The 72,089-nt window shown below is 48.9% G+C and overlaps 1 protein-coding gene across 2 annotated transcripts; it reads left to right on the top strand.

Moving 5' to 3' along the window:
• The first annotated feature begins 15,891 nt into the window (after positions 1-15,891).
• Positions 15,892-59,546, top strand: LOC140395243 (procathepsin L-like). 2 transcript variants are annotated; one of them, XM_072482794.1, is made up of 8 exons: positions 15,892-15,932; positions 24,139-24,272; positions 25,953-26,075; positions 36,258-36,410; positions 38,457-38,678; positions 44,861-45,026; positions 47,647-47,752; positions 59,089-59,546. In XM_072482794.1, exons 2-8 carry the CDS (start codon positions 24,141-24,143, stop codon positions 59,186-59,188), a joined length of 1,002 nt encoding a protein of 333 aa, XP_072338895.1. In that variant the 5' UTR covers positions 15,892-15,932; positions 24,139-24,140; the 3' UTR covers positions 59,189-59,546. The 2 variants fall into 2 exon arrangements, with proteins under 2 accessions (XP_072338895.1, XP_072338896.1); XM_072482795.1 differs by lacking the exon at positions 24,139-24,272 and having other exon boundaries at positions 15,903-15,932.
• Positions 59,547-72,089: the final 12,543 nt, after the last annotated feature.

The raw sequence follows: 72,089 nt of genomic DNA, 5'->3' as shown, positions 1-72,089 counted from the left end.
GCAGCAAGTTCTGTTCCCCGATCACCTCTGTGCTCGCTGATCAACACTAGCTCTGGTGCTTTGGGCAGCATGGGAGGGGACATCCCTGAGCTACACGTGCAGACCCCCATGGAGCAGGGGACAATGGAGGTAATGGGCAAGGTTGAGGAAAGGGTGGTGGCTGAAACAGAGGTCAGCATGTGGCAACAAAGTGAGCGGCAATGCAAAGCTGATGTCCCTACAGCAAGCAAGTCGCCCCTCTCCTGCAGGCCACTCCTTCCCAGGACCCCACCACGTCTCTTGTCTTTTGTCTTGCAGGATCACCAACAGATGAGGCTGGACTGTCCGGGATCGCTGTCCCCCAGCCCCACCGCCAACACACCCTGGAGCACCAGTTCGGGGAAGACACCAACTTCACATCACTGTTGCCACCTGTACCCTCCATCATTGCAGAGACCATCACCTCAGTGGTACATTTTAGTGAAGAGGTTCCTGGGTCACCCTCTGGTGCGCATTACACACACGCTACAGCAGGTGGAGGACGGGTCTCCTGAGGAAGCGGGCGGTCGGACCGCTGCCCGATCCCAAGAAACAGCTGTAGTCTGGACAGGTGTTGTGCTTCTGGAAAGTTTGATCCCATCATTGGCTCTGTGTGTGCACTGATGCACACACGGAGCCAGGATTTACAGGCGGGAGTGTCAGCAACTTTCCAGCGCCTGCAGGTGCAGCTGGAGGAACCCAACGGTCTTCATGCATAGGAGATGGGGCCGACAATGAGCAGAGGGATCTAGGTGTCCATGTACATAGATCCCTGAAAGTTGCCACCCAGGTTGATAGGGTTGTGAAGAAGGCCTATGGAGTGTTGGCCTTTATTGGTAGAGGGATTGAGTTCCGGAGTCGGGAGGTCATGTTGCAGCTGTACAGAACTCTGGTCCGGCCGCATTTGGAGTATTGCGTACAGTTCTGGTCACCGCATTATAGGAAGGACGTGGAGGCTTTGGAGCGGGTGCAGAGGAGATTTACCAGGATGTTGCCTGGTATGGAGGGAAAATCTTATGAGGAAAGGCTGACGGACTTGAGGTTGTTTTCGTTGGAGAGAAGAAGGTTAAGAGGAGACTTAATAGAGGCATACAAAATGATCAGGGGGTTGGATAGGGTGGACAGTGAGAGCCTTCTCCCACGGATGGATATGGCTGGCACGAGGGGACATAACTTTAAACTGAGGGGTAATAGATATAGGACAGAGGTCAGAGGTCGGTTCTTTACGCAAAGAGTAGTGAGGCCGTGGAATGCCCTACCTGCTACAGTAGTGAACTCGCCAACATTGAGGGCATTTAAAAGTTTATTGGATAAACATATGGATGATAATGGCATAGTGTAGGTCAGATGGCTTTCGTTTCGGTGCAACATCGTGGGCCGAAGGGCCTGTACTGCGCTGTATTGTTCTATGTTCTATGTTCTAATGTGTGCTACCCAGGCCAACACTGAACGGGTGATGTTCGCAGTGGAAGGCCTGGGAAAGAGGTCAGAGCCATGGGTCAAGACATTCAAGGTTTGGGGTACATTGTGGGGTCAATGGCAGAGTTTCAGGACAGGTGAGCCCAGTCACAGGCGGACATGTACCGGGCCCACATGGACATTGCTGCGGCGCTCCAGAGCTTGGCCCAGTCACAAAGGGCCATAGCTGAGGGTATCAAGAGCATTGGCTGGGCACTGACTGACCTGGGCCAGTCACAGAGAGAGCAACATAGCATCGTGTCAGATGGACATGACCGAGGCAGTGAAGGATGTGACAGAGGCAGTGAGGGGCATGTCTCACTTGCTGAGGGACGGGTCCCTGTCTCAGTGTTCCATGGTTGAGGACATAGAGACTGTCATAATAGGCACCCATGCACACCCTGAGGTAAAAACAGGCAGTGACAGACACCCAGGTGAGCCAATCAACACACAGGACAGAACACAACCAATCACTAGACAGAACACCAGAGGAGGGCTTCCAACCATAAAACACACGAGGCACCAGCACTCTGCCTCTTTCCACTGGTGACAACAGTAGTGACAATCAGGGTGTATATATCAGTCAGCATCTTCTACACGTGGATCAGAGCTAGCCTGGTCCAGTTAGTTAGAGTTAGTTTACTTAGAGTAGTAGAGAGTCCACCCACAGCCAGCTGTGTGCATAGTTATCGAAGTTCAATAAATTGTGTTGACCCAACGCCTACATTTAGTGTATGCTTTACAGTTTATCTGCATCGTGTTGCAGTCCGTGTTACCCCAGGGCGAATAACACGACATGATACCAGGAGTGGCTACTTCAACTAAGTAATTTACCTTCAAGAACTCAGTGACGACAGCAAGTGCCTTCCAGCGGCATGGAGAAGATCCAGGCCCCTTCACAGCTCCAGATTTCCGGAAACCTTGGCGCCAACTGGCGGGTCTTCAAGCAGAAATTCAGTCTATGCATTGAGGCCTCGGGCCTCGAGGATGCGTCCGATGCCAGAAAAATTGCGCTGCTCCTATCGACTGCGGGGGACCAGGCCATCCAAATCTTCAATTCGCTCACTTTTGCCGACGGCGAGGACAAGACCAAGTTCCAGACTGTGTTAGCCAAATTAAACAGTCAATGTGAAGTCGAAACTAACGAGAGCTTCGAGTGTTGTGTTTTCCAGCAACGCCTTAAGGTAAGGATGAGCCTTTCCAATCTTTTCTCACTCATCTCCGCATTTTAGCGCAATCCTGCAACTACGGTGACACCGCTGATTTCCTCATCAGGGATCAGATCGTGTTTGGTGTCCACTCCGATGCCTTGTGGGAGCAGCACTCTGCCTCTTTCCACTGGTGACTACTGTATTGACAGTCAGGGTGTATATATCAGTCAGCACCTTCTACACGTGGATAAGAGCTAGCCTGGTCCAGTTAGTTAGTTAGTTTACTTAGAGTAGTAGAGAGTCCACCCACAGCCAGCTGTGTGCATAGTTATCGAAGTTCAATGAATCGTGTTGACCCAACGCCTACGTTTGGTGTATGCTTAACAGTTCATCTGCATCGTGTTGCAGTCCGTGTTACCCCAGGGCGAATAACATGACAGAGACCATGGCTCAGATGAGGGCGGGCCTCCAGGACTGGCAGTGCCAGGTTACGGTGGAGCCTCCGGAGCTCACTCTGGTCTCACCTCCATCCCATGGAGTGGCCTGGGAGACATCAAGCACCCCGAGGGAGGTGGAAGTGAAGGGGACCATGCCAGTGCCTCCTGCAGGGTAAGTAACCTCAGTTTAATGTTGTCACCTGTGACACCCGAAAGTTGGCCGGCCCCGTCCAGGTCCAGGCCCTCCAGAGGACGGCCGCCAAAGGCATCAAAGGGCCCAGGGCACGCCATGCAGCAGGCTGACTCCACGCCTAATGTGCTGTCTGGGGTCACACCTATGTGGGGCTGTAGGCAAAGATAGAGAACACTTAAGCTGGCATGGGTGTAGCACAGAAGTGATAGGGGTCAGGGCACAACAATGTACATAATCACCAGTAAACACTTTTGCACCAACATTCTGTCCTGCCTCTTTCCTCTGTCTGATGGGTGTTAGCAATGGGCGAGGCCTGGGTGTTAGAGGGTGTGCTGGGCTGGGGTGTGCGGGGTGTGGGGTGTGTGTGGGGATTGGGGGGTACTGGAGGATGGGATGGGGCAGGGCCCCCATGACACATGAACATCCCATGTGGAGTCACCCTCAGAGAGAAGTGCCAGGGCACAGAAGTGAAAGGTGGGACAGGGCGGCGGAGCTGCTGGTGGTGAGGCCTCTGCGTTGGCAAATCGGGAGATGGTGGGATTGTCCCGTGGGCAGCGGCCTTGGAGCACATGTTAGATGGTCTGCCATGCCAGCCTGGTTCTTCCTGGACACCCCTTGGGGCTATATTGAAGTGCCGCATCAAAGCGGTCCAGGCATCGGGGGCGAAATTCTCCTACCCGCCCCGCCACATTTCTGCGTCGACCGGCCGGCGGGAGTCTCTGTAACACCGGCCGGTCAATGGGGTTTCCCATTGTGGGGCAGCCCCACGCCGTCGGGAAACCCCCCGGTGCCGGCAGAACGGAGACTCCCGCCGGCGGAGAATGACGCCCCCTGCCCCCACCGGCTGTCGAATTCTCCGGCACCGGGGTTTTGGCGGGGGCGGGAATTGCGCCGCGTAGGTCGGCAGCTGCTGGCAACGGCCCCCCCCCCCCCCGGCGATTCTCCGGCCCGCGATGGGCCAAACGGCCGCCCATTTTAGGCCGGTCCCGCCGGCGTAAATTAGACTCGGTACTTACCGGCGGGACCTGGCTCTGCGGGCGGCCTCCGGGATCCTCAGGGGGATGCGGGGGGGATCTTGCCCCAGAGGGTGCCCCCACGGTGGCCTGGCCCGCGATCGGGGCCCACTGTGCCCTTGGGGCACTCTTTCCCTTTGCACCGGCTGCTGTCAATCTCCACCATGGTCGGTGTGGAGATGAACCCCCCTGCGCATGCGCTGGGATGATGACAGCACACGCTGGCGCTCCCGCACATTCGCCAACTCGCGGCGGCCGGCGGAGGCCCTTCGCCGCTGGTTGCCGTGGTGTCAAGCCCTTTGATGCCGGCTGACGCAGCCCCAACCCCGCCGGCACCGGCCTAGCCCCTAAAGGTGTGGATGATTCCGCACCTTCCGGGCAGCCCGATGCCGGAGTGGTTCACGCCACTCCTCGGCGCCAGGACCGCACGCCCCGCCGGGTGGGGAGAATCCCGCCCCAGATGTGTATCTTAATGGTGCTGACGCACCACTCAATGACACTCCTGGTTGTTGCATGGGCGTCATTATGCCGTGTCTCCGCTTTGTTTGGGGCCTTCAAACAGGCATCATTAGCCATGATCTTAGTGGGTAACCCTTATTGCCCAAGAGCCAATCCCTCACCCAAGGGAGTGCCTTGAAAGTGTTAGGAACCTTCGAGTGCCCCAGGAGGTATGGGTTGAGCCCGCACCCTGAGTATCGGACGCAGACGTGGAAGGTGTGCAGCTGGTGGTCACACACCAACGGGTCATTCAGGGAGCGGTAGCCCTTCCTATTGATGAAGGGCACCCCTTGATGAACTGGTGCTCGTCGGAAGGTATGCGCGCCATCGATCATCCCCTGGACCTGGGGGGTGCCAGCGATGACGGTGAATCCTGCTGCCGGGCTGATGCACTATCAATTACGACGAGACGAGAGTAGAGTGTGATCGAGGCTTTATTAAGCAGAGATGTGTAGCCTCCTACAGCTCGGTGAGCACACACATTTATACTCCGCCTACTGGGTGGAGCCAGCATGCACGGATCTACCCCCGTACCTGTAGTACAGGAGCCTTACCGTATTACATCTTGTATGTGATATATACAACAGTGGTGTCTACCACATTCACCCCACGTTAAAAAGGAGTCCAGCGGGGGTGGTGGAAAACTTTTTACATGCATTTTAAGGTGAACATTTTGGGGAAAGTTCACAAATTCAGCCGACCGGGTGCCTTGATCCTCCGTTGTGAGCGCCGCAGTCCCGGTGACGATGCAGGTGTCGGCTCGGTGGCCAGTGACTCCGGGAGCGTGTGGACCTCATCTTCATCCCCGGGTGGGACCAAGGGGAGGACGGATCATCCTGGAGCGGGGGCTGTGGTGAGGTGCGCTGGGGGGAGGAAGGGTAGCGCCGGGGCAGAGTGGGGGGGGGGGGGGGTGGGGACCCAGCTGGTGCCAGCTCCCTGAGGGAGACTGTGTCCTGGCGGCCGTCGGGGTGCGCCACGTAGGCGTACTGCGGGTTTGCATGGAGTAGCTGTACCCTCTCGACTAACGGGTCCGCCTTGTGGAGCCGCACGTCCCATTCTCCCGCTCCACCTGCCTGTTTCCCCGGGGTTGTAGCTGGTCGTCCTGCTCGAGGCGATGCACATGCTGAGCAGGAACTGACGCAGCTCATCACTCATAAAGGAGGATTCCCGGTTGCTGTGGATGTAGGTGGGTAAACCGAACAGAGCGAAGATGGTGTTGAGGGCTTTGATGACGGTGGCAGACGTCATATCAGGGCATGGGACGGCAAAGGGGAATCTGGAGTATTCGTCGGCCACGTTAAAGAAGTACGTGTTTCGGTCGGTGGAAGGCGAGGGGCCCTTTGAAATCCACGCTGAGGCGTTCAAGGGGGCGTGAGGTCTTCACTAGATGCGTGCAGTCTGGCACCCGGTAGAAGTGCGGTTTGCACTCCGTGCAGACCTGGCAGTCTCTGGCGATAGCCCTGCCCTCCTCAATGGAGTAGGGCAGATTGCGGGCCTTTATGAAGTGAAAGAACCGGGTGGCCCCTGGGTGACAGAGAGCGTCGTGTAGGGTCCGGAGCCGGTCCACTTGTGTACTGGCACATGTACCTTGGGATAGGGCATTGGGGGGCTCGTTGAGCTTACCGGGGCGATACAAAATCTCGTAACTGTAGGTGGAGAGCTCGATCCTCCACCTCAAGTTTTAGCATTTTTGATCTTGCCCCGCTGTGTGTTATTGAACATGAAGGCAACCGACCGTTGGTCAGTGAGGAGAGTGAATCTCCTGCCGGCCAGGTAATGCCTCCAATCCCGCACAGCTTCTACGATGGCTTGGGCCTCCTTCTCGACAGAGGAGTGCCGAACTGCGGAGGAATGGAGGGTGCGTGAAAAGAATGCCATGGGCCTGCCTGCCTGGTTGAGGGTGGCGGCCAGAGTGACGTCTGAGGCATCGCTCTCGACTTGGAAGAGGAGCGTCTCGTCGACCGCGTGCATCGCGGCCTTGGCGATCTCGGCCTTGATACGGTTGAAGGCCTGGTGAGCCTCGGCCGTCAGGGGGAAAACGGTGGAGTGAATGAGTGGGCGGGCCTTGTCCGCATAGTTAGGGACCCACTGGGCATAGTATGAGAAGAACCCCAGGCTTCGTTTGAGGGCGTTGGGCAGTGGGGGAGGGGGAGTTCCATGAGGGGGCGCATGCGATCGGGGTCGGGCTCTAGAACTCCATTTTGCACCACATAGCCGAGGATGGCTAAGCGGTTGGTGCTGAACACGCACTTCTCCTTATTGTACGTTAGCTTGAGGAGTTTGGCGGCATGGAGGATTTTGGAAAGGTTAGCGTCGTGGTCCTGCTGGTCGTGGGCACAGATGGTGACGTTATCCAGGTACGGGAAGGTGGCCCACAGTCCGTACCGGTCAACCATTCGGTCCATCTCCCGTTGGAAGACCGAGACCCCATTAGTGACACCGAAGGGAACCCTAAGGAAGTGGTAAAGGCGGCCATCCGCTTCAAATGCGGTGTACGGGCGGGCCGCCTTTTCAATGGGGAGCTGGTGGTAGGCATATTTCAGGTCCACTGTCGAGAAGACCCGGTACTGTGCAATATGATTGACCATATCATAGTAGGAGGGCGTACGCGTCGAGCTGCGTGTTCCGATTGATGGTCTGACTGTAGTCAACGACCAACCTGTTTTTCTCCCCAGTTTTCACAATGACCTTTTGGGCTCTCCAGGGGCTGATGCTGGCCTCGATAATGCCTTCCCGCAGCAGTCGCTGGACCTCGGACCTGATGAAGGTCCTGTCCTGGGCACTGTACCGTCTGCTCCTGGTGGCGACGGGTTTGCAATCCGGGGTGAGGTTTGCAAACAGAGAAGGCGGGTCGACCTTAAGGGTCATGAGACCGCAGACAGGTAGGGGCCCGCCAAATTTCACGGTTAGACTTTGGAGGTTGCACTGGAAGTCCAGGCCGAGTAGCAAGGCAGCGCAGAGGTTGGGGAGGACGTAGAGCCGGAAGTCGCTGAATTCTACGCCCTGGATGGTGAGGGTGGTGATGCAGTACCCCCGGAGCGGGATCCGGAGGCCAGGGAGATTCTCTCGTTAATGGGGTGTACTGCGAGAGAGCAGCGCCTTACCGTTTCGGGGTGGATGAAGCTCTCCGTGCTCCCGGAGTCAAGAAGGCATGGTGTCCTGTGCCCATCGGCCTTTACCGTCGTCGACGCGGTTGTGAGGTTGTGCGGCCGGGACTGGTCGATCGTGATGGAGGCGAGCTGTAGCTGGTGTTGGAAGGCCCCTGGCTGGTTGGCAGGCGATGAGCGGGCCAATGAGGTGCCCGACGGGCAGGGGTCCTGAGGCGGGAAAGATGGCAGCCGCACGTGTTCTGAGGCAAGCAAGATGGCGGCGCCCACGGGCCGCACGTGGTCTGAGGCAAGGGAGATGGCAGCGCCCACGGGCTGCACGTGGGTTGTGGGGGCGAAAATGGCGGCGCCCACGGGTTGCACGTGGAGAGTGCAGGAACAATGGGCCTGGTTACAGCGGCAATCGAGCCAGCCTGGCACACAGCAGCAAAATGTCCTTTCTTCCCGCAGGCCTTGCAGAGTGCGTTCCGCACCAGGCAGCGATGCTGGGGGTGCTTTGTCTGTCCGCAGAAGTAGCACTTGGGTCCCCCGGGGTTGGCTGGCTGCCGTGCGGCGCAGGCTTGGGGTTGGCTGGGGGTGGTCGCTGGTGGGGTCCACGATGGAAGAGACAGAGAATGTTACCAAGATGAGGATTCCCTTGATCATCCAAAGCCACCAGGTTACATAATCACCCTGATTTGCACTGCTCCACCACCCTCAAACACATTCCCCTGCTGCTTACCCCAACCTCACCACCATCACTCATCCGGCCCCCTTGATATGTTGTCATCTGCACTGCACCCCTGCCCCCATCAAATGAGTGGTATCAGGGCTGTGCAGTGGGAGCCTCCATCCTCAACACCCATCCTGTCAACAGGGGTACCGGTGGCTGCTGCAACCCGTGTCAGTAATAGGCTCTGTGGCCCCTGTCCTGTTTTTCCCAGTGGATTTCCTCACTGGGTGGACCATATATTATCCTCACAACAGGCGGGCAACTGGTTGTGCGGTGGAGAGGTTCACGGTGTGCCACCAATCGCCTCGATCCTGAGAGGCTTTTGCGTGGGCATGTCCTACTGATGGGGTTGAGCGAGGGAAGTATGTGTCTGCTGTAAGCTTAGCTGCGGAGTGATGTGGGGTCTGGGTGTGACGTAAAGTTGTGGCAACTTTTCCGGGGACAGGATGATGGGAGCAAGGGCATGGTGGACAGGCAGGGCTTGGAGACAACTGGTGGTCCTGAGGGGTGTAACTGGTGACGCCTCTGTCCTGAGAGGGGCTGTGTGCCAGGGAGAGCGCCAAAGGCCGTTGTCCTGGCCAGGGAACAATTAACATCATGACAATGAGGCATCAACTAAACTTTGTTAACTCGTGGATTAAATTAAAGATTCTCTTTTGTCCTCCTGGATGAGGACACCTGGCCTGGTCTGAAACCTATATTTCTGTCTGGCCATTTTGAAACAGTCTTCAAATTCAGTCCAAGGGAAAATGTAACGTTTAAAACAGATTTTCTGGAAATCCGTATTACCACAACTGTGCACCGTAACACCGATATTACCATAACTATGCATCATAACACCGATGTTGCCATAACTGTGTACCATAACACCTGTATTTGCATAGCTGTGTACCGTAACACCTGAATTATCGTGATAGTGCACCATAACACAGGGTATTAGCATCACAGTGCACGGTAACAGCTGTATTGCCATCGCTGCACACCACAACACCGGCACTACCATAACTGTGCACATTCACACCTGTATTACCATATCGGTGTACCGTAACACCACTATTACCATATCTGTGCACTGTTACACCTGTATTACCAGAACTGCACACTGTAGCACCTGTATTACCATAACTGTGCACTGTAAAACCTGTATTACCATAACTGTGCACCGTAATACTGGTATTACAATAACTGTGCACAGTAACACCTGTATTACCATAACTGTGCACCGTAATACTGGTATTACAATAACTGCACACTGTAACACCTGTATTACCATAACTGCACACTGTAACACCCATATTAACATAACAGCGCACCGTAACACCTGTGTTACCATAACTGTGCACTATGACAGCTGTATTACCATAACTGTGCTCTGTAACACCTTTAATACCATACCTGTGCACCGTAATACTGATATTACAATAACTGTGCACAGTAATGCCTATATTACCATAACTGTGCACCGTCTCACCAATATTACACAAGACTGTGCATAATAACACCTGTATTGCCATAACTGAATTACCATAATGTTAGGAAGTTGGAATGAAATGAAAAATAAAGTCTTAGCTAAAAAGAAACCGGTAGGCATTTAGCAGCACTGAGGATTTGTGAGATGCAAAGTAGTCAAGTCGCAGGGTGAAACTGATTCTTTCTAAGCAAGGTGGAGACTAGCAATCTCGGGATTTAGATCATAGCCATGCCCAGTCGTGGAGCAGAGCTCTCTCAGAAAAATCAAACTGTTGAAAGCAGCAGAAGTCTTTTTGTGTCAGACTCCATAAATTCTACTCTAAACTAGAGGAATGTTTCCCAAAAGAAAGCTGCAGGCCATGTGTGGTAATTATTTGCTGGAATTGGCTTGTAGTGTTAAAGTCTATGAGATATTGTTTTTGGGAAGGTATATTTTTGGTGTTTAGGAAAGTAGATAGATTTGGATTGGGGGTAATTTCAGTGTAATGTCTGGGTGACCATTATTGCCGTAATTGTAAATGTGTGCACCCTAACACCTGTATTATCATAATTGTGCATCGTAACATCTGTATTACCATAATTGTGCATCATAACATCTGTATTACCATAATTGTGCATCTTTACACCTGAATTACAACAACTGCACACTGTGACATCTGCATTAACATAACTGTGAACTGTAACACCTGTATTGCCATAGCTGTGTATCTTAACACCTATATTACCATAACTGCATACCCTTACAGCTGCTTTGCGAGTTTGGCTGTCTTGAGAAATGAAGAATAGCCTCATATGAAGCTTGATGTCCAGGATCTGGTGACATTTGTAGGAAGTAATTTTCTGGTGGTTTACTTGGCACCAAGCACAGTTCAGGTCAGCACCTCCAGGGGGGTGTCCTGCAGAGCAAGGAGACAAGGATTTTTTCCACTTCTATGAATCCTTACACTGCAGAAATGGCCTGGGCCACACCTTTTGGTGGGGCAGGCAATATGATGACAGCCTGGGCTCTGGTTCAATGGATCTGTTAGGAGAAGACTGTTCTTGGTCTTTATCATCAACTGGGATAAGTTCAGGGATGGTAGGGAGGTGTGGCGTCACATTTCCATTACATTCCAATACCCTACGCCCATGCAGTATTCAGAGACTGGGGGCCTGGCCTCCACTTCCTGGTGCTGTCTGAAGTGAGGTTTGACCCCAATACCTCCGTTCAGAGGTGAGAGTGTTGCCACTGACCCAAGGCTGTTGCCGTGATAATGGCTTCGACGGTAGAAGTGGGTGGCACAGTAGCACAGTGGTTAGCACTGTTGTTTCACAGCGCCAGGGACCGGGTTTCGATTTATGGCTTGGGTCACTATCTGTGCGGAGTCTCCACATTCTCCCCGTGTCTGCGTGGGTTTTCTCCGGATGCTCCGGTTTCCTCCCACTAGTCCCGAAAGACGTGCTTGTTACGTGTATTGGACATTCTGAATTCTCCCTGTGTACCCAAACAGGTGCCGGAGTGTGGCGACCAGGGGATTTTCATAGTATCTTCATTGCAATGTTAATGTAAACCTACTTGTGACAATAATAAAGATTATTATTGTCATTAATTCCTGAATAAATCATTATAAAAATATATTAGAATCCTGTGTGTTGCAGAGTGACAATCTCCCATCTTAACTTAACAACTTTAATTATACTTTGATGAGTCATTCAGCAAAGCTAAAGATATGTGGTGCTTTGCCTTTCCACAGTATTATATCAAGATGGAACAACAGCATTCTGCATTGTGGGACAATGCCAGAGAGTTCTTACCAAGGCATCAGAACACGATATGGCCAAGTTTCACGAGGTTGTCACCCGCAGCTTTGAGAACTGGGTTTGTTCCTCACAGATAGGAGCCATGGCTGTGGTGGTCACAGTTAATGATAAACTCTAATAGGAGCTGACAGCTGACAAACATCACACTGGTTCCACAATGCTGCAGAAGTGACCTCATCCTTTAATGCTAAGCAAGAGCATTGATTGGCCTTGTGAAAGCAGCACAGATGTTGCTTATATTTGCCGAACAAACAGCACTCAGGATATCATTACATCATTGTAAATGAATACTTTGGGTTTTTGTAATAGGTTCTTGCAATGTGGGTGATGCTAGCAAGCCTTCATTCAATGCCCATACCAAAATTGAACACTTCCATAGATGAGTTATAAAATAGAAAAGCCAGTATTCCCTGGAGTTTAGAAGAATGAGAGGTGATCATATCGAATCATATAAAATCCTTAAGAGCTTTGACAGGGTTAACACTGAGAAAATGCTTTTCTTGGTTGCAGAATCTAGAACATGGGGTCACAGGGGGAAGTGGTATTGTCACTGGACTAGCAATCCAGAGGCCCAGGGTAATACTCTGGCGACTCGGGTTGAATCCAGATGATGGAATTTAAATGCAATCAAAATCTGCAACTAAAAGTCTAACGATGACCACAAAACCATTGTTGATGGCCGTAAAAACCCATCTCATTTATTAATGTCCTTCAGGGAAGGAAACCTGCTGTCCTCACCTAGTCTGGCCTACATGTGGCTCTGAAATGGCCTAGCAAGCCACTCAGGTCAAGAGCAATTAGGGATTGGCCGAGCCAGCGACACCCACATAATTAATAAAAACAAAGTAAGAGGCAGACCATTTCGGACTCAGATGAGGAGAAATTTCTTCACTCAGAGGGTGATTGATCTTTTTGAATTCTCTATCCCAGAGAGCTGCAGGTGTGTGGCCTGAGAGAGGCCTGACAGATTTTTAATTCTGATAGAGTTAAGGGGCATGGGGATCAAGCTCGAAGGGTCTGATATCCTACTCCAGCTCCGAGTTTAATTACTTCAGATGACTTGAAGAGTGAAACACATATTATAAGATTGAAGTCACTGAAACTAAATGGTTCAGGTCTGTCCCCCTTCCCTGAAGGACATTAATGAACCAGTTGGGTTTTTATACCAAACTGGAGTGTTTCTTTGACCCCCATCTCAAAAATGTTCAAATATATTAAATTTAACTTGTTATGGTGGATTTTAACCCACAACGTCTGGTCACCCTGTTCATCTAGCCGAACTTGAACAATGTTATTTAGCTTCAGAGTGTGTCCTCAAGTGAATCAGTGGGTAGATACAACTTGCCAGTAAGGTATATATTCATACAGACAGAAAGATCTTGGGTAAGATCCCTGATCAATGCTGAATTAGATAATCACTGCTGGGCACAGTGTGTGCACTGAAATTAATTTTGGTGTCTCCTTGGTTTGGAGAGGGAGAAACCTGTCAGGTTCCTGCAGTGGTCCTTGTTGGCAGATTGTAACTTTGTGCTATAAAGTTCACACGGGTGACAGTGAATCCGCAGTCTGATTTACACCTCTCCTGATTCTTATTCCAATTGATTTAAAATACGCTGCGATTCACTGACACCATTTATACACAAAGTGACTACTGCCCAATAAAGAACAAAGAACAAAGAAAAGTACAGCACAGGAACAGGCCCTTCGGCCCTCCAAGCCGAGAGCCGACCATGCTGCCCGTTTAAACGAAAATCTTCTACACTTCCGGGATCCTCTTTTCCCATCCTATTCATGTATTTGTCAAGATGCCCCTTAAACGTCACTATCATCCCTGCTTCCACCACCTCCCCCGGCAGCGGATTCCAGGCACCCACTACCCTCTGTGTAAAAACCTTGCCTCGTGTTGTAATCGATAATATGGAAAAATGTGTAATTTGAAACATGGAAGTCTGGCAATACCTGATTTAAGAAACATGAGAGAATACAGGGAAAAATCCCACGAAGGGTTAACAACAGCTGCCAGAAGGATTGTAAAATGCAGATAGCCTTAGTCAAGCAGGCTTAGCAAACACACAGGATTTTTGTAAGAAGCTAAAAACAATGGCTCACACCTTCATTGAAATTAATCACCTCAGTAAGCATCTGGAAAAGCATGGATGAGGGTTTCAGTTGAGTTAGAGATAAATGTAAACCTTTCAAGTTATAACCAAGTGGATTTTTAGCATTACGCTAAAAGCAATGATTCACCCTTTATTGAAGTAAAATCAGCAGATAGAAAAGAATGACTAGGGGGGCAAATATATAGGTGTGAAATTCTGCTAACACCAAATAAATTAAAGAAAATTGGAGACTATCAGTCTACGAGAAACATAATTTAAAGCCAAAATCAAAGTCAAAATTATGAGCTGGGGACACAATTGGAAAATAAAACTATAGAAATGACAGGAACCAAAATTCATCCCTGCATTGAAACCAAAGCATTTTTGAATATCACAAAGGAACTTTGAACATCACAAAGAAACAATGTAATCAGAGACCTGAGAGCTGAGGTCATGTCAAAATGAATACTTAGTCGTGTTAGAAACATTTAGATTAAAGGTACCTTTTTCAATCCAAGTGAAATAAAAGTTACTTTACAATAAAGTCATAAAAACTTAATAACTGTTAGAAAGAGAATATAAACCCAGAGACCAGAGCAGGAACTACCAGAACTCAGAGAGAGGAGAGAAGCAGAGAGGGAGAGAGAGCGAAGCAGAGAAGGAACAAGAGAAGCAAGCAGAGTCAGCTTACAGTCAGCTCGGTCATGGGAAAGATAAGACATAGCAGCCGAGCTAAAACAGCTAATACATCCAAGGAAGACTAGAATTTAAAGAAGAGGCAGAGTCAACTCAGAGTCAGCTCAGAGATAGCCAGCAGAGCCAGCTCTCACAGCTCGGTACATGGGAAAGATAGGACATAGCAACCAAGCTCACCGGCGAATACATCTAAAGAAGACCAGACTTTAAAGAAGATTGATTGTCAAGTTGGGTCTGAAGGTCCCTTCAACCAACCAGAAGGATCCAGATGCAAGATCTTTTTACCTTTCTGTAAAGAAAGTGATTGCAGCTTTTAAAAGAAAAAATATAATAATAAAATAACCTTAATTTAACCTGAAACAGTGGTTATTCCAAAGTCCACTTTACTTACTTAGCAATGCGGGACTCTGGATCGATGCTACTAAGTGGTAAGTAGATGAAATCTTCTGTGAAGGTATGGGTTATGCCGGGGGATAACTTGAAAATATAGTTTGACCTGAATAGCACCCACCGAAGCTTGCATCGGAGTCGGGGAGTGAGAATCCCTGTTCACCATTTAGAATGTCGGCCCTTTTTGGTATAGGGGGAATTCTAAGAATAGTGATGGGTTTTCAACAACAGTGTGTGTGGGGGTTCAATAGGGACAGATTCAAGCTTCACCGAGCTCCCGTCCTTCAGTGGGCAGGATCACACAGAAAGAGTGGCCACAAACAATTTGACCGAGGATGTTTGGTGCTGCACCCCAGAAGGAATCAGTAGCTTCAGGAATGGAGGGTCCAGCCATTGACCACGAGGGGCCATAGGCATCTCTCTTTGTTCACTGACATTCCTCCCTCCACCCTGTTTCCGATGTTCCCATCCATCCAATCCACTACAAAGGAAGGTAGAAAATTGGAAAAGAAGAAGTTACTCGATTAGAGTAAGCAACTGAGGTGTTAATGGTCTTTAGCAATGAAGATTGATAAAGCGAGCCTTGCACTGACATCTCAGAGAGCTCTTTGAGTGCTTCACATGAATTACTTTGTGGAGTGCGTTTGTTTGTCCATTGTGCTGGAAGATCCAGCTTATTCAGCAACACCTGCAGAATATTCTCTTTCACAACATGTGGCATTTGATATGTCAGTTTAGTGACTCCTTCACTTGCCAATCAATTGTGTCTTGCAACATCTTGGCATTGGAAGGCAATAAGGAACGATATATATACATACGTATATAATGACAGTGTATCCTTTCCCAGTAGGCTCATTGCCTGGAGAGACCGAGCCTTTGAGAACTGGAAGGTAAGCAGGTTGATCATTTTGATTCTTTTTGATGATGTAGTGTGTGTATTTATCCTACAGGAATCCATGTGGAGAACACAAAATGGCAACATTTCCAGTGTACAAGTGCTGAGGTCTTGACATACTTGCTGAGAAACATGTCTTTTTATTTGTTTTGGAGGTTAACATTGGTAGACTGAGCATCATAAACAAGATAGACCAAGGGCCAGATCTGACCCTTATCAGCAATATGCACTGTGAGAGTGTGGAGTGGTGGGTGGTTAGCGAAGTCCAAGAGGAATAGCATTTTTCTGGGTAGCTCCTTCCAAGAAGCTTGGCTTTTCAGTTTCTTTTCCTGTCAATGACTCTTAGCTGCGGAGGTCGGATCTGCCATGGTGTTAGCACTGCTGCCTCACAGCGTGTTGAATTCCGGCCTTGGATGACTGTCTGTATGACACTTGCACTTTCTCCCCGTGTCTATATGGGTTTCCTCCGGGTGTTCCGGTTTCCCTTCACAGTCCAAAGATGTGCAGGTTAGATAGATTGGCCATGCTAAATTGCCCCTTAGTGTCTAAAGGTGAGCAGATTAGGTGGGTTACAGCAATAGAGCGGGGGACTGGGCCTAGATAGGGTGCTCTTTCAGAGGGTTGGTGCAGACCCGATGGGCCAAATGGCCTCCTTCTGCACTGTAGAGATTCTATGATTCTATGAATATTGGCCCTCTTTTGGGGGGATTCTCCCAGCACCCAGCCAAACTCTTGGGCAGCTCATAAAATAGCCTGTCTTCTGAAAGAAAACATTTCTCTCACACGGAATTTTCACTATCTTTGCATCACAATATTTGTGCTCCATTCTCTGCCAGCCGTGTCTCCAGTTCGGAAAACTGTCCCCTCTGAGCCAGAAGGTTATGGGTTCTACTACCACTCCAGGAGTTGAGGACCAAAAATTAAGGCTGACCCTCCAGTGTTGTACTGGGGGATTGCAGTGCATGTTGGAGGTGCAGCCTTTCAGGGAAGACGTTGAACTGAGGACTTGTCTCCCTCTCAGGTGAATATAAAAACATCCCATTTCAAAGAGGACCTGGGGAATTATCCTAGGAGTCCTGGCCTTTATTAATCCCTCCACCAACCCCAGAAAAACAGATTATCTGATCATTATCATATTGTGAGAGCTTGCTGTGCATAAATTGGGTGCCGTGTTTCCTACATTACAACAGTGACTACACTTCAAAAGCATTTAATTAGCTGTAAAGTGCTTTGAGAAGTCTTGTGCTTGTGAAAGGTGCTATATAAATGCAAGTATTTATTTTTAAAAGTTGTTCGTTCTCTTATTATTTATCGACTGAAATTTCTTCTGCTGAGCTCCAGTCTGTTGTTCTCCACACTCTTTGTCCTCATAACTCATTCAATTCTCATAGCAGTGCCTCCTAATCTAACTTATTGGCCGATGTTTTCCGGTCGTTCCCGCCGGAGGGATCTTCCGGACCCGCCAATGGCTACCCTTCCCTGTGTTGCGTTCCCTGGTGGCAGAGGGTGCAGGGAATACATTGCCCCTAGGCATTGGTGGGACCAGAGGATCCTGGCCGCTGGCCAATGGGGGGGTGGGGGGGGGGGGGTGGGGGGGGGTGGAAAGTCCTGCCCAACCTGAACTTTGGGATTCTTTTGCTCCTTTAACCCTTCTGCAGTTCTCACCTCTTCTTCTAGTAAATGACAGATTCTGGAACAAAATCGCTTTCCTTTAAACAGGTCCCACTCTATTTTACAGCAATCGGAAGAGGGCCAGTAGAATTGATCTTTTTGTTTATGCTTTCATGTGTTGTTTGCTTCATCGGCAAGGCCCATCCCTAATTGCCCCTGGACTGACTGGAATTTAAAAGTCAAGCACTTTGCGAAGGGGTCTGGAGTCACATGTAGGCCAGACCAAGTAAGAATGGTAGATTCCATTCCTGAAAGGACATTTGTGAACCAGACAGGTTATGATTCCTAAGACTAGATTTCAATTTCAGAAATTATTTTATTTTAAAATTAATAAATTGAGGGGAAATTTAGCGTGGCCAATCCATCTACTCTGCACATCTTTGGGTTGTGGGGGTGAGACCCATGCAGACATGGGGAGAATTTGTAAACTCCACGCAGACAGCGACCCGGGGCCGGGATTGAACCCGGGTCCTAGGCGCCGTGAGCCAGCAGTGCTAACCACTGCGCCTCCGTGCTCCCCAAATTCCAAAATTTATTAACTGAATTTACAATTCACCAGCTGCTGTCAGGGGATTTGAACCCATGTCCTCAGAACCTGTTATAAGCCCCATGAGACCCACGGGGACAACCTGATTAATCTCTCCATGAGTCTCGTGGAGTACGAGTTCCCCCGCTGAGGGGCAGGGACCATCAGCGGGATTGTCAACTCAGGACACTAAAAGTAGGTAGGAGCTGAGCTGCAGAGTCGGCCCGACTGGGGCTGGGACTGGGACTTGTAAATACTTTACTTTGGTAATAAACCACTCAATTTAACTCTCCTTTCCGGACTCCTTTGTGACTACTAAAATTACATTACCACTACGTCATTGCTTTCTCCTGAGCGCAGCCGTCCATCACATAGTTTTAAAAAATACATTTAGAGTTCCCAATTCTTTTTTTACAATTAAGAGTCAACTTAACGTGGCCAATTGACACACCCTGCACATCGTTTTGGGTTGTGGGGGTGAGACTCAGGCAGATACGAGGAGAATGTGCAAACTCCACATGGACAGTGACCCAGGGCCGGGATTGAACCCTGGTCCTCGGTGCCATGAGGCAGCAGTGCTAACCACTGCGCCACCGTGCTGCCTTTGTCCATCAAATAGTTAATGGTAAAAGACCGTTGGCCAACCCTTTCCTTTCAACAACACAGTGAACAACCAAACCTTTGGTGGTGTTAGCAGAAGTACAAGAGGCAATGAAAGTAAGTGAGGATACCCTGCAGTTCACACAGAATTTGTGTGGAGTATAAGCGTTCGGCGATCGGTCGGAGAACCAAAGTTTCTGACCAAATTGGGGCGGCGCCGCTTTTGCGATGCTCCCCCCCCCCCAAAGCAGCGTACTCTGCGACATTACCTGAGGCCCAGCCCCTGATGGTCCGTCCCCGACTGGCCGAGTTCCCGACGGCATCGGTCACGGGTGGTCTCATCCATCAGGAACTCGGCGTGGCGGCTACGAACTCAGTCCAGCACCATCACAGTCAGGGGAGAATCGTTCCGTGGGTAGAGGGGACTTTATCAGGGGCTGAGGGCACTGCGGGGGGGGGGGGGGGGGGAGGGGGGGCTGGGGGGGGGGGGGCGTCTGGGGCGTGCGAGCCGGCCGAAGGGGAGCTATTTTGCGGGTCGGGTCTGCGAGCTGACATCGCCATGCTGCACAGCGTGGCCGCTGCAGGCTGTCGCCATGTGCATGCATAGCCATGGACCTGGCAATTCTCTGGGCTGTATCAGCTGGAGCCAGGAGCTCTACACTGCCGGCATGCTAGCCCCCAGTCAAATGGAGGATCAGTGGCCATTTTACACCATTATTTCTGTCGTAAAATGCCACCATTCCTAAGCTGGTGTGGACAAAGCCTCAGAATCAGAGGATCCAGTCCTAGGCCTTTGAATTATAGGAATGACATTTTTTTCCGGATTCTCCCCTTCTCAGCGCCGGAAGCTAGAATAGCGATCAGGTAGACAATCGCGTGAAATGGAAAAAATCAGTTTTGTGCCCGGTGCCGATTCCGAAGCCATGATCCAGTCCCTCGCTGCCGGCGAAACCGAAGTTAGTGCCCTGGGGCGGTGGATCCATGCAAAACCGTCATTTGCATGGATTTTAATAACATTACAGCTTGGACACTTCATGTTCTACACCTCCGCAATGCTCCTCCCCTCTTAGGCAGAAGTCTCACGGGCACGAATTAGTGCAAGTATTTACAAGCGGGGACTGGGCGGCAAAGCTGCAGAGGAGGAGCGAGGCTATAAAAACTCTGAAAAAGCCTCAAAGATCGGCAGGCTTGTTGGGGGGTGGTTGCCCAGGCTGGGTGCAGTAGTGGGTAACAACTTGGTGCCAAGTCCGTGGACTTGAGCTGTCCCCCTTGGGATGGGGGTGACCTGGTTCAGGCCCCATTGCTGCAGTAAACACACCCCTTTGGTGCTACTTACAGGCTCCTGGCCTCTTACAGTGCTGAGTGCTCCTTCTGTCCTTTGATTGCTCAGAGAGCATCTGGTCATCTGGAGCCCACCCAGACCGCCCCTCTGGACACCCTCTGATCTCAGCTGTTTCATTAAGGGGATGGGCGTGGTCAAACTCAATCTGGGGCCCACCAGGTGTTGGCACTCTCAGAAGCGCTGCCCCACTGCAGAATAAGCAAGGGATCAGCAGAGCTCACCCCAACCAAAAGATACCTGCACCGTGACCTTTGGAACCCTCCCTGGTTCTCTTCCCCTCTCAGGGCAGAGGCCTCATCAGTCACCTCCACCACTTAGGATCACAAGCTGTCTCCCCCTGGTTAGGCTGAAAGGCTGACTGCCTCTGCCCCTACCTCCCAGGCACTGTTCAGGAGGGCAGGCTTGAGTCTGCAGTCCACCACCTCTCCTCACTGGCATGGGCAGCGTGTCTTTTTCGGACCCCGGACTCAGGGGGCAGGTCTTTCAGAACTATCATCATGGCTGCAGTGAGTGTGTGGTAAGTGGGGGACTTAACAACAGCTCCAGCTGTCAGGTTCGTAGGCGTTAATTCTGTCCCCAGCGGTTACACCACCCACTGGGCCGGGAATTGCCCTCAATTTGAGCCGGCAGAGTGCTGGCTCGTTAGCATGTCTGGACTTGTCCCCGATGGAAATGCAAATCAAACGCTATTCAGTCCCAAGCACTCAGGGTGGGTTTCTCTGTTGCCTGATGGCAAAATCGGAATCGGCGATCGGGCGGAGAATCAATTCCGTCTCCGGAATCGGGGTCGGCGACGGTTTCACACCGGTTTGCGATTCTCCGCCCTCTCCAAAACGGCGTCATCGTGACGCATACCGTGTGCAGTCGCAATGCTGTTGGCGCCTCATCGGCAGGCCCACTCGTGATGCTCCGCCCCCGATGGGCCGATTACCCGATGGTGTGGGGCACGTGTGCTCACATTGGTGGATCAATAGGAACTTTTCGAAATGCGCCCCGATCTCTGGAAGGCCGATGTCCTGCCTCGCCAGCGTGATGGGTGGGATATGCCACCAACAGTTTTTTCAACAAAGTTTTGAAAAATATGGGGAAGAGCTGTAAATGGAGCCAATGGACGACTCATCACTTTGTACCGAAAATGACACCTAAGTATAAAAACGGTAAATTCCGCCATTGGGTTTAAAAACATACAATCTTCGAAGAAAACAGAGAATGCAGGAAGCACAATTTTATCCAAACTGTAACAAATGAATGGAATAAGTAAGCAAACACTATAAATGGTTTCAATGGTGCAGGGATGCGATGAGAAGGTGGGAAACTGACACTGAACTCAATTAGAAATGGATGGTCAAATTGACTTTTCTTCTTTACATATTTTCCCATTTTCTTCATCATTGACTGAAAAGAGAAAGTTACAGCTACATCTGACACAAAAGAATGGTGAAGAAATTGATCAGGAAGAATAATAAAATATCAAAAACATAGACAATAAATAATTATTACAGAATGTGTGCATGGGTTAGAAGAGACAAAAACATGGGAGACATAGCGGAGAGATTTTCTTTGTTGCATTACTCCAGCAAGACTGTAAAACATGGCAGTGACCAGATCGAATCACAGAATTGTTACGGTGCAGGAGGAAGCCATTTGACTCATGGGGCGGGATTATCCGACGCCCCGCCGGGTCGGAGAATCGCTGGGGGGGGGGGTGACGTGAATCCCGCCCGCCGAATTCTCCGGCGGCGGAGAATTGGCGGGGGCGGGAATTGCACCGCGCCGGTCCGCGGCCACTGGCCGCGGCCGCCCCCCGGCGATTCTCCGGCCCGCGATGGGCTGAACTCCAGCACGTTCTATGCCGGTCCCACCAGCATAGATTGGAGTTGGTCCCTTGCTGGTGGGACCTGGCGGTGCGGGCAGGCTCCAGGGTTCTTGGGGGGGTTGCGGGGGTATCTGGCCCCGGGAGGTGCCCCCTTGGTGGCCTGGCCCGCGGTCGGGTACCACCGATCTGCGGGCGGGCCTGTGCCGTGGGGGCACTCTATTCCTACGCGTCGGCCGTGTATGCCTCCACAATGGCCAGCACGAAGGTAAACCCTCCTGCGCATGCGCGGTGATGATGTCAGCAGACGCTGACGCTCCCGCGCATGCACGGACCCGCGCCGGCCGGTGGAGTCCCTTCAGCCCCAGCTGGCGCGGCGCCATAGGCCGGCCGGCAGGGCGCAAACCATTCCGCCGCTGTCCTAGCCCCTGAAGGTGCGGAGGATTCCGCACCTTTGGGCGGCCCGACGCCGCAGTGGTTCCCGCCACTCCACTGTGCCGTTTCTGCCTGCCCCGCCGATTCCCAGAGAATCCCGCCCATGGTCTCTGAACCGGCCCTCCGAATGAAAAACTGACTGAGTGCCATTCTCCTGCCTCCTCCCTGTAACCCTGCACATTCTTTCTTTTCAGATAATTGTCCGATTCCCATTTAAATGCTCCGATTGAACCTCCCTCCACCACACTCTCACACAGTGCACTCCAAACTCTAATCAATCACTGTGTAAAAAAGTTTCTCCCCATATCACTTTTGCTTCTTTTACCAATTAATTTAAATCTGAGCCCTCTCATTCTTGATTCTTTAATGAGTGGGAACCGTTTCTCCCTATTTACTCTGCCCAGACACCTCATTATTTTGAATACCTCTAGCAAATCTCCTCTTTACCTTCTTTTCTCTTGAGGAAAACATTCCCAACTTCTCCAATTTATCTTCAGAACCGAAGTTCCTCTTCCTCGGAAACATTCCCATGAATCTTTCCTGCACTGTTTCCAGTGTCTTCATATTTTTCCTCATGTATGGCGCCCAGAACTGGAAGCAGTTCTCCAGCTGAGGTCAAACTAGTGACTTATACAAGTTCAACATAACCTCCTCGCTCTTGTACCCTATGCCCCTCTTAATAAAGCCCAGTATATTTATTAACTGTTCTTTCAACTTGTCCTGTCACCTACAATGACTTGCATATATACCCTAGGTTCCTCTGCCCGCCATTCCCCTTTATTTGTGTTGTCTCTCCATGTTCTTCCTACCAAAATGAACCGCTTCACATTTCTGTGCATTGATCTTCATCAGGCACCCGCCTGCCCATTCCATCAACTTGTCTATACGCTTTCGAAGTGCTCCGTGGTCCTCTTCAAAGTTTACAATGCTTCCACGTTTTGTATCATCTGCAAACTTTGGAATTGTACTCTTCATGCCAAAGTCTCTGTCAGTAATTTGGATGATGATATGTGCCGGCATGCATTATAAAGGAAAGGTGCTTAGCAGAGCAAGGGTTAACATGAGACTGGAGAATGGCACTGCCCACAGTGTGATGTATGTAGTCACATGGTCAGAGAACAGTCTAGAAATTACTCTGTAAGCGGCTAGTCTGCATGGTGGTAGCAACACCATGGAAGACAATACTTGGAGTTGTAAATAGTTAAAGCCTACCAATATTACGTTTGAACACGCAAGCCTCATCAATGAGCCACCACCATTGCGGCATAAATGACCCACATTAAGTACATAATATGACAATATATATCAGGGAAATCAAGGGTCCCAGCATTGACCCCTGCGGAACTCAGTTATAAACCTCCCTCCAGCCTTGAAAGCATCCATTCACCATTACTGTCTGTTTCCTGTCGCTCAACCAATTCCATTTCCATGTTGCTACTGTCTTCGTTCGCCACTAGTGAATTAAACATATTTTAAAAATAAATTTAGAGTACCCAATTATTTTTTTCCAATTAAGGGGCAATTTAGCATGGCCAATCCACCTACCCTGCACAACTTTGGGTTGTGGAGGTGAAACCCACGCAGACACGGGGAGAATGTGCAAACTCCACACAGTGACCCAGGGCTGGGATCGATCCTGGGTCCACAGCGCCGCAGGCAGCAGTGCTAACCACTGCACCAACGTGCCATCCACGTAAATGAAATATTTTGGTGAATTATGATAATTCTACACTCCGTGTTTTAAAATGCTTTTCCAGTGTAATCTGTGAACTCCACTTGCTGTCGAAATCGGATAATTGTCTTTGTTCCAATAGGAATGTCCATCATGACGCTCTCTTTGTTTGTTGGTTGTGCACTGGTCGCAATCGTCTCAAGCTCCATGTCTGACCCAACTCTGGATGAAGCTTGGTTCAGTTGGAAATCATTTCATAGGAAGCAATATAACAAGGTAGGAAGCAGCAAATGCTGAACTTTCACTTACGAAGCAACGATCATGATTTCCTGCTGCCTGCTCATTAAGATGATTTGATTGTTTTCGCTGAGAAACCTGAGGTGAAATGTAAGAGTTCAGAAGTTCAGGGCGTGAACTTTGATTTTCTTTTCTCAGTGGAGAAATCGAGTAGTAGCGGATTACCTGCTCGTTTTGCACAACACTCGATTTTCACTGGTAGTGTCAGTTGTGAGAAAGGATGTGAGGAGCAGAAATGAAGCAGAACAGGATGTGAAGAGACCTGCAGAGGAGGATAAGAATTTAAAGTTACTGGATTGGGGGTTGGGGAATGAGCAAATCAGCAATGGTGGGGCAGAGGCAGGGGTAACTGGTGAGTGGGACTTTGAATGGGATATGGGTTATGGTTTTTGGTTAAGTTGGTGGTTATGGATTCTAAAGGATCGGAAGCCGGAATAATTGATTGCAAAGGCGGCAAAAGTCCGGGTGAGGGTTTCCGTAGCAGAGAGGCTGAGGTAGGGTGGAATTACCTGGGAGAGTCAACCACTGGAATTGCCAACCTACTCAATGGAGGCGGGCAGGCGATCAATGTAACTAAGGCCTTGATCAAGGGCCATTTTCATAAAATCGATGACTCCCCTACTGTGTCTGGAGCCTGGCAACGATTTGGAGGTGGCCTCCAAAGGCTGAATGGAATGCTGGTAACAGGGGACCACGAAGCTCAAAGAGGTCCAGTTGTGGCCATGAAGAGGTTTCCCCTCTACTCTGAGAACCCACTGAAGAGTCAGCCTGGTTTATATGATCAGATCTTTGCAGTGGCACTTGAATCCAAAGCCTGAGGGAAAAGAGTCCTAACAGTGACTGAGAGAAAACAAAAGCTTGCATTAATGCACCCAAGAAGCAGATGTCACAATTGTCTAAACTGAGATAAATTGGCTAGGAGAGAGCAAGTAATCACCTGATTTAATTCCTACACATGTGTGCACTTGGATAACATTTCAGCGAACGCTATTTTTCCACTCGTGGATCCAACTCTAGAAATCAAACTGTTGTTTCAAGGAATTTAACCAGTGAGTCTGTAGCATGAAACACGCCAATCGGCCCAAATAGTCTATGCTAGCATTCACACTCCAAACAAATATTTTTTCCGCTGCTCTACATCGAGACCCTGAGCACACCCTTCTATTCCATTCTCCTCATATGCTCACCTAGATTCCCCTTAAATGCACCTGTACTGCTCACCCCACTATTTGTTGCCATTCTAAACACATTCTTAGCATTCTTTAGGTGAGGAAATTGCTCTTGAATTTTCTATTGGATTTATTAATGACTAAGCCAAATAGCTTTTGACTTCTCCACAGGAGGGAATATCTTTCTCCCCACCCTATTGAATCCCTTATAATTTTAAAGACCTCTATCAAGTCACCCCTCAGCTTTCTCGTTTCTAAGGAAAAGAACACCAATTCATTGTCTTCCCCAGTAGTTATAACCTCACAGTTCACTACAAGAATGTTTCTTTGATTTGATATGTGTTGGTTTTGCTGCGATAACCTGGCTAAAGGAATTTTTTCTTCTTCAATGATATGGTTGATGAACCAGCTGGGATCTATCCTTAAAATCTTTCCAATATTTACAATGATAAAATGCATTTGAATTTGATTTTGTTGGATTCTTTTTCAGAATGCTGCAAGTTACAGAAGAATGGTGTGGGACGAAAATATGAAATACATTGCAAAGCATAACCTGGAACACTCAATGGGAAAGCACACATTTACAGTCGGAATGAATCAGTTTGGAGATCTGGTATGTACATTTCATGGAATTATACAGAATCAACAGCATCAGAACAGGTCATTCAGCCCAACTGGCCTGTCAGTGTTTCAGCTCCACATGAGCCTCTTCCTATCCTTTTTCATTTAACTTATCTTTTCAACTATTTCTTGCTCATGTGTTTATTCAGCATCTCTTTAAAAGGGCCTCTGTTATTTGCCTCAACAACTCCATGTGGTACCAAGTTCCACATTCTAAGCAGTCTCTGGATAAAGAAGATTCTCTTGAATTCTTTGGCGGGTTCATTAGTGAACGTTTTCTATTTATGATCCTTCATTTTGGGTTCCCGACAAGGCAAAGCATCCACACTATGTCATAATTTTACAGAACTCTGTTAGATCCCCACTCAATCGTCTCTTTTCTCGGGAAAGCATATTCAGTCTTTCTTAATGGGTATAACCCCTCAGTTCTGGTATAAAGTGGTGGCTTTTGAATGCTCTTTCAATGAATCAGATGTAATGATGTATCATGGCACCGGTCTGGCGCACTTAAAGAACATTTAACTTGTGATGGTATGAGTGCCTCTCTGTGAATGTCAATCATTTCCTCTCTTTTGAAACGCCCCTGGTTGCTCCAACCGATCGCCCTGCATCATGTGTTCGGAAAATATGTTTTGTCCAATCAGCCGGGTGAGATTGCAACATGCTCCCTGATTGATGGCAATGCCATTGTCATCCACTGAAACCTCACTGGAACAAATCCCTCAATCTCACGACACTGACAAACTTACTTTGGAAGCTCCCTCCAGGCACACGGTCCTGTGCATTCAGCAATTATGGGTGCAACGTTTTTTAAATATTGGAATCCTGATATCTTTATCTCTGTCTTCTCCAGCAGATCCAAGATTGAGTTGGCCCTCTCACTAGCTCTTCCCTTGGCCTCCCTTGCCACCTTAATCTGTTTCTGATCACTTGTGCTTGGTAATCCCCGATGTTTCCGCTTCAGGCTCACTGCCTAATGTGTCAAAACAGGAGACTCAAAAAAGGAACTACCACCAGAAGACCCGAAAGGACCTTCAGAACAAGAGATGCCATCTATGTGCGGAACTTTGGAGATGGTTCCACTGAATCCTAGGAGTCGTGTTGGAAAAGACTGGTCCAGTTTCTAACAAAGTCAAAGCCCAAGGGAAGGCTATAAAAAAACATCAGGGCCACCTGAGAAGCAGGGAACCCACTCCAGTGGAGACGATTTAAGCAAAGCTGATGCCCTTGACGCACATTGTGACTACATCCGGTAAATGGACTCAGCCTATGGGGGACCAAAGAGTCGTTACCCCCCAAAGATGAAGATTCGGAGTCTGAAGTGGAGACTGAGGAGATTGATCCTCCTCTGGATATCAGCACTGAAGATGGACCTCCATTTGTGGCCCTTCGGTACTCAACAAGGAGGCGACGATCCCCAGTCCGCCTCACGTCCCCAGATCCAGCATCACCTGCTGCCGACTTGTGGCCTTGCGAAGAAAGAGGCCTCATTGCCATGGCAGTGAGAGGGGTAATTCAGACTTGAGTGGGGGAGGGATGTGATAACCCTCAAGAGGATCATAGGAGATCGCTGATTGATCTCCCCATGTGCTTCATAGAATACGCGTTTCTGTGGTGAGCGGGTGGAAGCCCACCCAGCTGCGGCTCGTTAGTGGAATCTTTAAATGTCGCTCCCAGACCCGGGCCGGCAGTTCCCAATAGTCATGGGCTGGGGCGTCTGTTTTGTGTGTCACGGTGGCGGCTTTTTCAGTTTAAAATAAACCAGTTTGCCATTTCACTCTGTACTCCTGGGAGTATCACACCTCCAATAATACAATCTTGGACTTCCGATTGTGGCATGTAGGTGGAGGCCGTGTGTTTGGTTGTTCCTGCCAGAGCTGTCTTTTCTGGCCTTTTTAGCCCAGTTTTTGGGGAAGATTTGTTTGTAGGGAGTTGTGGGAATGTTTGGGGCATTTATAGAATGTCAAAACCTGGCAAGACGAATCCAGGGAAGAAGGCAGCAAGCGAAAGTCTGCTGCCGACCGTGGTGAGGGGTGCAGCAGGAGGAAAGATGGCAGGAGAGAGCCCGTTGGGTGGGGCCATGCCCAACACGGTGGAGAAGATGACGTAGGTGAAGGCTGGGGAATTCGAACAGCTGTTCTCGAAGCATTTCGAAAAGCATCAGATGGTGATGATGGCCTCACTGAAGGCGTGGAATGGAGAGACCCTTGTCCCGGTGAGAGATATGTTGGTGAGAACTCCGACAGCGGTGCGGGAGCAGGGAGAGAAAATGAAAGGGATGGAGGAGGCCTTGTCATGGCATAGTGACCATTTCATCTGGGTGGATGAGGATCTGTGGAGGGTGGCAGTGAGCTGAGAGCCAAGGTGGAAGACCTGGAGAACAGGTCATGAAGGCATAACCTGAGGATCGTGGGTGTGCTCGAAGGGGTGGAGGGCCAGAGGCCTGTAGAATACTTTGCCGATATGATGGCAAAGCTGATGGGGAGGGAGAGGAGCCTCCCAGTATGAACTGGTCAGGGCCCACAAGACACTCCGGCCAAAGCCGAGGATGAATGAGCCACCGAGGGTGGTGATCATCTGTTCCCGTATGTTTCAGGTGAAGGAAAGAGTGCTGAGGTAGGCGAAGCAGAGGCGCGAGCTGGAGTGCTAGATATCAGTACTTAACGACGGAGCTGGAAAGGAGGCGAGCGGCAGGAGTCCATTTCATTGTTACTGAAAAAGGAGAAGGACTCAGTGAAGTGTGGGTTGCATGGGCCCATTTCTCTACTAAATGTGGATGCCAAGTTATTGGTGAAGGTGCTGGCAGTGAGGCTGGGGGGGTGTCTTCTGAAGATCATAAGACCAAAATATAGAGGAGCAGAATTAGGCTATTCGGCCCACCGAGTCTGCTCGCTATTCAATCATGGCTTATATGTTGCTCATCCCAATTCTCCTGCCTTCGCCCGATAATCCCTGTTCCCCTTATTAATCAAGAACCTATCAGTCTCTGTCTTAAAGAAACTCAGTGATTTGGCCTCCACAGCCTTCTGTGGCAGAATTCTACAGATTCACCACCCTCTGGCTGAAGAAATTCCTCATTTCTTTTTAAAAGATCATCCCTTCAGTCTGAGGCTGTGCCCTCAGGTTCTAGTTTCTCCTACTAGTGGAAACATCCTCTCCACGTCCACTCTATCTAGACCTTTAAGCGTCCTGTAAGTTTCAATAAGATCCGCCCTCATCCTTCTAAACTCCAATGAGTACAGACCCAGAGTCCTCAACCGCGCCTCATACGACAAGCTCTTCATTCCATGGATCATTCTTGTGAACCTCCTCTGGACCCCCTCCAAGGTCAGCACATCCTCCTTAGATACGGGGCCCAAAACTGCTCACAATGCACCAAATGCGGTCTGACCAGAGCTTTATATAGCCTCAGAAGGACATCCCAGCTCTTGTATTCTAGCCCTTTCGACATAAATGCTAACATTGCATTTGCCTTCCTAATTGATGACTGAATTTGCATGTTAACTGTAAGAGAATCTTGAACTAGGACTCCTAATTCGCATTGTTTTCCATCTGCCAATTCTTTGCCTACTCTCCCAGCTTGTCCAAGTCCTTTTGCAGCCCCTGTGCTTCCTCAATACTACCTCTCCCTCTGCATATCTTTGTATCATCTGCATACTTAGCAACAGTGCCTTCAGTTCCTTCTTCAAGATCGTTAATGTATATTGTAAAATGTTGTGACCCAACACCGACCCCTGAGGCACACCACTAGTCACTGGCTTCCATCCTGAAAAAGACCCCTTTATCTCCACTCTCTGCTTCCTGCCGGTCAGCCAATCCTCTATCCATGCCAGGATCCTACCCTCAACACCATGGGCTCTTAACCTATTTAACAGCCTCCTATATGGCACCTTGCCAAAAGCCTTCTGCAAATCTAAATAGATTACATCCACTGGTTCTCCTTTGTCTAACTTCCTTGTTACCTCAAAGATTTGTCAGACATTTGACGAAGCCGTGCTGACTCAGTCCTAGTTTATCATGCACTTCCAAGTACTCCGCGATCTCATCTTTACTAATGGACTCTAAAATCTTACCAATGATCGAAGTCAGGCTAACCGGCCTATAATTTCCGCGCTTCTGCCTCCCTCCCTTCTTAAACAGGGGTGTTATATTAGCCATTTTTCAGTCCTCTGAGACACTCCCTGCCTCCAGTAATTCCTGAAAGATCACCACCAATGCCCCCATAATCACCTCAGCTATCTCCTTTAGAGCCCTGTGGTGTAGTCCATCCAATCCGAAGGTGGTGGGGGAGAATCTGACGGGGTTCATCAAGGGCAGGCAGCTGTTGTCAAACGTGTGGCGGCAGCTGAATGTGGTGCTTTCTCTGGCAGGGGGGGGGGGGGTGTTAGAGGTGGTGGTGGCGTTGGAAGTGGAGAAAGCATTTGACAAAGTGGAATGGAGATATATGTTTGCCGCACTGGGGAAGTTTGGGGTTGGGCCTAAGTTTGTGGCTTGAGTAAAATTGTTATTAAGGATCCGACGGCTTGTGTGCGGACGAATGAGAAGCAGTGGGAGTACTTCCCACTATTCCGGGGAATGAGGCACGGATGCCCCATGTCCCCCCTCTTGTTCGCATTGGTGATTGAGCCCTTGGCGATTGCGCAGAGGGGTTCGGGCTTATGGAGGGGGATATGAGGGGGGTCGGTGGAGCATGGGGTGTCTCCATATGCAGATGACTTACTGCTGTCTATCACTGACCCAGGCTCTTCGGTGAGGGACATAATGGGGTTGCTAGGGAGATTTGGGGCGTTTTTATGGTATAAATTGAATTTAGGGAAGAGAGAGTGTTTTGTCGTGTCTCCTTCAGGTGGAGCGGAGGGAGTGGAAGGGTTGCTAATTAGCATGGCAACAACTCAATTTAGGTACTTGGGGGTGCAGGTAGCACAGAACTGGGTACAACTCCGTAAGCTAAATTTCACGAGCCAGGTAGGGAAGGTGAAAGAGGATCTGGGGAGGTGGGATCGTCTCTCTTTGTCATTGGCTGGCATGGTGCAGGCAGTAAAAATGATTTTGTTTCTGTTCCAGTGTCTGCCAGTCTTTTTGCCAAAGGCATTTTTTTGAGGGGTGGATAATCTGGTCATGTTGTTTGGGTGGGCAGGGAAGGAGACGAGGATAAAGAAAGCGGTACTCTGAAGTGGGTGGCAGTCAGAGGGGGCGTGGCTCTTCCGAATCTGTTGCACTATTACTGGGCAACGAATGCGGAGAAAGTGCGGAGCTGGAGGAGGGAGTCGGAAGCTTTGGGTGAACGGTTGGAGGTGGGTCTTGTAAAGGGGTCGGGGTTGTGGGCACCTGGCAACGAGCCACTGCCGCTAGCCCCAGGGAAGTATTCCGGGAATCCGGCAGTGGCAGCCATGCTGAGGATCTGGGGGCAATTTCAACAACACTTCAAGTTGAAGATGGGGTCATGGGTGATGCCGATAAGAGGGAATCATGGGTTTGAGTCGGGGAGGATGGATGTGAGGTTCCGGGGATGGGAGGAGAAAGGGTGAAAGAGATGAAGGATCTGTTTCTGGAGGGGAGATTCGCAAGTTTAGAGGAGTTGGGGGTGAAGTATGGACTGCAGCGTGAGGAATGCTTTAGGTATATGCAGGTGCAGAATTTCGCAAAAATGACTTCTCTGAATTTCCCGGTGGTGCCACCCTCCTCGTTGTTGGAAGAGGTGCTGTTGGTGGGGTTGGAGAGTAGGTTTGTCTCAGCGATTTATGGTAGGATAATGGCAGAGGATAAGGAGTCTATAGAAGGTATTAAGGCTAAGTGGGAGGAATGATTACAGTGCAAATGCTGTGAAGAGTCAATGCCTCGACCTCGTGTGCGAGGCTGGGATTGATTCAGCTAAAGGTGGTGTGTCGGGCGAACTTAACGAAGGCGAGGATGAGCCGGCTGTTTGAGTGGGTGGAGGATAGTTGTGAGCTGTGTGTGAAGGGCCCAGCCAACCATCCATTTGTTCTGGTCCTGTCTGAAGTTGGGGAGGTATTGAAAGTTACTTTTCAGCACAATGTCCGAGGTTCTGCATATGGAATTGGAGTCAAGTCCCCTAGAGTTCATATTTGGGGTGTCGGACCTGCCGGAGTTGCAGACGTGAGCAGGGGCAGATGCCTTCGTCTTTGTTCCGTCAATCACTTGCAGGCAGGTCCTGTGTGGGGTGGAGATCAGCTTCTCCCCTCAGTGCCTCGGCGTGGCTGTTTTTGGCTTTGGAGAAGGTAAAATTTGCTCTGAGCGGGGCAGAAGAAGAGTTCAATCAGTGATAAGAACATAAGAACTAGGAGCAGGAGTAGGCCATCTGGCCCCTCGAGCCTGCTCCACCATTCAATGAGATCATGGCTGATCTTTTGTGGACTCAGCTCCACTTTCCGGCCCGAACACCATAACCCTTAATCCCTTTATTCTTCAAAAAACTATCTATATTTATCTTAAAAACATTTAATGAAGGAGCCTCTACTGCTTCACTGGGCAAGGAATTCCATAGATTCACAACCCTTTGGGTGAAGAAGTTCCTCCTAAACTCAGTCCTAAATCTACTTCCCCTTATTTTGAGGCTATGCCCCCTAGTTCTGCTTTCACCCGCCAGTGGAAACAACCTGCCCACATCTATCCTATCTATTCCCTTCATAATCTTATATGTTTCTATAAGATCCCCCCTCATCCTTCTAAATTCCAACGAGTACAGTCCCAGTCTACTCAACCTCTCCTCGTAATCCAACCCCTTCAGCTCTGGGATTAACCTAGTGAATCTCCTCTGCACACCCTCCTATGCCAGTACGTCCTTTCTCAAGTAAGGAGACCAAAACTGAACACAATACTCCAGGTGTGGCCTCACTAACACCTTATACAATTGCAGCAGAACTTCCCTAGTCTTAAACTCTATCCCTCTAGCAATGAAGGACACAATTCCATTTGCCTTCTTAACCACCTGTTGCACCTGAAAACCAACTTTTTGCGACTCATGCACTAGCACACCCAGGTCTCTCTGCACAGCAGCATGTTTTAATATTTTATCATTTAAATAATAATCCCTTTTGCTGTTATTCCTACCAAAATGGATAACCTCACATTTGTCTACATTGTATTCCATCTGCCAGACCCTAGCCCATTCACTTAGCTTATCCAAATCCCTCTGCAGACTTCCAGTATCCTCTGCACTTTTTGCTTTACCACTTATCTTAGTGTCGTCTGCAAACTTGGACACATTGCCCTTGGTCCCCAACTCCAAATCATCTATGTAAATTGTGAACAGTTGTGGGCCCAACACTGATCCCTGAGGGACACCACTAGCTACTGATTGCCAACCAGAGAAACACCCATTGATCCCCACTCTTTGCTTTCTATTAATTAACCAATCCTCTATCCATGCTACTACTTACCCATTAATGCCATACATCTTTATCTTATGCAACAACCTTTTGTGTGTCACCTTGTCAAAGGCTTTCTGGAAATCCAGATATACCACATCCATTGGCTCCCTGTTATCTACCGCACTGTTAATGTCCTCAAAAAATTCCACTAAATTAGTTAGGCACGACCTGCCCTTTATGAACCCATGCTGCGTCTGTCCAATGGGACAATTTCCATCCAGATGCCTCGCTATTTCTTCCTTGATGATCGATTCCAGCATCTTCCCTACTACTGAAGTTAAGCTCACTGGCCTATAATTACCCACTTTCTGCCTACCTCCTTTTTTAAACAGTGGTGTCACGTTTGCTAATTTCCAATCCGCCGGGACCACCCCAGAGTCTAGTGAATTTTGGTAAATTATCACTAGTGCATTTGCAATTTCCCTAGCCATCTCTTTTAGCACTCTGGGATGCATTCCATCAGGTCCAGGAGACTTGTCTACCTTTAGCCCCATTAGCTTGCCCATCACTACCTCCTTGGTGATAACAATCCTCTCAAGGTCCTCACCTGATATAGCCTCATTTCCATCAGTCACTGGCATGTTATTTGTGTCTTACACTGTGAAGACCGACCCAAAAAACCTGTTCAGTTCCTCAGCCATTTCCTCATCTCCCATTATTAAATCTCCCTTCTCATCCTCTAAAGGACCAATCTTTACCTTAGCCACTCTTTTTTGTTTTATGTATTTGTAGAAACTTTTACTATCTGTTTTTATATTCTGAGCAAGTTTACTCTCATAATCTATCTTACTCTTCTTTATAGCTTTTTTAGTAGCTTTCTGTTGCCCCCTATAGATTTCCCAGTCCTCTAGCCTCCCACTAATCTTTTCTACTTTGTATGTTTTTTCCTTCAATTTGATACTCTCCCTTATTTCCTCATATATCCACGGTCGATTTTCCCTCTTTTTACTGTCCTTCCTTTTTGTTGGTATAAACCTTTGCTGAGCACTGTGAAAAATCACTTGGAAGGTTCTCCACTGTTCCTCAACTGTTTCACCATAAGTCTTTGGTCCCAGTCTACCTTAGCTAGTTCTTCTCTCATCCCATTGTAATCTCCTTTGTTTAAGCACAAAACACTAGTGCTTGATTTTACCTTCTCACCCTCCATCTGTATTTTAAATTCCACCATATTGTGATCGCTCCTTCCGAGAGGATCCCTAACTATGAGATCATTAATCAATACGGTCTCATTACACAGGACCAGATCTAGGACCACTTGTTCCCTCGTAGGTTCCATTACATACTGTTCTAGGAAACTATTGCGGATCCATTCTATAAACTCCTCCTCAAGGCTGCCTTGACCGACCTGGTTAAACCAATCAACATGTAGATTAAAATCCCCCATGATAACTGCTGTACCATTTCTGCATGCATCTGTTATTTCTTTGTTTATTGCCTGCCCCACCATAATGTTACTATTTCGTAGCCTATAGATTACTCCTATCAGTGACTTTTTCACCTTACTATTCCTGATTTCCACCCAAATGGATTCAACCTTATCCTCCATAGCACCGATGTCATCCCTTACTGTTGCCCGGATGTCATCCTTAAATGACAGAGCTACACCACCTCCCTTACCATCCACTCTGTCCTTCCAAAAAGTTTGATACCCTCGGATATTTAACTCCCAGTTGTGACCATCCTTTAACCATGTTTCAGTAATGGCCACTAAATCATAGTCATTCACGATGATTTGCGCCATCAACTCATTTACCTTATTCCGAATACTACGAGCATTCAGGTAAAGTACACTTATGTTGGCTTTTTTACCTCTGTTCTGAATCTTAACACCTCGATCAGTAACCTCTCCTAAGTTATATTTCCTCTTAACCTTTCTCCTAATTTTCCTTGTCGTCGAACCCATATCTTCCTGTAACAACCTTCCGCGTCGCTTACCATTAATGTTTTCGCTTCCCGTTTTATTTCTTTTAGTAATCCTGGTCCTATTCACTGAGCTACCCTCAGTCACTGTACCTTGTACTGTCGCCCTTTTTGATTTTTGACTATGGCTTCTCCGCCTTACACTTTCCCCCTTACTGCCTTTTATTTCTGTCCCTGTTTTACTACCTTCCAACTTCCTGCATCGGTTCCCATCCCCCTGCCACATTAGTTTTAACTCTCCCCAACAGCTCTAGCAAACACCTCCCCGAGGACATCGGTTCCAGTCCTGCCCAGGTGCAGACCGTCCGGTTTGTACTGGTCCCACCTCCCCCAGAACCGGTTCCAATGTCCCAGGAATTTGAATCCCTCCCTCTTGCACCATCTCTCGAGCCATGTATTCATCCTCTCTATCCTGACATTCCTACTCTGACCAGCTCGTGGCACTGGTAGCAATCCTGAGATTACTAGTGATGGGGGGTTGTTCATTTTGCATTTTGGAGACTTGATTGCTGCCAAGGGGTGGGGGTGGGGGGGTGGGCATCGGGAACTGTTTGTGTAAAAATGTTAAACGAAAATATTTTTCCAGAATACTAGCTTGAATATGCTCCAAAAGTGATCTTCTTGCAGGGTTCCCTTCATTGTTCACATAACCCAATAGCCGGACCATTTAGACATCTACCTACTGAAAGCTGTTTTCTGATTCGCTCCACCGGTACAACTAACTGGCTCACCTGCCTTCCAGCTAATCCTAAACCATCATTTGTATGTTGAAGATTTATTGTAATGATGTCGATTTATTGTGCAATATTTTGAACCCTGTTAATATTATGATTAATAGAGCTCAGAGTTTCTTGATTTTCTAGACCACAAAGGAGTTTGCACAGTTTCTGAATAAGTTCAACAAAAAGGAAGCTGGGAACTTGACGTACAAAGTGTTTACAGCACAGAAGAATATTGAACTGCCTTTGGCTGTTGACTGGCGTCCCAAAGGTTACGTTACTCGAGTGAAGGACCAGGTAAAGATGGGAGTAGTGCTCCTGTTAATTAATGAAGTATGAAATTTTGAGGAATGTGGGTGACTGCCAAAATTGGAAACATAACCTTTCCCAATCTCTCAGTGTTTTGCTACTTTAGTTCTTAGGGACGTGTCAATCAATTGGATAGTAAGAAGTCTTACAACACCAGGTTAAAATCCAACAGATTTGTTTCGAATCACTAGCTTTCGGAGCACTGCTCCTTCCTCAGGTGAATGAAGAGGTAGGTTCCAGAAACATACATATAGACAAAGTCAAAGATGTAAGACGATACTTTGAATGCGAGTTCAGTCTCTATATGCGCGATCTTCTTGGAGATCCTCTCCACTTTGAGCCGGCTGTTTGCGGTGTCAATCAACAGGATGTTCATGTTTGGAATACAACAAATGAAAATAGCATTTATATAGTGCCTTTAACATGGATAAAGATCCAAGGAACTTCAACTGGAGCAATATCAAACAAATGTGGGCATAGAGGTTGATATTAGGGCAGTTGACCAAAAACCTGGTCAACGAAGCAAGTTTTAAGAATGGTCTTAAAGGCAGAGAGAAAGGTAAAGAGATAGATAGGTTTGGAGAGGGAATTCCAGAGCTTTGTGCCTTGGCAAGAACAATTAAAATTGAGTAATATGTGGAAGCACAGATTTGTGGGAGCACAGATAGGAGGATTGTGGGCTTGTGGAAATTATGGAGCTAGGAAATGGAGGGAACAAGAAAGGATGTGAGAAAGAAAAGATGAGAATTGCCTGAGGCCCGCCCCCCGATGCTCCACTCCGACTGGCTGAGTTCCCGACGGCGTGGGTCTCTCATGGTCTCACCCGTCGAGAACTCGGCGTGGAGGCTGCGGTCTCAGTCCAGAGCTGCCACAGTCAGGGGGGGCATTATTCGGGGCTGGGGCACTGTGGGGGGGGGGTCAGGGGGGATGGTCTGGGGAGTGCGAGGCAGCCAAAGGGGGGAACTATTTCACGGGCCGGGTCCAAGAGTGGGCGCTGCCATGTTGCACGGTGAGTCCGCTGCAGGCTGCCGCAGTGTGCATGCGTGGCCATGGCCCCCGCAATTCCCCAGGGCATATCGGCAGCTAGAGCCGGATGCTCTACACTGCCGTCCTGCTAGTCCCTAGCAAAATAGAGAATCAGTGGCAGTTTTGCGCCAATTTTTCTGTCGTAAAATGCCACCGTTCCCACGCAGTGGGGACATAGCCCCAGAATCGGAGAATCCAGCCCGAGATGTTTCCAGGCCAGGAGCCTAAGTAGGTCAGTGAACATGACAAATGTGATATAAAATAGTTAGTTTAAATATTAGTTACAGTAATGTAAATGTAAGCCAGTTTAATTCTAGTGAGTTCACAAAAGACAAAGCACAAAGGATTTCAGCAAGCATGGCAAGGAAGGGGGAGGGGCGTCTGGTAGAGGATGGGAAAAGGATGCTGGATAACAAGAGGCCCAGGGTTAAGGAATGAGAAGTGAGCCAATTAGGATGTATGGCCAGGTCAGGAGATGACCTATGGGAATCTGTATGTGAAACTTGATGCCATTTGAATGTATTTGCAGAGATCCCTTTGTCTCGGACCTCATTCGTTTCCAAGGGGTCCAGGAGACGGGTTCCGTGTTCTGTGTCCCTGAGGAGCGAGTCAGACTTGCAAGTTGGTTAAAAATAAATAATACTATGCCTACAAATCCATCTCGAGTTTTTTGAGGCCAGACTGACGGGTAAAGAATTCAACATTTGTCAAACACAGTGGTGATTAAGACACAATTTTCTATCCAACATTGAAGTTTGTATTATTGAAAGATTTGTCACCTCAAGCTCATATTACCAAAATATGAGAAAGAAAGTCATTGTAAATTAAGAGAGATGTATAAGAGTTTGTTGATCTGATATGATACTAGCCTTTTGTCTGAAATCAAAATATTTTGAAATTTGATGATATCCTGCGGTATACAGTTGACTTTTACCTAAAAGTTTCTCAGTGAAATAAAATATTAAAAATGTTAACAAATGTTTCCCACTGTAACTCTTTTTATATTAGGGACAATGTGGCTCATGCTGGGCTTTCAGTACGACTGGCGTACTTGAAGGACAAGTGTTTAATAAAACAGGAAAGCTCATTTCCCTGAGTGAGCAGTACCTGATGGATTGCACCCAAGTTGTAGGAAACAGAGGCTGTAATGGTGGATATAAAGTGCAAGCCCTTCTATTTATCAAAGAAAATGGTATTAATTCAGAACAATCTTACCCCTACACTGCAAAGGTAACTTTCCTGTCTCCTCAATGTTCTTGGAATGTTTGTGTTACCTACGATGAGGAATGCTATTCTTTTCATTTCAGGTCCAATATTTGTTTGTTTGAATTGTTTTCTGGGGGTTTGGTCATCCTCTGGTGGGGAAACACGGGAAATTCCGAGATTCCTTGCAGTCTTAGGTCTCCATCACACACTGCCAGAGAAAAACGCTCTCCATAGACTGACCACTTCTGTACCCAACAGTCTGTGGCTGCAAAACTCAAAACAAAATATCTACTGTTAGGTGTAATTCCATAATTGGGCAGCACTTTCTGAACAATCCCGAGTGCGCTAATAGCTACACTAACATCCAAGTTAAGATACAGGCAGTCCTCGACTTTTACGATATTCACGTTACGATGAATGGTACTTATGTCATTTATAAATTAACGGCCTGTTTCAAATTTACAATGTCATTTCTGATTTTGTGACTCCACACAAGCCCAGTTGATGTGAGTTTTGCCTATGTTAAATTTGACAGAATATTTGATATGTTTTACTGCTCCAATGGTTAGATTGTTGCTTTCCTCAGATACCACAGGACAGGTTAGGTGGATTGGTCATGATAAATTGCCCTTAGTACCCAAAAAGGTTAGGAGGGGTTATTGGGTTACGGTGGAAGTGAGGGCTTAAGTGGGTCGGTGCAGACTCGATGGGCCGAATGGCCTCCGTCTGCACTCTATGTTCTATGTTCTAAGCATTTCTACAAGAGTTTCCTGTAACATTGGCATAAACACCCTCAGAATGTACTAGTATATGACTATTAGGAATCAGCAGATTAAATGTATTTTTGTTCAATATGCCTCATGCAGAGGTGGAGAAATAAGAGTCAAATAATCCACCATCCAGTAGTACAGTATTAGGTTGTAGATTCCGAACAAGCCTGGATAGAAATGTTGCCTTGCCTCACTGAAGGAACAAATCCCTTATTTTTAACATTGTTCTTATGGGGAAATCGGTTCTGACATACAATGTTTTGACGTATGACAAAATTTCCAGGAACCAATTGTCTTGTAAGTCCGAGGACTGCCTGTAATCAATCAAGAACGTACTGTTAAGCAAAAACAGAAAATACTGGACAATCACAGCAGGCCTGACAGCATTTGCGGAGAAAGAAGGGAGCTAACGTTCAGAGTCTGGGTGACTCTTTGTCAAAGCTTTGACTCATCTGGATGAGCACTTAAGTCACCAAGGCATTGTAGGCTATGAACCAAGTGGTAGTAAATGGGATAAGTATAGATTGGTAATTGATGGTTGGAAAGACATGGTGGACCAAAGGGCCTGTTTCTGTGCTGTATGACTCTGACTCTATGACATGTTTACTTTAAACAAAAGGAATACCTTGCATCTTTTTTATTTACCCGTGAGCCTCGGGAGCCAATAGTTCCTCAATTAGGGTTGCCTTGCTAACTAATCAGTCCCCCTTTCTCCTGTGATGTTAGTGATTGTTTGAAATTTTGCATTCTTGTTTTTGTCCTGATGAGTGCAAGTTGAAAAACTTAAGCAACATGTCTCTCTTTTCAGCAATATTCAGCTTCAGTTAGTGTTCAGTGTGGTGCCTTGAATGATCTACGTATAGTCTTCCACCTGGTCTTGATTCACAAGGCTTATTGTGCTAGATTTTCATCTTGAAGGTTGGAATTGAGAGTCAGCCATTTTATGACATTGCAATCCCACCTCCTTCCTGTTAGTGCCCGCCCATGTTATTTTGGTACTCATGTGGAATGGATGGGTTGGAGTCCAGGCTGCTGCCTCTGGTGGAGGCCCAAGATGGAGACAGAGGCAGGCAGATACCTAAGCAACCCAGTTAAAAGGTCCACTTCCATTAGCTGGGGCATTGGCCCAATTCTGGAGTTGAGTGTGTGGCCCCCAAACCTTCACCCCTATCTCCCTCACCCCTTCACACCCCCATACATTCTCCATATCCCTTCACCCTTCATACCCACAACATGTCCTCTCACTTCTATACCCCCATCACCACCATGTGGTGTTCCACTCAGTTCACAACTCACAAGCCCTATAATAACATTGGGAAGTCTTTGAGATGCTCATGCATCTGTTAGGATTTAAAAAGTGCCTCAGAATCTACATGAAAAAGAATAATGATGTTAAGTGCGCATAAGACTGTAAAAATAACCAATCTTATAGTCCCTTGTCAGTGGTGTCAACAACTCCAGTTGTGCTGAAGAATCCACTAGTGGGTTTAGAACTCAGCAAAGCATCATGAGATACTGTTGCACAACTCTGTCTGCAAATCCTCCAAACCTTGACATATTATAGACTTTGAAATCAGTCAGAAGCTCAACCATCCATCCAAGCTTTGAAACAGTGAAACAGATGGCTGAGCAAAATTTCGAAGCGTTCAGCCATCTGCCCAAGCTTTGAAACAGCCAAACAGATTGTGAGCTGAAATTCAAGGAAAACACGAAAGCATAATGGATAAATCCGCCCAGTCAAATCTGAATTTCAATATTACGCAATGCAGTAAAGTACGTTATCCAGTTGATAATCTAATCTAATGTATCTGAAAACTTTTCCACTTTCACAGTTCTGTTCAATTTAGTGGTCGCTTCAAAACAAAGCCCTATAACCACTGTATTAAAAACATACATAATTTATTATACATAGCATTTAATTATGATATGCGAAGTTAGCAAAACCTTTGAATGTATCTTTCATTTGGTTCCTGATTCCAAACCAGCATTCTCCCATAGCTCACAACATGGACGGCATTGTAGCACAGTGGTTAGCACTGTTGCTTCACAGCACCAGGGACCCGGCTTGGGTCACTGCCGGTGCGGAGTCTACCCGTTCTCCCTGTGTCTGCGTGGGTTTCCTCCGGATGCTCTGATTTCCTCCCACAAGTCCTAGTTAGGTGAATTTGACATTCTGAATTCTCCCTCAGTGTACCCGAACAGGCGCCGGAGTGTAGCAATGAGGGGATTTTCACAGTAATTTCATTGCAGTGTTAATGTAAGCCTACTTGTGACACTAATAAAGATGATTATTATTATTACATTTCTGAGCTGGTGAAACACGTCACCTTCAAAAGCTGGCTTAACACTATGAAAATTGCACTGGGTCTGAAGTGGCCATCTCTGCAAAGGGGCCGGCAATGTTGGAATAGCTAAATGTGGGCTTGCGACCCACCTCCTTATCCTGCACCGATCAAAATTGGCTGTGACAGTAAACCCCAGAATCAGGTTCCTGCCTGTAGTTTCTAATGCCGGCTAGACACCGGTTGCCTCACTGGTGACGATAGGAAAATCCGGCCCAATGTTTCTGTAGCTAACTGTGATTCCATGGTTCTCAGAATGTGGGCGCTATTGTCCCCCCCCCCCCCCCCCCACGCTGGGTGGGCGAATCGCCGGGGCGCCGCGTGAATCGTGCCACGCCACCCCGACCCCCGCACGCGTTTCTCCCACGCCCCAGGAAACCAGTGGCGCACGATTCGCACGGGCCGCTCGGAGAACTGGCGAGCGGCGATTCTCCGGCCGGATGGACCGAGCGGCCGCTACAATACGATAGGTTCCCGCCGGTGCCATCCACCCCTGGTCGCTGCCGGCAGGAACTCTGCGGGGACCCTGGGGGGGGGGGGGGGGTGCGGCCTGTGGGGGAGGGAGGGGGGCTCCTTCACCAGGGTGGCCTCTGATGGGGTATGGCCCGCGATCGGGGCCCAACAATCGGCGGGCCGGCCTCTCTCCCCCGGGCCTACCTCCTTCCGCGCGCGGCCCCAGAACACCGGCCCCATGTTGGAGAGGGGCCGGTGTGCGTAAGACGTTCCCCACGCATGCGCAGGATGGCGTGGCCCAACTGCGCATGCGTGGGTTGGCGCGGCTCCATTTGGCACCGCGTAAGGACGCTGGAGCAGCGTGAACCACTTCAGCGCCGTGCTGGCCCCCTGTGGGGGCCAGAATAGGTCGTGCCCGGGCCCTGTTCGCGCCGTCGTGAAACGTGACGGCGTTCACGACGGCGCGAACATTTGGCCTCCATATCGGAGAATCGCCCCTGTATTCTACAACAGGGGTCCAGGGTCAAATTGGCCAAGAGTTTGTCGTCAGCAGTGAAGCAAGGGCGCTCGGTGATGATCATAAAATAATCCTCGCTGAGAGAGCTACTGATCTCTCTGCTGGGAATTTCATCTCTATCATTGTGCGAACCTATTTTAACTGATGGCAGCTTTCTTCACTGGGCATTTCCCAGCATGGAGCTGGAGTCGTGTCATCAGCATTTCTAAACATTAAAGGATTTTCATGAATGCACAGGGAAGAAGGAAAAAGCAGGAAAATAAAGCACAGAAACATTTTACATCAAAAATATTACAGATTGCACCATACGCATAGGGTGAAGGTAGAAATTTAACTTATTTGGAAAAAAACATAGAAAACTAATTTAAACATTTTTTGAAAAGCTTAAGGATTTACTAATTTAAAAAAAAAAAATTTAGGGTACCCAATTAATTTTTTCCAATTAAGGGGCAATTTAGTGTGGCCAATCCACCTACCCTGCACATTTTTGGGTTGTGGGGAAGAGACCCATGCAGACACAGGGAGAATGTACAAACTCCACACGAACAGTGACCCAGAGCCGGGATCGAACCTGGGACCTCAGCACTGTGAGGCAGCAGTGCTAACCACTGCGCCACCGTGCCGCCCTAAGGATTTACTAATTATCATATAGAATTTACATTGCGGAAGTAGGCCTTTTGATCGATCGAGTCTACACCGGACCTTGGAAAGAGCAGCCTACTTAAGGCCATGCCTTTATCTATCCCCATAACCCAGACACTAAGGGACAATTTAGCATGGCCAATCCACCTAACCTGCACATCACTGGACAGTGGGAGGAAACCGGAGCACCTAGAGGAAACCCACGCAGACACTGGGAGAAAGTGCAAACTCCACACAGGCAGTCACCCGAGGCCGGAATTGAACCAGGGACCCTGGAGCTGTGAGGCAGCAGTGCTAACTACTGTGCCACCCAAAAGTGTTTAATAGCACTCCATAAAATGAACATAATTTCGTCGGGGCAGTTCTGTTGGTCGCAAAGTCTATTAATCACATGCCTGTAAAAAATCTGGTTACTTCCGATTGAACAATGTGTAACTTTTTGAATGATTTTCTAACAGCGATGGGAGAGAGGATAAAATGTTCTCACTGATTTCAATGAATGTAGTTCTGGGAAGATTTGAGACTATAAAGACCACCCCCTCGTTCTCACCAGTAAAACCTGGGCCATCGTGTAAACATCTTACATCTCAGTGCATAGCTTGACACAGCTTGCTGATTTTCATCAGGTTCATATGGAGTCCTGGTGTATTGGCGGGTTCGGAATTTATTACAGCAAAGCAACAGATTAAACAAAGGGTAACACAAACTCTACTGGGTAAGTGAGCAGGGTTTATTTGAACTTTTTAATTCAAAGGGATTTGGTGGTGGAGAAAGTTAAGAATTTAGGATCTTTCCTTTGAGGAAAGGAGACACTAATGTAACATAATTGAAGCTTTCGTGTTTTAAGGAAAATGACCCAAACAAATTGTTCACTCTAGCAAACATTGACATGGGAGGAGCAAAAACTGAAAATAAGGATAGGAAATTAAATTGAATTAAGGGCGGCAGGAGGATGGTAGTGGTTAGCACTGCCACCTCACAGTGCCAGGGACCCGGGTTCATTTCTGAACCTGGGTGACTGCCTGTGTGGAATTTGGACCTTCCACTGTGTCTCCGTGTGTTTCCTCAGGGTGCTCCGGTTTCCTCCCAAATTCCAAAGATATGCAGTTTAGGTAGTTTAGCTATGCTAAATTGCCCCTTAGTGTCCAAAGGTGTGTGGGTTAGGTGGGGTTACAGGGACAGGGTGGGGGAATGAGCCTATGGAGGATGCTCTTTCAGAGGATCTGTGCAGGCTTGAAGGGCCGAATGGCCTCCTTCTGCACGGTAGCAATTCTATGATTATATTTACATGCAAAGACTGAAAGCCTTGGGAAATCAGTTATAATAGTAACCCATTCAAATATGTTCATGAAGCACTGAAAGCATTATGGAGAATAAAGGGACTGAACCACTGTAATTCGCCAATAAGGGACAAAGGTGTTCAGTTTTGTGGTGTTATGTTATTTGGGTAAATCTTTGCCTCAGCTTTGCTTTTCGTTTTAGAATGGAGATTGTAAATCCAACAAAAACTATATTGTTGCCAGTTGCAAGGGCGTCAGGATGATTCCAAAAAATTCTGAAACAGATTTAGCTGCAGCCGTGGCCACTGTTGGACCAATATCCGTTTCCATAGATGCAGAGCACAGATCTTTCATGTTATACAAATCAGGTAAGAGCCATATTTCATGTTTATTACCACAATGAACCAATTAATGGTTCAAACAAGTTTTGAGTTGAAATAATGAAATTTCAAGGTGATGTTGACAATTAATTATAATGAAGTTGTTACAAGTTTAGTATTTTAGTATTCAATAACCATTGTCTTGTACTCCATTCGCATCATGAAAAATAACATGAGTGATATGCGTTGGCCATTTATTAAATGGGGAATAATAGAGATTGAGAATGGCTTGCAAATCTGGTGCAGAGTAGGCAATTCAATTGCAATCTTCCGCAAACTGTAGATCATGTGTGCCTATGGTGGTCAGTTTTGTTTTGGCATGGTTGCGACTGAGGTGAAAGAGTTTTTAATCTAAATGGAATTTGATAATCACAGCAGAGGGCTGTCTATCTTCGAGGGGACTCACTACTATTGGGTAGATTGTAAGTAGTATGGGAGCTATCATATAGCCTTGCTTGATCCAGGGCCGTATCTTGAAGGCATCTGTTTCAGATCTCCCTTTCAAGTCATTTACAGTCATATCTTCATGAAGCTTTTGCAGGATTGTGTTGACATTTCTTGGACTACACATCTCTGAGACACAATCCATAGATCTTCTCACTTGCCTTAGTCAGATTCTTTGGTCAGGTTGATGAATGTAATGCAGGAGTTCCTGGTGTTGTTCTTGACATTGTCTGGCAACAACGACCAGTCAGAAGTTCTTCTGGAAAAGCACTAGTGTAGGGTGCAGTTGTCATCACCACACTGTTGTACTACAGTGAGATCTGAACTGTGTAACAGCAACACATTAGGAGTGATAGAGAAATTCCATCATTAATGCCTCCACTGCACACTCTGGATTCAATGGAACGATCTTTGAACAAATGTTAGTGTCCTTCTTCAAACCAGTTTCACAAGCATTAAGGAAATATTCCTGCAAAACTTGCTACAATGGACTGGGCACTGTGTCCGGATGGCCGAAAAGTGTCTCCCCCCCACCAGGTCATGTTTTATCAACTCTGAAATGGCCAACGTCTCAGGGAGGCCAAATAAAATGCTTCAAATTCACTCTGGAGCACTCTTTGAAGTGTGTCAACATTAACATTAATGACTAGAAAGAGCTTGCTACCAATAGTTCAACTTGTCTATTAGTCTGCATTGAGTCACAAAGCAATAGAATCCCTACAGTGCAAGAGGCCATTCAACCCATTGAGTCTGCACCAACCATTCAAAGAGCACTCTACCCATGTACACTGCCCCGACCATTCTGCTGTACCCCCATAATCTAACCTGCACATCCCTGGACACTAAGGGTCAATTTAGCATGGTCAACCACCTAACCCGCATATCTAAGGCCAGAATTGAATCCGGGTCCCTGACGCTGTGAGGCAGCAGTGCTAACTACTGTGCCACCCCCTTCTTAATGATGAGAACAGAGAATGTTGGAAAAAGCCAGCAAATACCGCCAAGCCTGCTGGGTTTTTCCAGCATTCTCTGTTCTTGTTTCAAATTCCAGCATCCACAGTATTTTGCCTATCTTAATGGTGAGGTTGAGCGACTGCAGAGAAGGAACGAATTGGAAGCAAATCCGGCATTCTGGATCCCACTACATTTCGGGATATCCTGGGCGGGATTCTCCACTCCCGCGGCGGAGTGCCCACGCCATCGTGAACGGCGTCGAGGTTCACGACAGCGCGAAACGGCCCCTATCCCGACCGATTCAGGGCCCGATAATCGGCTAGGATCTACACGCGCCAGGCCTTGTCGCCGCGTAAAGGCGGCGCCGCATACATGACGTGGCCGGCGCCGCATAACTGGCGTCACCCGCGCATGCGTGGTTGCCGTCCTCTCCGAGTCCGCCCCGCAGCAAGATGGCGGACGGATCTTGCGGGGCCACGGAAGGAAGGAGGTCCTCCTTCAGAGAGGACGGCCCAACGATCGGTGGGCACCGATCGCGGGCCATCCCACATTTGAGGCACCCCCCGGTGCAGGATCCCCCCTCGCCCCCCCCCCGCAGGCCACCCCTCCCCAGCGTTCGCGCGCTGTTCCCGATGGCAGCGACCAGGTGTGGATGGCGCCGGGGGAACCCGCCGTTTTGGCCTGGCCGCTCGGCCCATCCGGGCCTGAGAATAGCGGGGGTGCCGGAGAATTGCCATTTTGGGTGTCTCCGGCGATTCTCCGGCCTGCGGAACTCGACGGGGCCGTTCCCGCCGCTTGGGAGAATCGCGGGAGAGCGTCGGACCGGCGTCCCGGGAAATATTGACGGCCCAGGCGATTCTCCCAACCGGCGCGGGAGTGGAGAATCTCGCCCCCTGAACTTTGCCCCCAAAGCTCTGTGAGTCGGAAATTGAGCTGTTCAATCACATGAAGCCCCATGTCAGAAACTCGAATCAAGGGGCAGCTGACTTCGCGAAAGCAGAGAATAGTAAATTATTAGGGAAATGTTAAAAATAGTGTCTTGTCATCTGATTTATTAAACAAAGGCAGGTGCAAACCAATTTCTTTGGATTTGTGGCTGGTAAAAATAGTTTATAATTATATAGTTCTCCCACAACATGTTGCCTTATTTTCCCTTCAAAACGAGATTTCAATTCTGTGATAACAGGTACAAATGTTTCTTTTCCTCTAGGTATTTTTTATGAGCCACACTGCAGTTCAGTCAACCTTGATCATGAAGTGCTGGCAGTTGGGTATGGGACTGAAAATCAGAAGCCATATTGGATTGTTAAAAACAGGTACGGTACCCAGGGCGACAGGGCTAGCTAATCCAATACTTACTCATTCAATCTAAGAGTTTTAAAAACCTACGTAACTACAAAGAACAAACAAAGAACAAAGAAAAGTACAGCACAGGAACAGGCCCTTCGGCCCTCCAAGCCCGTGCCGGCCATGCTACCCGACTAAACTACAATCTTCTACACTTCCTGGGTCCTTATCCCTCTATTCCCATCCTATTCATGTATTTGTCAAGATGCCCCTTAAATGTCACTATCGTCCCTGCTTCCACCACCTCCTCCGGTAGCGAGTTCCAGGCACCCACTACCCTCTGCGTAAAAAACTTGCTTCGTACATCTACTCTAAACCTTGCCCCTCTCACCTTAAACCTATGCCCCCTAGTAATTGACCCCTCTACCCTGGGGAAAAGCCTCTGACTATCCACTCTGTCTATGCCCCTCATAATTTTGTAGACCTCTATCAGGTCTCCCCTCAACCTCCTTCGTTCCAGTGAGAACAAACCGAGTTTATTCAACCGCTCCTCATAGCTAATGCCCTCCATACCAGGCAACATTCTGGTAAATCTCTTCTGCACACTCTCTACAGCCTCCACATCCTTCTGGTAGTGTGGCGGCCAGAATTGAACACTATACTCCAAGTGTGGCCTAACTAAGGTTCTATACAGCTGCAACATGACTTGCCAATTCTTATACTCAATGCCCCGGCCAATGAAGGCAAGCATGCCGTATGCCTTCTTGACTACCTTCTCCACCTGTGTTGCCCCTTTCAATGACGTGTGGACCTATACTCCTAGATCTCTTTGACTTTCAATACTCTTGAGGGTTCTACCATTCACTGTATATTCCCTACCTGCATTAGACCTTCCAAAATGCATTACCTCACATTTGTCCGGATTAAACTCCATCTGCCATCTCTCCGCCCAAGTCTCCAAACAATCTAAATCCTGCTGTATCCTCTGACAGTCCTCATCGCTATCCGCAATTCCACCAACCTTTGTGTCGTCTGCAAACTTACTAAACAGACCAGTTACATTTTCCTCCAAACCATTTATATATACTACAAACAGCAAAGGTCCCAGCACTGATCCCTGTGGAACACCACTGGTCACAGCCCTCCAATTAGAAAAGCATCCTTCCATTGCTACTCTCTGCCTTCTATGACCTAGCCAGTTCTGTATCCACCTTGCCAGCTCACCCCTGATCCCGTGTGACTTCACCTTTTGTACTAGTCTACCATGAGGGACCTTGTCAAAGGCCTTACTGAAGTCCATATAGACAACATCCACTGCCCTACCTGCATCAATCATCTTAGTGACCTCCTCGAAAAACTCTATCAAGTTAGTGAGACACGACCTCCCCTTCACAAAACCATGCTGCCTCTCACTAATACGTCCATTTGCTTCCAAATGGGAGTAGATCCTGTCTCGAAGAATTCTCTCCAGTAATTTCCCTACCACTGAAGTAAGGCTCACCGGCCTGTAGTTCCCTGGATTATCCTTGCTACCCTTCTTAAACAGAGGAACAACATTGGCTATTCTCCAGTCCTCCGGGACATCCCCTGAAGACAGTGAGGATCCAAAGATTTCTGTCAAGGCCTCAGCAATTTCCTCTCCAGCCTCCTTCAGTATTCTGGGGTAGATCCCATCAGGCCCTGGGGACTTATCTACCTTAATATTTTTTAAGACACCCAACACCTCGTTTTTTTGGATCTCAATGTGACCCAGGCTATCTACACACCCTTCTCCAGATTCAACATCGACCAATTTCTTCTCTTTGGTGAATATTGATGCAAAGTATTCATTTAGTACCTCGCCCATTTCCTCTGGCTCCACACATAGATTCCCTTGCCTATCCTTCAGTGGGCCAACCCTTTCCCTGGCTACCCTCTTGCTTTTTATGTACGTGTAAAACGCCTTGGGATTTTCCTTAACCCTATTTGCCAATGAATTTTCGTGACCCCTTCTAGCCCTCCTGACTCCTTGCTTAAGTTCCTTCCTACTTTCCTTATATTCCACGCAGGCTTCCTCTGTTCCCAGCCTTTTAGCCCTGACAAATGCCTCCTTTTTCTTTTTGATGAGGCCTACAATATCTCTCGTTATCCAATGTTCCCGAAAATTGCCGTATTTATCCTTCTTCCTCACAGGAACATGCCGGTCCTGAATTCCTTTCAACTGACACTTGAAAGCCTCCCACATGTCAGATGTTGATTTGCCCTCAAACATCCGCCCACAATCTATGTTCTTCAGTTCCCGCCTAATATTGTTATAATTAGCCTTCCCCCAATTTAGCACATTCATCCTAGGACCACTCTTATCCTTGTCCACCAGTACTTTAAAACTTACTGAATTGTGGTCACTGTTACCGAAATGCTCCCCTACTGAAACATCTACCACCTGGCCGGGCTCATTCCCCAATACCAGGTCCAGTACTGCTCCTTCCCTAGTTGGACTGTCTACATATTGTTTGAAGAAGCCCTCCTGGATGCTCCTTACAAACTCCGCCCCGTCTAAGCCCCTGGCACTAAGTGAGTCCCAGTCAATATTGGGGAAGTTGAAGTCTCCCATCACCACAACCCTGTTGTTTTTACTCTTTTCCAAAATCTGTCTACCTATCTGCTCCTCTATCTCCCGCTGGCTGTTGGGAGGCCTGTAGTAAACCCCCAACATTGTGACTGCACCCTTCTTATTCCTGATCTCTACCCATATAGCCTCACTGCCCTCTGAGGTGTCCTCCCGCAGTACAGCTGTGATATTCTCCCGAACCAGTAGCGCAACTCCGCCTCCCCTTTTACATCCCCCTCTATCCCGCCTGAAACATCTAAATCCTGGAACGTTTAGCTGCCAATCCTGCCCTTCCCTCAACCAGGTCTCTGTAATGGCAACAACATCATAGTTCCAAGTACTAATCCAAGCTCTAAGTTCATCTGCCTTACCCGTAATACTTCTTGCATTAAAACATATGCACTTCAGGCCACCAGACCCGCTGTGTTCAGCAACTTCTCCCTGTCTGCTCTTCCTCAGAGCCCCACTGCCCCTATTCCCTAGTTCTCCCTCAATACTCTCACCTTCTGACCTATTGCTCCCGTGCCCACCCCCCTGCCATACTAGTTTAAACCCTCCCGTGTGACACTAGCAAACCTCGCGGCCAGGATATTTATGCCTCTCCGGTTTAGATGCAACCCGTCCTTCTTATATAGGTCACACCTGCCCCGGAAGAGCTCCCAGTGGTCCAGATAACGGAAACCCTCCCTCCTACACCAGCTGTTTAGCCACGTGTTTAGCTGCTCTATCTTCCTATTTCTAGCCTCACTGGCAGTGGCGCAAGGAGTAATCCCGAGATTACAACCCTAGAGGTCCTGTCTTTTAACTTTCTGCCTAGCTCCCTGAACTCCTGCTGCAGAACCTCATGTCCCTTCCTGCCTATGTCGTTAGTACCAATATGTACAATGACCTCTGCCTGTTTGCCCTCCCCCTTCAGGATGCCCTCTACCCGTTCGGAGACATCCTGGACCCTGGCACCAGGGAGGCAACATACCATCCTGGAGTCTCTTTCACGTCCACAGAAGCGCCTATCTGTGCCCCTGACTATAGAGTCCCCTATTACTATTGCTCTTCTGCGCTTTGACCCTCCCTTCTGAACATCAGAGCCAGCCGTGGTGCCACTGCTCTGGCTGCTGCTGTTTTCCCCTGATAGACTATCCCCCCCGACAGTATCCAAAGGGGTATACCTGTTCAAGAGGGGGACAACCACAGGGGATTCCTGCACTGACTGCCTGCCCTTTTTGGTGGTCACCCATTTCTCTGCCTGCACCTTGGCTGTGACCACATTTACATAACTGCGATCTATGACGCTTTCCGCCACCTGCATGCTCCTAAGTGCATCCAATTGCTGCTTCAACTGAACCATGCGGTCTGTGAGGAGCTCCAGTTGGGTGCACTTTCTGCAGATGAAGCCATCCGGGACGCTGGGAGCCTCCCGGACCTGCCACATCGCACAGTCAGAGCACTGCACCCCTCTAACTGGCATTGCGTCAATTAATTAAAATTAAAATTAAAAATTTTAGAAAATATATATATATATTTTTTTTAAAAATTCAAAGTTACTGCTAACTATCTGTTTCCTGGCACTAGATTTCTAATAGAAATGCGAAAGCTAAATATAGTACTCTCCGATCTCTGGCTTAGATACCCCTCTAAATTATAATTAAGTAATTATGTTTAATTAGTTACCAATGCTTAATTTTTTTAATTTAGTGTAGATTCCCAACCAGCCACTCAGGTCACAGCTTTTCTGTGATGTCGCTTCAGTTTCCCCCGACACACACAATTTGAAAAAGGTATAAAAGTAAAAATGAGTAAAAATCACTTACTTACCTTCTTACCTTCTGAATGTCTTAGATGTTCTCAGGTTCTCTCCCTGACAGAGACTGCTCCTCCACCTCCGAACCTTGACCTGCACAATGCTAATAATATAATATAATAATAATATAATATGGCACTTACCTCACACCAATGGGTCTTATTATTAGGTTAGAGGAGGAGGGCGGGTGGGAGACACTACACGCGTAGTGTCTCGGGTTTCCTCTCCACCAGAATTTATTGGTTGGGGGAGGGGGTCTTCCCAGACGTCCGCGGATCGAAAAAAAATAAAACAGAAAAGAAGTGTTTTTTTTAAAAGGATACACTTAACTCCCAGAAATCACTTGCGCACCGCTCCCGCTGAAATCGACTGGCCTGCTCCTGTGAAGGTAAGAGTTTTTAAAGGATACACTTACCTCCCTGAAATCACTTGCGCACCGCTCCCGCTGAAATCGACTGGCCTGCTCCTGTGAAGGTAAGAGTTTTTAAAGGATACACTTACCTCCCAGTAATCACTTGCGCACCGTTCCCGCTGAAATCGACTGGCCTGCTCCTGTGAAGGTAAGTGTTTTTTAAAGGATACACTTACCTCCCTGAAATCACTTGCTCACCGCTCCCGCTGAAATCGACTGGCCTGCTCCTGTGAAGGTAAGAGTTTTTAAAGGATACACTTACCTCCCAGTAATCACTTGCGCACCGTTCCCGCTGAAATCGACTGGCCTGCTCCTGTGAAGGTAAGTGTTTTTAAAGGATACACTTACCTCCCTGAAATCACTTGCGCACCGCTCCCGCTGAAATCGACTGGCCTGCTCCTGTGAAGGTAAGAGTTTTTAAAGGATACACTTACCTCCCTGAAATCACTTGCGCACCGCTCCCGCTGAAATCGACTGGCCTGCTCCTGTGAAGTTAAGAGTTTTTAAAGGATACACTTACCTCCCAGAAATCACTTGCGCACCGTTCCCGCTGAAATCGACTGGCCTGCTCCTGTGAAGGTAAGTGTTTTTAAAGGATACACTTACCTCCCTGAAATCACTTGCGCACCGCTCCCGCTGAAATCGACTGTAATCTTTTCAATCATATCCTGCTAAAGCTAAAGAAATGCATTTAATGAACCAATGGATATTACTTCATACAAGCCTTCTTATTGATTTGACCAAAATTGTTTGGGATCTTTACTCTCGTTTTGATTTTTCCCTAAAGACCGAAGAGATGTAGAAAAGCTGGGGGCAGTAATTTTGCTGCAGGTGACCTGAGGTGGACCTTGCCCGGCAATGAAACCTCTCCTTGCCCACTTACCCTCACTTGTGCGTGTGGTGTTGGGTGCTCTGAGGTACAGATGAACCAACACGGTTGCGATTGGTACAACGCAGTTCTATTCCAACTTGTTATTTACAGATCTGTCTTGGTACTCAGCACGTGGTGACTGTGTGAGTGTCTTGTTAATCAGGTCCTGTCCTTGTCCTTGTCTCCAGATGGACTGTCCACCAGGTGTTGTGTTTCTTGTCTTATACTGTGTCTGCCCTTGTCTGTGATTGGCTGTCGTGTTATGTGTGCTAATTGGTCTGTTGGTCTATCTATCATGATGTGTGTGTTTGAATATCATGACATCCCCCTTTTTTTACAAAATTATGTGCCTACGTGGTTATAAATATGAATGTGTCCTGAGTGCAGCTAAAGGTGTGTGTGCGTGATATTTACAGCATGTACATGTGGCGCAACTATATACATGGGGCGATGTCAGGTGTGGCATGCTAACGAGATTATACCATACCAAAAGAAGTAAAACTTTGAAGTGTGGTCCGGTCAAACGAGATCTGGAACGATAAAACAGTAACATGTTACAATACAATAGTTGCTAAACTTTGACGTGTGAACAGTCTCATAAGTCCAGTCTAGTAGGTGGGCGACGAATTTGGGTTGACCGCCTCAAGGGTGGGTCGAGAACCACCGGCTGAGGTGCGAGCCTGGCCACGGGTGGCGACAGAAGGGGCATGGTATATGGCAGCTCCACGAAGTCACTATCAGGAACCAGTGGAGGACACGGTGTCTGTGTATGGTTCTGTTGCGAGCGTGGAAGTAGGCGAAGGGCTCGCCGATTGCGCCTACGCACGGATCCATCCGGCATGCGTACCAGGAACGAGCGGGGAGCCACGCGTCGGAGAACTTCGGCAGGTGCTGACCAGCCACTGTCTGGTAGATGAATGCGGACTTTGTCTCCAGCGGCCAGGGGGGGGAAGATCAGTTGCCTTTGTGTCGTACGATCTCTTCTGGCAATCACGCTGCAGTTGCATCTTATGCAGTACCGGAGCATGGTCTGTTGTTGGTGCCAGAATGGAAGGCACAGTGGTTCTGAGGGTGCGACCCATCAGTAGCTGTGCTGGCGAGAGACCCGTGGCTAGCGGGGCCGAGCGATAGGCGAGCAGGGCGAGGTGAAAGTCCGATCCGGCAGCAGCACCCTTGCAGAGGAGCCGCTTGGCAATGTGAACGCCCTTCTCCGCCTTTCCATTGGACTGGGAATGCAGAGGGCTGGACGTCACGTGTGTGAAGCCATACGAGGCGGCAAAGGACGACCATTCATGGCTGGCAAAACAAGGCCCATTGTCCGACATGACAGTCATCGGAATGCCGTGGCGAGCAAAGGTGTCTTTGCAGGCCCTGATGACAGCAGGCGACGTCAGATCGTGTAGGCGTATGACTTCTGGATAATTGGAGAAGTAGTCCACTATGATGACATAGTCCATGCCAAGCGCGTGAAATAGGTCGACACCCACCTTCGCCCAGGGGGACGTCACCAGCTCATGGGGCAGGAGCGTCTCAGGAGGTTGCGCCGGCTGAAACCTTTGGCAGGTTGTACAGTTGATCACCATGTTAGCAATATCGTCACTGATGCCCGACCAGTATACCGCCTCTCGGGCCCTCCGTCTGCACTTCTCGACCCCCAAGTGGCCTTTGTGTATTTGATCGAGAACCAGCTGGCGCTTACTGTGCGGAATGACAATCCTGTCTAGCTTCAGAAGGATCCCATCAATGATGGCTAGGTCGTCCCGTACATTATAGAACTGCGGGCACTGCCCTTTGAGCCATCCTCCTGTCATGTGGCGCATCACTCGCTGTAAAAGGGGGTCGGCCGCTGTCTCTCGGCGGAAGCGGGCCAGACTGCAGTCGTCAGCCGGCAGATTTGCCGCTGTCAAGGCCACCTGTGCCTCGTCCTGACATACGAACACCTCCGCATCTGGCAGCGTACTCACTGCTCTGGATAGGGCATCCGCCACAATAAAGTCCTTCCCTGGAGTGTAGACCAGTTGGAAGTCATACCTCCTGAGTTTAAGTAGGATGCGCTGGAGGCAAGGGGTCATGTCGTTCAGGTCCTTGTTTATTATGCTGACCAGGGGGCGGTGGTCAGTTTCGACCGTGAATCGTGGAAGACCATATACATAATTGTGGAACTTGTCCAAACCGGTTAGCAAGCCCAGGCATTCTTTTTTGATTTGCGCGTAGCGCTGCTCTGTGGGGGCCATAGCCCGTGATGCATAGGCAACCGGGGCCCATGACGACATGTCATCCCTCTGCAGGAGCACTGCTCCAATGCCGGATTGGCTGGCATCAGTTGAGATTTTGGTGGGACGAGACGTGTCGAAGAACGCCAACACTGGTGCCGTGGTGAGTTTGTGTTTGAGCTCCTCCCATTCCAGCTGGTGTGTATGTTGCCACTGGAACTCTGTAGATTTTTTTATGAGATGGCGCAGAGTCGTTGTGTGGGAGGCAAGGTTGGGAATGAATTTCCCGAGGAAGTTGACCATGCCAAGGAATCGTAGGATAGCCTTCTTGTCGGCCGGCCGCGGCATGGCTGTGATGGCGCTCACCTTGTCTGCATCCGGACGGACCCCTGACCGGGAGATGTGGTCCCCCAGGAACTTCAATTCGGTCTGGCCAAAGGCGCACTTGTCTCGGTTGAGGCGCAGGCCGTTTTCCCGTATGCGGGCAAAAACACGTTGGAGACGATATATGTGCTCCTGTGGTGTGGTGGACCAGATGATGACATCGTCCACATATACGCGCACCCCTTCGATGCCTTCCATCATCTGCTCCATGATTCTGTGGAAGACCTCGGATGCCGAGATGATGCCAAATGGTATCCGGTTGTAGCAGAATCTGCCGAAAGGGGTGTTAAAGGTGCATAGCTTTCGGCTGGACGGGTCCAGTTGGATCTGCCCAAACCCTTTAGAAGCATCCAGTTTCGTGAATATCTTCGCTTGGGCCATTTCGCTGGTGATCTCCTCCCGTTTGGGTATGGGATAATGTTCCCGCATAATGTCATTATTGAGGTCTTTGGGGTCTATACCGATGCGGAGCTCGCCAGAGGGCTTCTTGACACACACCATGAAGCTGACCCATGGCGTGGGCTCCGTGACCCTCGTTAGGACCCCTTGGTCCTGGAGATCCTGCAGCTGCAGCTTGAGGCGATCTTTAAGTGGCGCAGGAACCCTGCGAGGTGCGTGAACGACTGGGATAGCGTCCGGTTTGAGGCGAATTCGGTATGTGTATGGCAGTGTTCCCATGCCTTCGAATGCCTCCTGGTTGTGGGCGAGGAGCGATTGGAGCTGTGCGTTAAAGTCTGCATCCGGGAAGTCAGATGTGTCGTCTGGAGAGAAAGACAGAATTTGTTGTACAAGGTGGAGAGCCTTACATGCCTGTGCGCCCAGCAAGGAGTCCTTCGATGAGCCAACTATTTCGTACGGGAGTGTGGCCGTGTGTGTTCTGTGTGTCACCTGGAGCTGGCAGCATCCCATGGCCGGGATAACGTTCCCGTTGTAGTCGACCATCTTGCACCGGGATGGCTGGATTGGTGGTCTGACCTTCATGGCATAGAATGCTGACCATGCTATGAGGTTGGCGGATGCGCCAGTGTCCAGGCGGAAAGTGATCGGCGATCGGTTGACCGTCAGGGTGGCACACTATTCATCGGCCGGATTGATGGTGTGGACCCGGTTCACATCAATAACCGCAACCCGGAAGGCGTCTTGGTCATCTGTGTCATTGGGTTGGATGTCCTGATGTGGAGGCTGGATGGTTCGCACGTGTCTGCGAGGCTGTCGGAGATGTGGAGGATCCATCGGTTGAACCGCTCGACAGTAGGCAGCGTAGTGGCCCATCCTGCCACAGCGTAGGCATTGTCGGGTTTTTGCAGGACATTGCCCTTTTAAATGTGCAGCTCCACAGTTGCCGCACGTCATGACGTCATGGCGTTCATTACGCCACTGCGCATGCGCAGTTTGGTCTTGCGTCGGGCGCGCCTGCGCAGTGCGTCCCTCGATGTTGCCGTTGGTTTTGGCGCGCACAAACGCGGGAGACCTCAAAAAGCGCGCAAAACGGCCGCCCTCGTCTGGGCCGCGGGCCGGGAGAAACTCGATTGCCTGGATGCGTTCGGCCTCGTGGGCGGCCTGGCTTGCCGATTCGATCACTTGGGACCCCCTCCGTGCCGATTCGGTCGCCTGAAATTGGGCAAAGCGTCTGTTCGCATTTTCATGCAGGACACAGGCTTCCACTGCAGGTGCTAAGGTCAGGCCTTTAATTTTTAGAAGCTGCTGGCGTAGGCCACTGGAGGCAACGCCAAAAATGATCTGGTCCCGAATCATGGACTCTGAGGTGGTGCCGTTACCGCAGGACTGCGCGAGTATGCGGAGGTGCGTCAGAAAGGGTTGAAAGAGCTCATCCTTACCTTGCAGGCGTTGCTGAAAGATATACCTCTCAAAGCTTTCATTGACCTCAATGTTGAAGTGCTGGTCGAGCTTGAGGAGGACCGTGTCATATTTAGATTTGTTCTCGTCCTCTGCGAACACCAAGGAGTTGTATACATCGATGGCGTGCTGACCTGCGGTAGTGAGGAGCATGGCAATCTTTGTTTCGTCCGAGGCACCCTGTTTTTCGTTGGCTCGCATGAACAGTTCGAATCGCTACTTGAAGAGCTTCCAATTGGTGCCCAGGTTCCCAGCGACTTGCAACGGCTGCGGTTTGTTGTGGGTGTCCATGGCTCAGGATGGCAGATTTGCCGGCAGGTATCGATCCACTCACTGGTATCATGTGGTGTTGGGTACTCTGAGGTACAGATGAACCAACACAGTTGCGATTGGTACAACGCAGTTTTATTCCAACTTGTTATTTACAGATCTGTCTTGGTACTCAGCACGTGGTGACTGTATGAGTGTCTTGTTAATCAGGTCCTGTCCTTGTCCTTGTCTCCAGATGGACTGTCCACCAGGTGTCGTGTTTCTTGTCTTATACTGTGTCTGCTCTTGTCTGTGATTGGCTGTCGTGTTATGTGTGCTAATTGGCCTGTTGGTCTATCTATCATGATGTGTGTGTTTGAATATCATGACAGTGCGCAGCTCCCCTTTCCCCTGCAGAACCAGCACCATTCACATATCTTGGAGCACCAGCAACAGACAGTACCAACTGGGTGGGAGGAGGGAAATCTCTGTATGGTTTGTCACAATGTGAACGGTCCCACAGTTCTGACTCAACATGTTTCCCAAATGTGATCACATGGTCTGTAAATTGAGACATTTAGAACTTAAGATTTTAATAAGGACACGGGGAATCTAAACTGAGTAAAAATATGAACAAAGTTTTATTTACAAACGATAAATATATACACTTCCTGGTAGACCCCTATGGGTCTCAGCTTGGTCGGTGCCTTACTAGCCGATCTTATAAACACTGGGCAATTGAGATATCCTGATCCTAGTGGGGGAGCTAGTACTCTGCAAGGAGCACGGGGAAGATAAGCATTCCCACCCCGTAGTCAGCTTCAGTTTTATCTGAACAAGCGAGTTCTATTCTTAAAGCGGGAGATCTCTCCACAGTCCAATTGACACCACTCTCCATGCCAGTAATCAAAAGCAAAACCTCTTATTTTAAAGAATGTATTTGAAGACTTGCTTCACCAGGACTGTAACTCAAGCTTTTCTTTAATTTCAGCTGGGGAGCAAGTTGGGGCAAGGAAGGATATGTCCACATGGCTAAGGACATGGATAATAACTGTGGAATTGCTACAAATGGGGTTTATCCTGAGGTGTGAAAGTATGAGCTAGAAATGGATAAAATGACAAGAATCAAAATGACATCTGGCTGGAGCTGCTGAATTTAGGGATTATTGTTAATGTTGTTCATCTTTGTTTACCTTTGTTGCGATTTGTGGGAGATTAATTACAAATATTAAGATAAAATTTAGACATAAATTTATCTGTTATTGATAGGACCGGAAAGTGTTTCCTACAATTAATGTAATATGTAAACTTAACATGCTGCAATAGCTGGCTTTGAGCATTTTCTATGAATAGTAGCAATGCAATGTTCTATTTTAATGCGCTTTTTCTATGCTATATTAATATAAGCTGTTGTTGTCTGACATTGCATTAAACATCATTATTTGTCAATCTATGAGTCTTGTTCATTTAACTGAAGATAAAACCTCGGATGGAGGAAGTAGGGTTGCCAATTCTGGTTGAATGTTATCTTGGAGATTTTCAACAGATGAGTTGCCTTTGCACTCCCCCTCTCGGTCAAATAACCTTTTCTTCCCCAATCCAATAATTTTACAACCAACCATTTTAAAAAATGATTTGTCTCCTAGGTTGCTCATGGTAGTGTCCACAAGATTAATCTTAAATTCCTGGAGGATCCTGGATAAGCTAAAATTAACATGCATTAAATTGAACGCAACAAAGCATTTTGAATGGCTGAATTCATGCCACAAAAGAGAGATCAATGGGTTTGATTTAGTGACATTACTCAGATGTGGCTGCAGGGTGACAAGGTTTGGAACTAAAATATTCCAAGGCACTTTAAGAACGATAGGCAAAATGGAAAGAGAAATGCGGAATCCTTGATAATTGTTTAAAAATGTTTTACAGGACGTGGGCATTACTGGCAAGGCCAGCATTTATTGCCCATCCCTAATTGCCCTTGAACCGAGTGGCTTGCTCGGCCATTTCAGAAGACATTTAAGAATCAACCACATTGCTGTGGGTCTGGAGTCATGTAGGCCCCCAAGTAAGGACAGCAGATTTACTTCCCTAAAGGACACCAGTGAACCAGATGGGTTTTTATGACAATGATTTCATGGTCACTATTACTAAGACTAGCTTTTAATTCCACGTGGTGGGATTTAAACCCCAGACCCCAGAGCATTGCTCTAGGTCTCTGGATTGTTAATCCACTGACAATACCACTACGCCACTGGCAGTGGAGAGAAATCCCAGAAAATCAGAATGTCGAATCAGTATATATGGATCTAAGAGAGAATAAAGAGGATAGAAAATAGATTGGGTTGGTTGGCTGATAGGCTTCCGAACAATAATCGTTTAAAAAAAAATGCTTTTCCACAATTCAGGGGCAATTTAGCGTGGCCAATCCACCTGTCCTGCACATCTTTGGGTTGTGGGGGTGAGACCCACATAAACACGGGGAGAATGATCAAACTCCACACAGACAGTGACCTGGGGCTGGGATCAAACCCGGGTCCTCAGCGCTGTAAGGCAGCAGTGCTACCCACTGCACCACCATGTTTCCCTCCTAACAATAATCCTAGGGCAGCACGGTAGCACAAGTGGATAGCACTGTGGCTTCACAGCGCCAGGGCCCCAGGTTCGATTCCCCGCTGGGTTGCTGTCTGTGCGGAGTCTGCACGTTCTCCCCATGTCTGCGTGGGTTTCTTCCGGGTGCTCCGGTTTCCTCCCACAGTCCAAAGACGTGCAGGTTAGATGGATTGGCCATGATAAATTGCCCTTAGTAACCAAAAAAGGTTAGGAGGGGTTATTGGGGTACGGGGATAGGGTGGAAGTGAGGGCTTAAGTGGATTGGTGCAGACTCGATGGGCTGAATGGCCTCCTTTTGCACTGTATGTTCTATGTTCTATGTAGTGTTGGATTTAAACTATGTAACAAGGGTAGTGCATTAATACTGGGGATTTTAATCTTAATATAGACCGGGCAAAACAATAAGCAAACTTGGTTTGGAGAATGAGTTGATAGAATGCAATAGTTGCTGGGACTCCCGGGGCCACTTGCTAGACGCGGGATTTGCAATGGCCCGCAGAAAATCTGGATTAGCACAGGACAGCAGACCCGTCATGTGTCTCTGTGCCCGCCCTGCCGGTCACAGCAGGTTTCCGAATGCCCCCATTGAGCATCCGACCCCTACCAGGCGAGACCATGCAAGTAGCTCATTAGAGCTATTTTACATCTCACTGATGGACAGGACCCCTGACTCACTAGCCAGCTGGGATGCTCCCCAGAATCCCGCTAGCATGGATTGGTGAAAGTATTGAGGAACGTGGGCCTGGGTGGTTTGCAGTCTGAGTGGTTGGCAATGTGGTAAGTACACTCTCAACAATTGCCAGGGTGCTGAAGGTGGCCCTTCTTGGGAGCTGAGGGTCATGGGGGCTTGGACTGGATGGAGGGGCTCAGGTCAGGGGTCGTTCCTGGGAGGGGACTCGTTTAGCAGCTCTCACCATCTACAGCCTTTAAACGGTTCATACAGCCAGTATGTAAAAATTAAAGTTTTCTCATAATAAAGTGAAAGTGTTCTCATCTGTACCTCTAGACCATTTAAAAAGTCTGTCTGTCTGGCAAGTTTAAAGGTCTATGAGATGAAGGTAAAAGTAATCTATATAAAGTGATGTGAAATTGAATGGAAACAATGCAGCTGAAAGCTTTTAGGTTACTCAGCAAGCCCAGAGGCTTGAAAATGTTAAAGGAAAATGAGATTGAATATGAAAACCCCCCACTTAAAACCTTTCCAACACACCTGACAAATCTCTGAAATTGACACGCTGGGAGAGACATCAAAGCTTTCTAACACATCAGAGGTAACAGTTTTAATTACAACTGACAGCTCTTTGAAAGTGACTTGCTGAAAGACAGTTCAAAGATTTTCAAAGCTACAAAGGTAAGCCTTGCCACACGACCCCCATCCTGGGAAAAAAGACCCCCGGCATGAGCCCCTCCAGCCCAGCCCGAGTCCCCCTAACCCTCATCTCCTCTGAAGGACCCAGCTTGGCACCCTGGAGAGAAGTGTAGAGGGGGTACTCACCTCCTTGCTTTCCTTGGTGTCCATGGCACCTGGTCCCACTTTTAGGGATGAGTAATAACTCATGCTTGGGTGACTTCCCGCTGGGGGTGGCGGGAGGGGAGGTTGAGTGAATGCTGGGAGGCCGCTGCATTCAACTTTAATTTCATTAGACTCACTAATAAGGGGCACCCTGTCAGCAACACTAGCACAAGCTTCAATATCGCTGATACCCAATAAAGGACAAAGATCCAACTGATTGGGGGTCCTGCAGGCCCATCTCACTACTCAATGTAGATGTTGAACATCGAACATTAGTCGCCTGCTGAACATGATAATTACCCCATCCGGGGAGAAAGCACCAGAAGTGATCATCTCCCTGGACGCAGAAAAGGCCTTTGACAGAGTCGAATGTAAATAACTCAAAGAGGTATTGGAATGATTTGGGTTCAGACCAGGGTTCACCTCCTGGGTGAACCTACGATACCATGATCCCATGGCGAGTGTATAGACAAGTACCACCAGCTCTAAATATTTTTGACTGTACAGGGGCACGAGGCAGTGATGCTCGCTATCTCCGCTGCTGTGTACCCTGGCAATTGGGCCACTGCCAATCGTCCTCAGAACGATGAAGAAGTGAGGAGGTATCCAAAGGGGGGACAGAGAGCATAGAGTTTCACTCTACGTGAATTACCTGCTTCCTCTTATCTTGAATCCCCGGACCAGCATGGAAGGGATAATGAAACTCCGAAAGGAGTTCGGAGTCTTCTCGGGTTATAAGCTTAATCAGAGCAAGAGTGAGTTCTTCCCGGTGAGGCCACAAGGGGGAAGAACAGAACTGGGGGTCTGTCGTTCAAGGAAGTCAAGACCAGATCCTGCTACCTGGGGATCCAAATCGCTCACAACTGGACACGGATCCACAAATGGAATCTGACAAATCTGGTGCAGGAAGTCAAAAGGGACTTGCAGAGGTGGGAACCACTTCTACTTGCATGGAGAATGCAGACGATCAAAATGCACGTATTGCCCAGGTTCCTTTTCCTGTTTAGATCCCGTGGGCGGCATGGTAGTACAGTGGTTAGCACCGTGCTTCACAGCACCAGGGTCCCAGGTTTGATTCCCGGCTTGGGTCACTGTCTGTGCAGAGTCTGCACATTCTCTCCGTGTGTGCGTGGGTTTCATCCGGGCGCTCTGGTTTCCTCCCTCAGTCCAAAGATGTGCAGGTTAGGTGGATTGGCCATGCTAAATTGCCCTTAGTGTCCAAAACGGTTAGGTGGGGTTACTGGGATAGGGTAGAAGTGTGGGCTTAGGTGGGGTGCTCTTTCCAAGGCTGGTGCAGACTTGATGGGCTGAATGGCCTCCTTCTGCACTGTAAATTCTATGATTCTATGATTCCTCCCGATCTGCATTCCCAAGGCTTTTTTCAACGCAGTTGACAAACTAATCATGGTGTTTGTGTGAAGGATGGGGAAGAACCCGAGGATTCAAAAGACGGTCCTGTAAGGGAAAAGGAAAGTGGGAAGCCTGGCCCTACAGTTCTACCACTGGTGCCCATCGCGGAAAGAGTACGGGGATGGGTGAAGGAACCGGAATAGAATGTGTGAAGATGGAGGATAATTCCTGCATAGGGGCGTCTCTCCGAGCTTCAGCCACAGCTGCTCTCCCATCCATCCCGGCTAAATACTCAAGGAGACCAGTGGTAGTAGCCACGCTCTGGCAACACTTGGCCTAACTAAAAATGTCTACCACTGCCCCCTCTGCAACAACCACATCTTCACTCCCGCAATAATGGACGCCACCTTCAAAAGGTGGAAACAGGGCGAGAGGACTCTGACGGTGAGGGACATGTACACAGACGATAGAATAGCAAACCTGGGGGAACTCATGGAGAGATTTAAGTTACCAAGTGGGAACAACCTGAGATACGTTCAGGGCAAAAACTTCCTCCACAAGAAAACAACGACATACTCCCACATACCAGGACACTCGTTAGTAGAAGAACTGCTGGACGCGGGCGACCTAGGGAAGGGGAAACTGTGCGGACCTGTACGTGCGACTGTTGGAGGCAGTACGCTCCTTTCTGGACAAGAGGAGGAAAAAATGGAAGGAGGATCTAGGCATTGGACTTTGGATCGAAGTACTACACAGTGCGAACCACCTCCACTGCGCAGAGCTGAGCCGAACGCAGCTAAAGGTGGTGCACAGAGCGCACCTAGCCAGAACCCGAATGAGTGGATTCTTTCCGGAGGTGGAGGACAAATATGAATAGTACCAGGGAGGCCTGGCCAACCACACCCATATGTTCTGGGCTTGCCCCAGATTTGGCGGGTACTGGCAACCTTTTTTGAGCAATGTCCAAGGTTGTGATAGTGAGGATGGAGCCATGCCCGAAACTGGTGGTCTTCGGGGTTTCAGATCAGCCAGAACGCTTTATGGGGAGGGGGGGCCGACCCCTAACCTTGGCGTCCCGGATCGCCCACTGGAGAATCCTGTTCGGCTGCCGATCGGCAGTACCACCCAAAGCTGCAGATTGGCTGTCTGACCTGGCGCAATTTCTCAGGCTGGAGAAAATAAAATTTACCATTCGAGGGTTGGAAGAAGGCTTCCATTCACCAACTTGTTCCAAGACCTGTTCGTAGCCAGCAATCAGTAGAGTAAGGGGCGGGGAGGATGAGCAGGGGACGAGGGGGGCAGCGGGGGTGGGGGAAGTCATGAACGAGCCATGGGACAAAGAGGAAAAGGAAAGGGGAGAGGGAAGGGAGGGGGCGAAGGCACGCAAAGAGAACAAGAGGGACAAGGGACAAAGCCACAGGGGACTGGTCCGACGGCAAGCTGAAGCCCAAACTAAACTGTAAATTCACACTTGTAAATATGTGCTCTGGCCATACTGGGGATTGTAACATACCTACACCGAGAGGGATCACGGCCACAGTGGGAGGGAAGACAATTGCCTGTGCACATATGTGTTGATTTCCTTTGTCATTTACCTTTCTGCCACGGTTTTATAATGTGTAACTTATGAATTGTGACAATCCAATAAAAACATTAAAAATATCTTTAATCTCATTAATGAGATGAAAATGAATGCAAATGAGCTGTGACCAGGGTTCTTGCCTTTTCTGGGTGAGATCCTGATCATGCCGGCCGGAGCGGGCTGGGATAATTGGAAACTGACTGGTGCCTAACGCACACATGTTTCGGGGCTCTCTAGCAAGTCTCCCGACATAGCGGGATACGCAGCGGATACGAAGCGGGATATGCTCCGGGCGCAACACGGCCAGTGAACTGCCCCGAAAATTATTAAAACATGCCGGGCGCGTTTCAACGGAAACATTTCTAAGTGTCACTCAGGGTGTGTTTGGTGGGGTGTTCCTCAACAGCCACGTTAGCGTGATCGCGGCCAGTACCTAATGGCACTTAGTGCCAAAAATGAGCCCCACAAGATTCTCGCCATTACTGGCTGTCTCGCTGTCTGATTCGCTGGACTCGTGCCTCAGCTTCTTGCCGCTTACAAGACGGAGCTGCTTTAAAGCGCTTCCTCAGCACTCGCTCCCAGTCAAAACACAAGTGTAGCAGCGCACAAACCTGCTCCTCGCTTTGGGAATGCCGACCTGGCCAGCCTTCTTGCCGAGAGGTGGGGCACCCTGTTCCCCCGAGGGGTCGGAGGACCTGCAGCAGGGTGAGTAATGCCACCTGGGAGGCAGTGGCAGAGGCTGTCAGTGCGGGCAGCATGACCAAGAGGACCGTCGCTCAATAACAGAAGAAGACCAACGACCGAGCTGCAAGGGTAAGTTACCACCTCTCAACTGTCATCAGTACCGCCTGCCACCCCTCAAATTCCCAAACCACCCCTCCCACCCCAAATCACAGGCTGACACCTCGGGCCCTCCCCACATCCGATCTTCATGATTGTTCCTCAGAATCTCCTAACACCCACTAGGACAACCCCTTCATGAACAGGTGCGGTGCCCATACATGCACAGCTGCTATAGATTCCCGACCCATCAAGCGTGCGGCTCACAATGTCCTCTCTTTGACCTCGCAGAAGATAGCCCATAATAAGTAGGAAAGGGCCAGGATAGGGGGGAGGGGCAGATTCCTAGAGATCCGAGTCCTCACCCCCTACGAGGAACGGATCTTGGAGATCGTGGCATTGATCGAGGAGAGAGGAGGCACTGACAGGAAGGTTGGCATACACCATAGAGGTGAGGATCAACTGTTCCTTCACCCAAATGACTTGTCTCAAGTGAGTAGTTCATGACAGAAAAAATGATCCTTCCCTCTCACATGTCCATTGTCTCGCAGAATTTCCATCTGATGAGGCTGGGCCATCCGGAGGGTTCCCTTCCCACCCGCCACCTAAGAGACTACCCCGGAAGAGAGCTCCGAGGATACCACCATCGATGCATCAAAGCTATGACTCCCATATTCCGTGAGTGCAGAGGCACATTTCAGTGGGCGACATTAGTGGACAGGCTTTTGGGGCACAATCTGGTGAGCACCACACCAATTGCTGCTGCACATCAGATGAAGGCAGAAGCATCCAAGGGAGACAGCAGCCAGAGTTCTGCTGGATCCCAGGACTCAGCTGGCTCTCAGTCAGATGCCAAACCTCTGGACAAGGTTCTCCCAGAACTGATGCAGAATATAGGACATGGCTGTGACATTCAGGAAGTAGTGTCAGGTCGATTCCAGTGTGTGCATCGTCGATTGGATCATTCCCAAAGGCTTTGAATGCAGGAGCTGGTGCCGACAATGCACGGCACCGAAGCCAACACTGCTACAATGGCGACCACAGTGGAAAGCCGGGGCATGGCGTCTGCATCTTGAGGAATGCCCAAGGAATGGCTCAATCTGTGACGAACATGGCTGAGGACCTCAACATTATATCCCAGCTCCTGAGGGACGTGACGCAGATGCAGGTGGAAATTGCTGAGACGCTGCAGAGCATGGCCCAGTCACTGAGGGCCATCGCTGAGGGCATGGACGCCATGGTACAGACAAGGGGGATCCACCAGGACAGGCAGAGCCAGATGACTCAGAGGCCAAGGAGTTCACTCCCGCTGCCCCCTGTCCCAAGGGGTCCTCCAGGGCTCTACGGGCATTGTCAGGGAAGAGAAAGTACTGAAGGCCAACCCGGGGTCTTCCATCAAGGAGACAACGGCAGTTTCTAGTTATTCCGAATCGCCCGCTCCGGACACTGGTGCATCTCCACGGGCAGGAGGCAGAACAGGGTGGCACAGCAACACCTGTGGCACCGGTTTGTCGACTGGGGCCTTCAGGCTCCAGGCCCTCTAGAGAATGACCGGCAAGGGCATCAAAGGCCACAGGGCGCAGAAATCAGCAGGCTGCCTCCACCTCTGTGCATCCTGGGACACACCTGGACCTAGCAGTAGACGATGAAAGATCAGGAAGATTGAGGAGCACTGAGTGAGCACTATGTGGGGTGGGGGTAGGGTGGTGTCACTATCTGTAGCTAGGGTGAGTGGAAATGTCTAATGTTCACAATTAAAACAGGTTACATCTGATACATGTGAAGCCTCTGTCACGTTAATCTTCATGGCGGGCCTGTTGCACTTGCTCCCCCCCATGCCCTGCCCCTTGGGCTCAGTGGTCCAAGATCAAACGCCCCTGATGCAGACCCGTTCAGAGAGTGGGTGTTAGAGCGCTGTCAGCAGAAACACAGGAGACAGTCTTTTGCAGAAACTGAGGAGTACCAGAGCTTTACTCACAGTGAGTTATCATCATCGTCCTGCCTTGTATATTGACCCACCGACAGTGCTGGCACATGACCCATCACCCTGGAGTGATGTCACACAGAACTTTAGAAGATGGCACAGAGTGGTCGTGGAAGTAGGGGGGGGGGGGGGCGCAATGGAGGGAGGGAAATTTGGGAGGGTTTCAAGTGATGGACATAGCCTCATTCTATGAGAATTTGGTGAGTATAAGGACCTCCTTATACTGACCTTGCCACCGCCTGTCCTCCACCCCCCGGTTCCTCCTCCGGGCCCTGCCGATCTTGTCCTCCAGCCCTCCTGGTCTGCCTTTTCCTCCTCAGAGGACTTGATTGGGGACCTGTGCACCATTTTACAATCTACAGCTCACAAGTGCATCTGGGAGGTAACGCATGCCTTGTATGCCTGGGCATCAGACTTTATTACCTTCAACCTGAACCAGGCCACATCTCTCTCCTCCTCCTCCTCCAGCATGTCACCCTGATGCTGTGTCAGGATGTGGAGGGCACAGCAGACTGCCACAAAGCGGGAGATCCTCTGGGAGGGCATACTGCAGTGCATCACCAGAGCGGTCCAGGCATCAGATCTGCATTTTTAGCAGTCCGATGCAATACTCAATGACAGCACGATGGCAGCAATATACCAGGTCTCCGCCTCGGTCTCAGACCTCTGTACCGGTGCCATCAGCCAGGTCCTCAGCGGGTATCCCTTGTCCCCCGAGAGCCAACCTGTCATACTGGGGTGGTCCTCAAAGATGCCGCGGATCTTGAAGTGTGACAGGGTGTAGCTGTCATGCACGTTCCCTGGTAGGCGAGTACCCATGTGCATGATACGGAGGCGGTGGTTGCACACGAGTTGAACATTCAGGGAGGAGAACTTCTTCCTGTTAATAAAGGGAATTCCCTGATACCCCAGTGTGTGCCGGGCCAGCATGGAACCGAGCAACATGCATGCCATCGATTGCCCCCTGGACTTGGGTCATCCTGGTGATGGAGAATCCTGCAGCCTGGGCATCTTGGTGGGCCTGGTTCAGGTTGAAGGTAATAAAGTCTGATGCCCAGGCACACAAGGCATGCGTTGCCTCCCAGATGCACCTGTGAGCTGTAGATTGTAAAATGCTGCACAGGTCCCCAATCAAGTCCTGGCATGTGCCAGTTGCATAGAAGTTCAGAGTCTAGACTCCAGACCTCTGCTGGGAACATTAGGCAGACCGTGCTCAAGTGCCCTCCCCTGATCCACACATTTACCCTTTGGCCAAGAGAGGATCCCCAGTGCTGAAGCCCAGCTCTTTAGTGTTTGATTGTTGTCAGCTGCATCTATGGTGCTGACGCTCCTGGAGTTCAGTCACAGTGTTGAAGCACCAAAGATTCCTTGAGATGCAATGCACTAATCATCCTCTGATAAATGGCACATGTACCCTGGGGGAGGTACTTAAGAGTTGAGAATATTTTGTTTATTAAATGGTCAACAGTAACAAAGATTTGAAAATCAACTACGTAACATTCCACATATCACACTAACCAGGAAAGGCCACCGTTCCATATTGGCACAATACAAAGCTATATCAGTCCATTTTCACAACAAAAAACACGGTATGTGTTATTATGTCCAGAGTTTTGTCGTAGAAATGATCAGACCATCAATGTGTTACTTGTTCCACATGTCAGTGCAATTCTCCATCCAGGAGCTGCAGCCGTGCAGGCCCTCCCAAATGGCCCAATCTCACCAGAACCAAATCCTGGCATCTACATATTCCACTTGTGCTCAAGGTGCAGTTGAACATCCTTGACTTCCAGTGTGCTTAACCCGCAGTGACGTGCCAGTTATATGCAGCACTCACCACACCAGCAGAAAAAATTGTCCTTCTTTCTGGCTGCAGAAAAGGAAGGAAACAGCAAAAGCAGCCTCCAGGCATTTGCCACCACCAGCAGGAGCAAGCAGCAAACACAAGCTGCAAATATTTTAGTTTATCGACAGTATCAAAAATACAGAAGACAATACAATGAGGACACCAATCACTCAGCACCCACAACACCTCCCCCCACCCCCAACACAAAACAGGCAGGAATATAAAAAGGACACTAGCTGAACACCAAAGAAAAGATTGAGAAAAAAAACAAAAGCATACAATACCACCAGCTACCGAGTCAGCGCAACCCCCACCCCCCGCCGCTGCTCCACCAGCAGACCCACATTGGAAAGGTGATAAAGAAGCGATGCAAACCACCGGAAATGGACACTGATTCCAGGCACAGCAGAAGGAGAGAGAACAACCCAAGTCCCTTCTTCAGCACTGGTAATTTGCCAGGGTCCAGGCCGTAGAAGTGAGAGGGGTCGCAGCAGACAAGCACACAGCTGCCAGGAAAAAGAGCAATCCACTGCCAACGGTGGAAAAATGACTCACTGCGACCCCGCAGTCCTGACAGTGGACCTGCATCAGTGGAAGGCTGCTTGGTAAGCCAACCACCGGAAGGGCGCAGTGACCTGGGGTGGTGGAGTGGAGACCGGGCGAAAACTAGTTCCCTCTTTCCAGCACTGGCACTGTCTTCCAGTAACTCCCAGGCTGGAGGGACGGCAACTGACAAAAAGATAATCTGCAGTCACGCGGTATCCAGCATACAATTCCCCCACCCCCCCGACAAACATATACCTGACACAGTACAAAGGGAAAACAAGGAACACCAGCAATCTGCATGGCTTCCATAACAGGAACAGCAGAAAGCTACTGAACATAAAAAGTCACCGGTAGTCCATGAAAGTGTCTCGAAGCAAACTGTGCAGTCGAGCCGGGCCACCGCCCCTCCTTTCCTGCAGTATCGGAATCTGATGCTCCGTCACCACCTTGTCCAAGGACCGGGCCACAGGAACACAGGGAGCATTAAAAGGTGACCCATGGGTCCAAAATGGAATACGCAGCCAACACACAAAACAGGCCTTTAAAAACATCCACAGACTGCTGGAGCAAGCCAACCTGCATCCTTTCTTGAAAAATAAATTTAGAGTAGCCCATTATTTTTCTTTTCTAATTAAGGGCAATTTAGTGTGGCCAATCCACCTAACAAGCACATCTTTGGATTGTGGGGGTGAAATCCACACAGACATGGGGAGAATGTGTAAACTCCACATGCACAGTGACTCAGGGCCGGGATGTGAACCCGGGTCCTCAGCGCCGCAGTCCCAGTGCTAACCACTGTGCCACATGCCGCCTAGCCCTCCTGCATCCTTAGCCCGGTAGTATCCTCCCTTCATGCACTCCAGGTAAAAGAGACCGAAGGGCGACTACGTTCTTTCTTCCTTCCCTTCATCCGGAACACAGTAAGTAAGTCCAAAGGGAATAGGCAGTAGAAAACTCTCAGCTATAGCAGCCTCCAGGCATTTGCAGCCATCAGCAGGACAAGCAGCAAACTCTCAGCTATAGCAGCCTCCAGGCATTTGCAGCCATCAGCAGGACAAGCAGCAAACTCTCAGCTATAGCAGCCTCCAGGCATCTGCAGCAACCAGCAGGAGCAAGCAGCAAACACAATGTGCAGCTGCAAAGTGCTCTCGCAACTAACAAGGCTATTACGTCATTTGAAATAACCTTTAGCTGTGAAGCTAGAGGCTGGTCACAGTCAAAGGGAGTGAAGTTGAATTTCAGGATAGAACCACGAGCAGGGCTCTGTCCTGCGTGAGTTTGGTAGGACAGAAAGGCTGCAGAACTGTGGTTGCCCTTATTATGGGTCTCCACAATATTTAAAGATAGCTGAAGGCCTCAGACACAAAACCCCTCGCACCCCTCCCCCCCCCCCCCCGCCCCCCAAACCAGGGACGAATCCCGACCTGGAACACTTCAGCTCCCCGACCAAGCCCAAACTCCCAGGGGGCCCCAACACCCTCCGAGCACTGAGCCAGCTGCTGCGGTGCCCTTGAGCTGCATGTTGAAAAATGGAAATGGCTACTCACCTCCTCACTTCCCCTCAGTAGCCATTACAAAACACATTTTTGTAAAGGAGTGGTAAACAATGCCCACGTGACTTTCCACTGGGAGTCGGGTAATTCCCGGATGACTGCTGCATTCAACTTTAATCTCGTCAATGAGATTCAGATGTATGCAAATGAGGGTTAATGATATATTCAGCATTTTTGGGCGAGATCCGTAACTCGCCATCATGAGCAGGCCGGGTGAATCGCAAACTG

Source organism: Scyliorhinus torazame, chromosome 18, assembly GCF_047496885.1.
Source record: "Scyliorhinus torazame isolate Kashiwa2021f chromosome 18, sScyTor2.1, whole genome shotgun sequence".
Taxonomy (NCBI): domain Eukaryota; kingdom Metazoa; phylum Chordata; class Chondrichthyes; order Carcharhiniformes; family Scyliorhinidae; genus Scyliorhinus; species Scyliorhinus torazame.
This window is presented reverse-complemented; position numbering and strand designations above follow the sequence as displayed.

What these genes read in the sequence shown, in the direction of transcription:
- LOC140395243 (XM_072482794.1), top strand. Translation starts at nt 24,141, where the DNA reads ATGTCCATCATGACGCTCTCTTTGTTTGTTGGTTGTGCACTGGTCGCA. An exon ending in ATAGGAAGCAATATAACAAG is followed by an intron (nt 24,273 to 25,952) that starts GTAGGAAGCAGC and finishes ATTCTTTTTCAG; the next exon opens with AATGCTGCAAGTTACAGAAG. An exon ending in TATTGGATTGTTAAAAACAG is followed by an intron (nt 47,753 to 59,088) that starts GTACGGTACCCA and finishes CTTTAATTTCAG; the next exon opens with CTGGGGAGCAAGTTGGGGCA.